The sequence below is a fragment of the Lonchura striata genome, chromosome 5, assembly GCF_050655825.1.
Source record: "Lonchura striata isolate lonStrDom1 chromosome 5, ASM5065582v1, whole genome shotgun sequence".
Taxonomy (NCBI): domain Eukaryota; kingdom Metazoa; phylum Chordata; class Aves; order Passeriformes; family Estrildidae; genus Lonchura; species Lonchura striata.
Window position 1 is genome coordinate 14,394,290 of NC_140707.1, and position 71,081 is coordinate 14,465,370.

General features: G+C 52.4%; 1 protein-coding gene across 6 annotated transcripts; it reads right to left on the reverse strand.

The window, feature by feature from the left end:
* Positions 1 to 381: 381 nt before the first annotated feature.
* On the reverse strand, positions 382 to 5,171 carry LOC146767249 (UBX domain-containing protein 1-like). 6 transcript variants are annotated; one of them, XM_085579824.1, is made up of 6 exons: positions 4,983 to 5,056; positions 4,685 to 4,738; positions 4,142 to 4,261; positions 3,284 to 3,416; positions 1,900 to 2,213; positions 382 to 649 (listed from the first exon to the last, which is right to left on the reverse strand). In XM_085579824.1, the coding sequence occupies exons 1-4, from the start codon at positions 5,033 to 5,035 to the stop codon at positions 3,407 to 3,409; spliced, it is 237 nt and encodes a 78-aa protein (XP_085435950.1). In that variant the 5' UTR covers positions 5,036 to 5,056; the 3' UTR covers positions 382 to 649; positions 1,900 to 2,213; positions 3,284 to 3,406. The 6 variants fall into 6 exon arrangements, 3 of the variants coding, with proteins under 3 accessions (XP_085435950.1, XP_085435949.1, XP_085435948.1); XM_085579823.1 differs by having other exon boundaries at positions 1,900 to 3,050; XR_014955413.1 differs by lacking the exon at positions 4,142 to 4,261 and having other exon boundaries at positions 2,791 to 3,416; positions 4,983 to 5,062.
* Between the last annotated feature and the right edge of the window lie 65,910 nt (positions 5,172 to 71,081).

Consider the following 71,081-nt stretch of genomic DNA (forward strand, 5'->3'; position numbering starts at 1 on the left):
TTCCCTTCAGCCAGGATGATTTTCTCGGGGGTAGGAGCACCCAAAGCCAGCGGAACTGGCCTCAGCCACTTTCCGTGGGATCTCTCCTCTTCCTTCCTCACCAAATTCCCACTGTCAAAACCCAGCTTGAGGCACAGATCCCCATCCCCTCAATCTCTCCAAGGAATTGGGCTCGGATTTCCCAATCCAGCAGGGCAGAAATGCTCTTGTCCTTACCGTGCATCCTAATTGCAGTAATGGCTTAAGAAATAATTGAAAGAAATTAAAGGAATGAAGAGAAATTAAATAAGAGCTGCCAGCTCCAACTAAGGGATGCTCAAACTCCTTACCAACAATTCGCTTTAATTAACCGACTCAAACAAAGTAATTAACACCACATTGATACAGTAGGATTCTTTTTAATCGAGTTATAGATAAATATTGCAGAATGTAAAAACCTTTGTAAATCCAGAAACTCTTTCAAGAGATAGACAGGGCACAGCTGCAGAGAGTCTTGGGGAGTTCAGGGGAAAAACCCCAAAGTTTTCAGTGTTTAGCATCTCCCACCCTGTCGTCACTGACAGCAAACACGGCTTCAGCCTCGGGAAAACACAGAGAGTCAGGGATTTTACAGATCCTGGTCTCACCTCAGCCTCTCAGCAGGTACAGTCTGCAGGGAGAGGGAAGAAAAAGGGTCAGAATGGACAGCCTACTTCCAGAAAATCATCACCATTCATAAAGCACTAAGCAGAGCTGTAAGAACTTCCCCAAAGGTTCATTTCCCTGCGGACTGAGGGCTCTCAGTTGAAGCACGGGCTGGACCTGCCACGGACAGACTCCAGGAAGCCCAGAAGTAAAAGCCACTGGGCCAATTCCATAAAACATTCCAAAATCAGGCTCCTAGGATGTGACCATCTCCTCTCTCACCTGGAGGTGGAAGCACAAGGAATGATCTTCCCTCCTGTGGGTTTTCTGGGATCTGCAGTGAACCGCAGGGGGAAGAAAACAAAGCCTGAATATTTCGTACGACTGGAACAGAAAAGTGGGGAAAAGGGAGGCAGGGGCACTGCTGGGGTGATAACTGGGATCCAGCCTCTCCACACCAATGGAAGCAGAGACTGAGTGACAGAGCCTTTGGGACCACTTTGATGGGATTCATAGGAAAACGGGTGAGCTTTATTTTGGCAGTAAAGCCAAGCTGCTTCTCACCTCATCAGCCGGGTACAGCAGCAGCACCCGCAGGAACCTGGCCAGGTGGCTCTGCCTGGCAGAGGGCTCCCCACTTCCTGGGAATTGTGTGCTACAGGGCTGTGCCACTGGCCATTAAAACAGTTCCCACCTGGCCCTTCACAAAGGCAAGGTGCTTTTTCCATACAGCAAATGGTTTTTGAATTAAGAAGGTAACACTATACTCAACTGGAGAAGAAAAAAGTGAGAGCTGTAAAATTTTCCCACGCCAGGCAAAAAAGAAAGCCAAATCAAACCAAAACGAAAAGTAGCATAACAATGAAAAAAACCCCAAAACATATCAAGCATATTTCAAGAGAGTTTAAATCTGAATGAAGTGATTTACTTAGAGGCTTGAAAATCTGCCATGCTGCAAAAATCTAATTGCTGCAATAAAAGCCTTTTCTTACATCACATTTTAGCCCTGAATTTGCAAAAACCCCCGCCAAACTAACAATTCACCACATACAGTTCTTGAGTCATTCCTGTCCTTGAGCACGAGTCAAGCTAAAGTTATGGAGACAAGAAAAACACAAGTGACTCAATGCTGCTCCTTTGGAAATTACAGAATCAGAGGGAGGGTTTTCCTTAGCTTAGGAAAAATGCACAGCCAGTTCAGCAGATACTGAATAGCAGGGAAGTCAGGAGATACGTGCTTTGCTGTCAGAGACAAACATATAAATAAATATTTACATTAAGCCAGAGGTCTACAGATGGTCTGATCAGAAGTCTTGATGCAGAAAACCAGCCCTGGGGTATCCTCTTAAGGGACACAGGAGGAACTCCTTGGCTGGGACACAGCCTCGCTCAGCGCTGCTCCCATGGCTCTCGGCTCTTTGCCAGTGCTTGCAGTGTCCCCGGAGATCCCAGAGGATGGCAGGGCCAAGGCTCCCGTTCGCTCCTCCGGCACTCAGCGAGTGTTTCCTGCCACGCCCCCTGTGCAGAGCAGCCACGCGCGGCTCGCCGGTGCTCAGCCCTGCCTCCAGGGCTTTGAATGGCACATCCACCTGCAAAAGAGGCAGGGAGAGCTTCTGCCTCACACGCGGGATTTGACAACACAAAGAGCACGCGTGGGTGTCAGAAAGGGCTCAAATCTCATCTCACACCACCGAGAGGGGGAATGGAACGGAGCAGCGGGGCAGGGGCAGGGACAGGACAGGACAGGAAGGAGCCGGGTTTGGGGGGGACACGGAAACGGGGGAAAGAGAGGTAACTGAACACGGGCAGGAGCATGGAGCGGGAGAGAGAGGGACAGGAGGGGATCCTCCCGGCGCCCCGGCTCCGCCCCGCCCGGGCTGCTGCGCTCGGCAGAGCTCGGCTCCGTTCGGCTGGACTCGGCTCCTCGGCCAGCTTCGGCTACTTTCGGCCACGCTCGGCTATTTCCTGCCGCATTCGCCTCCATTCGCCTCTTCGGCAAAGCTCGGCTCGCCTCGGCTGAACTCGGCAAAGCTCGGCTCCGCTCGCCTCCTCGGCCCCTTTCGGCCGCTTTCGCCCACGCTCGCCTAGTCCCGCCCGCTCCCGCCTCCATTCGCCCATTCCCACAGCTCGGCTCCCTCCGCCCGGCCCCGGCTCCCTCCGGCTCACACATTTCCTCAGGGCACCTCAGCACAGGTTGCCCACAGAAGCTGTGGCTGCCCCCGGATCCCTGGAAGTGTCCAAGGCCAGGCTGGACAGGGCTTAGAGCACCCTGGCATGGTGGAAGGTGTCCCTGCCCATGGCAGGGGGTGGAACGGGACGAGCTTTAAAAAAAGGTGCCTTCCCATCCAAACCCTTCTGGGATTCCACGAATCTGTGAACAGCTCCCGGCAGAAGGGCTAGATTTCCATTGTGGTTCGAAAATGCTGCTGCAAGAACACGAAGAGAGATTTCAAATACTGTTAAAGTGGCACAACCACATCAAAAATTACGTCTGGAGGTAAAGTGGCAACTCTGCAATTCCAACCTCTGATACCAAGGACACATGGAGGGCTGAATCCTGGAGGTCCTTACATGACAGGATTTCTAGAGTTATCCATCCCCAGTTTGCTGCTTAGGGTTAAAAAAGGTGGAATTCTGTTCTTAAGGGGTTACCACATACCATCAACGTGAGAGACGGGGATGCTGATGTTTGATCAGAGTCCTGGAGCAGCCTGGAGCACGCTGGCTTCCCGAACCAGGTCTGCTGCCTTGTCCGTGTAGGGGTAGGGCTTTGTCCTCAGCCTCAGCAGGATCTGTCAGCAAAGGAGGAGAGAAAAGTAGAGTGCACCGGCTCCCAAGTGTGGGGGAACCATGTGCTGCTAAGGAAGACCACGTGCTGAAAGTGGTTGGAAGCCGGGCGGGTTTTGGGAGGACAAATTCCATATTACTTCTGCAGGATTCTGTCTACAGTTCCTGCTCTACAAACCAAATACATCAAACGACAACAACAAACAAACAAACAAAAAAACCCCACATTAAATCAACAACAACAAAATAATCACTCCTACCTCAATAACCCCATACTGCCCCAAACCATTCCAAGGAGGGCGGCAGGAGGGGCTGGCAAAGGCAGGGCCCCGCCGGGCCCCCCTCGCCGCTGCCATCCTTCTCCAGCGCCGCCGCTGAGCCGCCTTCAGCCCAAAACCCACCCAAAAATACCCCAAAATCGTCCTAAATGCCCCCAAAAAACCCACCCAAAATTACCCAAACCCTCCTAAAAATATCCAAAAAACTCACCATAAAATGCCCCGAAACCAGCCCAAAACCCTCCCAAAAATACCCCAAAAAATCCACCCAAAAATATCCTAAAACCCACCAAAGAATACCCCAAAGCCCTCCCGAGAATACCCAAAAACCCTTCCCATAAACACCCTGAAACCCCGAATTAACCACTCTGAACCCCAAAATATCCCTGAGCTCCTCATACCCCAAATTTTCCTCCCCAACCCCCAAATTCCCCCCGACCCCCAAAATTCACTTCTGGGTCTCGTCCTCGGGGGCCGGCGGCTGCCGGGGCCCCCCCAGGCCCGCGGGCGGCGCCCCCAAACCCGGGGGGAGTTCGGGGTCCGAGTCGGGGTCGTCCTCATGAGCCACCAGCCTGGGGACCCAAAAACCGGGGGGAACCCCGAATCGGGGGGGGACCCAAAATTGGAGGGGGATCTGGGGGGTTCTGGAAGGATTTTGGGGCATCCCAGGAGGACTTTTGGGGTCTCAGGGGGTTTTGGGAGTCCCAGGAGGAATTTCAGGGGTCCTAAAGGGAAATTTGGAGGTCCCAGGGGGAGTTTTGGGGTCCCAAAGAGAATTTTGGGCGTCCCAGGGAGGGCTTTCGAGTCCCGGGGAGAAGTTTGGAGGTTTCAGGGGGTTTTTGGGAGGAATTTTGGGGGTCCTGGGCGGGGGTTTGGGGTCCTGAAGGGAATTTTTGGGTTCCCGAGGCTGTTTTTGGCGGTCCCGGGGCTGTTTTTGGGGGATCCCGCCGGGTATTTTTGGGGGTGCCGGGAGTGTTCTTGGGGTCCCCCCTCACCAGTCCACGGCCGGCTCCACTCCCCGGTTCCCGGTCAGCGCCAGCGCCTTCGCCCTGCGGGAACGGGGGGCTCCCGGTTATTTTTGGGGGGTCCCAGAGGGTTCTGAGGGGTCCCGGGGGGTTTTTTGGGGGTCTCGGTGGAGTTTTGGGGGTCCCGGGGGCTCCGGGGCCTGTCCGTGTGTCCCGCCCCCCCCCAATCCCATTCCCGGTGCCGGGTCCCCTCCGGCTGCTCCCGCCCGCCCTCCCCCGCTGTCCCCCCGGTGCCGCCGCCCTCAGCGCGCCGGGCCCCGAATCCCACCTCCAGCAGCGCCTCCAGAGCCGCCCGAGCCCGGTCCCACCGCCCGCCGCCATCACGGCGGCGCCGGGCTCCCGACACGTGGGGGACGGCGGCCGGCGAGGGACAGAAAAGCACAAAGCGTTCCGGTACGGACGGCGGCCGGAACGGGACAGAAAGCCTCCCTCGCCGCTGCCATCCTAATCCGGCGCCGCCGCGGAGCCGCCTCCAGCCCTCCCCTCACTCACAGACACCGCCCCGCTCGCCGCTCGCTCCCGCCCCTCGCCCCGTCTCGGTGATTTTGCCGGGCGCTGGCTGGGGGGCCGCAGTACCGCCCTGTGTCCACAAGGCGGCAGCACTTTTCAAGCGAGTCCGCGCCAAGCCACTCCCAAGAGGGCGGCCGGGCTGCAGTACCGCCCTGTGTCCACAAGGCGGCAGCACTTTTCAAGCGAGTCCGCGCCAAGCCACTCCCAAGAGGCCGGTCGGGCTGCAGTACCGCCCTGTGTCCACAAGGCGGCAGCACTTTTCAAGCGAGTCTGCACCAAGCCACTCCTAAGAGGGCAGCTGCGGGCGGCGGGGCCGCAGTACTGCCCTGTGTCCACAAGGCGGCAGCACTTTTCAAGCGAGTCCGCGCCAAGCCACTCCCAAGCGGCCGGTCGGGCTGCAGTACCGCCCTGTGCCCACAAGGCGGCAGCACTTTTCAAGCGAGTCCGCGCCAAGCCACTCCCAAGATGGCGGCCGCGGGCGGCGGGCTGCAGTACCGCTCTCTGCCCACACGGCGGCAGCACCGCGCCGTCCCCGCCGGCACGGCCTCGGCAGCGAACGCCCCAAAGCGTCCGCGCGGGAAAGAACGGAACAAAAAGCCTGCCTGCGACCCGATAGGAACCGAAAGAAAAAAGCTTTACTCTTAAGCTGCATTTCAATACGCTTTATTTTTCTATTTTTCATATTTATATTCACATTCGGATTTGTAATGGATATTGATGGAAAATTATATTTTCATAATTTCTTACATTTATTCCTATTATATTTTATTTCAGATTTTTATACGTATCCTAATGGATATCTTAATAGAAGTCAGGGGAGGGTGTGTGGCTGGGGGCGGGGCCAGGGGAGGGGGTAAGGACAGGGGTGGGGGTTAGGGGGAGGGGTCAGCATTGGGGGAGGGGGGTCAGCATTGGGGGCGTGGTTAGGGGTGGGGTCAGGGTGTGGGGGAGGGGGTGGAGGGTGGGTCAGGGAAGGGGTTAGGGTAGATGGAGGATTCAGAGTGGGGGTGTGGCTACCAGACAGACCCCTCCCCTACCCCCCCTATACATATATATATAAATATAAAAATGTCAGGCGCAGCAGTAGAAAATTTGATGCTACCAAGGAGTAAAAATTTTTATTTTTACTTTGATGCTCCCAGGGAGTAGAAATTTTTATTTTTAAAGTTGTTTTTCTTTTTTTTACTTCCTCGGAGCACGGTATTTTCTACTCCTGCTTTTTTATTCTAAGTACAGAAAGGGGAAAAAGAGAAAGAGGAGGAGAGAGTGAGAAGAAGAGGAGAGAGTGATAAGAAGAGGAGAGACAAGAAGAAAAGTAGAGAGGAGGAAGATGAGAGCGAGAAAAGGAAAAAGAGAGAGGAGGAAGACGAGAGAGTGAGAAGAAAAAGAGGAGAGAGGAGGAAGAGGAGTGAGAAGAAAGGGAGAGAGATGAAGAAGAGTGTGAGAAGGAGAGAGCAAGAAGAGGAAAGCGTGAGAGGAAGAAGAGAGTGTGAGAAGGAAAGGAGAGAGTGACAAGAGGAAGAGAGAGGAGGAAGAGGAGTAAGTGAGAGGAAGAAGAGGAGAGGGAGAGGAGGAAGAGGAGAGAGAGAAGAAGAATAGGAGAGAGGAGGAAAAGCAGCGAGTGAGAAGGAGAGAGGAGGAAGAGCAGCAAGTGCGAAGAAGTGGTGGAGAGAAGAGGAAGAGGAAAGAGTGAGAAGGAAAGGAGAGCGTGAGATGAAGAAGAGAGTGTGAGAAGAAGAGGACAGTGAGAAGAGGAGAGAGTGAGAAGGAGAGAGGAGAAAGAGGAGAGAGGAGAAAGAGGAGAGAGGAGAAAGAGAGAAGAAAAGGAGAGAGAGATGAAGTGAGTGTGAGAAGAGAGGAGAGAGTGACAAGAGGAAGAGAGGAGGAAGAGGAGTAAGTGAGAGGAAGAAAAGGAGAGAGAGAAGAGGAAGATGAGAGAGAGGAGAGTGAGAAGAAGAGAGAGGAGGAAGAGGAGAGAGTGAGGAGAAAAGGAGAGAGAGATGAAGAAGAGAGTGAGAAGACGAGGAGAGAGGAGGAAGACGAGGAGAGAGGAGGAAGAGGAGGAGAGAGGAGGAAGAGGAGAAAGTGAGAAGAAGGAGAGAGTGAGAACAAGAAGAGGAGAGAGGAGGAAGAAGAAGAGAGGAGGAAGAGGAGAAAGTGAGAAAAGGAGAGAGGAGGAAGAAGAGCGAGTGAGAAGAAAAGGAGAGAAGAGGAAAAGGAGAGAGTGAGAAGAAAAAGAGTGTGAAGTGGAGAGAGTGAGGAAGAAGAAGAGAGAGGAAGAGGAGAAAGTGAGAAGAAGAGGAGAAAGTGAGAAGAAGAGGAGAAAGGAGGAAGAGGACAGAGTGAGAAGAAAAGGAGAGAGTGAGATGAAGAAGAGGAGAGGGTGAGAAGAATAAGAGGAGAGAGTGAGAGGAAGAAGAGGAGAGAGGAGGAAGAGGAGAGAGTGAGGAGAAAAGGAGAGAGAGATGAAGAAGAGAGTGTGAGGAGAGAGTGTGAGAAGAGAGCGTGAGAAGAGGAGAGAGTGAGAAGAAGAGGAGAGAGTGAGAAGAAGAGGAGAGAGGAAGAAGAAGAGAGGAGGAAGAGGAGAAAGTGAGAAGAGGAGAGAGGAGGAAGAGGAGCGAGTGAGAAGGAGAGAGTGAGATGAAGAAAAGGAGAGTGTGAGAAGAAGAGGAGAGAGTGAGATGAAGAAGAGGAGAGGGAGAGGAGAGAGTAAGAAGAAGAGGAGAGAGTCAGAGCAAGAAGAAAGAGGAGGAAGAGGAGAAAGTGAGAAGGAGAGAGATGAAGACAGTGTGAGAAGAAGAGGAGAGAGCGAGAAGAAGAAAAGGAGAGAGGAGGAAGACGAGAGAATGAGAAGAAGAGGAGAGTGTGAGAAGAAGAGGAGAGTGAGAAGAAGAAGAGGAGAGAGTGAGAGGAGAGCAAGAAGAAAGAGCGAGAAAAAGAAAAGGAAGAGAAGAGAGTAAGAAGAAAACAGAGCAAGAAAAATAAGAGTCAGTGATAAAAAGAAAAACCAAAAAAGTCAGATTGGAAAGAGAAAGGCAAAAGAAAGGAGGGGTAAAGAGAAAAAGAGTGAAAGACAAAGAGAAAAGGAAGCACTTGAAATGAAAGAGAAAAGGAAATAGACAAGAAAAAGAAGAAATAGAGCTGAAAACCTACAGGAAAACAAATGGAGAGACTGAACACAAGGTAGGGTTCAAGAGAGAAAGAAATAGAGAGTTAGAAACACAAAAAATTAAAGATGGACAGAAAAGGAAAAAGGGTTAGAGACAAAGAAAATGATAGCAAGTGTTAGAAAGACAAAGGCTGACAAAGAGAAAAAAAAAAAGAAAACATAGTGAAACCTAGATTGAAAGAGACAGACAAAGAGACATGGGGAAATACATGTAGAGGAATGGAAGAAAATAGACAGGGTGAGAAGGAAATAGGGTTAGAGAAACATAGAGATGTGTTAGAAATGGAAACAAAGGAAAACACAGCCAGAGACAAAGAGTTACACATGGAAGGATAAAGTGAGGAATAGACTAAAGAGGAAAGTAAGAGGCAAAGGGAGAAAAAGGGTGAAAATGATACGACTCAACCACACCGAAGAAAGACAGGAGATGAATGGTGGGCGGGGCAGAGGGTAAGAGGTATCATTATTAGGGCTGATTAATCTTTATTCCGTTAATTTAAACTTCAGCAATACACAGGGAAACAACGTATACAAATGCAAATACAGAGACAAATAAAACAAAGAATACATCATACCTAGGCACACAAGTACAAGTCCAATTTACATACAGCAAAATACATCAAAAGACAGGAACAACTGCAAAGACAGAACAATATAATGTATTACAAGCCAAATACATATTGACACAATATAACCGTGTCTCCATTTCAGAAAAGTCCACAACGCTTTTATTGTTATGACGCACCTGGAACAAAAACGGCGCAAAACCCTCCGCCGACGTGCACGCCCCCTTCGCGTTACGCACAAACTCACATTCACGGCAACTCGCTCCGGAGACTCCCAAAAAATCCTCCTGCCTGATGAAAACCCCCCCTGAAAGGCAAAGGCCATACACACAAGGTTGGAACTGCTCCACACACACACACACACACAGCTGCAGACACAAGCACACACAAACTCTCACAGACAGACACAGACAGTCACACTCTCACACATTCTTCTGCTGACACGCTGGCTGCCACCCTTACGTGAAACGCTGCACTGAAGAATATGTTTAAACGCTTCTTCTGACCGCAGGACCTCCATGTCAAATGGTAGATTCCAGGAAATTCTGTAGGGACCCGGGGACCTACGAGACAAGGGGAGGCGGTCAGTGACTGACTATCTGAGAGCTAGGAGCTATACCAACTCTGGGCCCATCAGGGTTGTACCCCAAACCCCGTAGAGAACAGATGAACGGCAAAGCTTTATAACTGCTCTACCTGAGCGTGACTACGTGCCCGGGCAAGGCAGCTCTGATCATAATTGCCACAACAGAGGTGCATACAACATAAGGCAACGTAGGTACATACAGTGTAAGCACAAACAACATAAGGCAACGTAGGTACATACAGTATAAGCACAAACAACATAAAGCAACGTAGGTACATACAGTATAAGCACAAACAACATAAGCCAACATAGGTAGGCGCAACATACGCACATACAATAGAAGCCGACACAGGTAGGTGCAACATCAGTGCATACAACGTCAGCCGACAGAGATACAAGATAAGTGAGGACTTGATATAATTCTCCAGAAGACTAATTTTTGAGCCCTATATCCTTTGAGAAGGCAGATGCTACGGAACTACTGTGGTCAGGTGATGAAGGGCTAATAAGATCCGTACGGAAGTCCAAGAGAAGGGCTACCAAAACTGAGAATGAAGATGGATGAGAACATCTTGTGTACATCGTCCGGTCCCAAAAAGTAAATAAGTAAAGATGCCAGAATAATTGATATCCAGGAAGGTACGTGAGCAAAATATGGCCGATACGGCACAAAATGATGTTGCTAAAGCATGGAGATGTAACAAAGGCCTAAGACACAGACAACGTGACACGGACACAGACAACGTGACACAGACACAGACAACGTGACACAGACACAGACAACGTGACACAGACACAGACAACGTGACACAGACACAAGTGGAAACTGCCTGGCAATTTCACCTTATGGACCCAAGATTCCTCGCCCAAGATGAGCCATGGGCTGATGATGCCAAAGAAAAGAAAGCCCTAGGGCAGTAGCACTTGATGATGACATGCAACTCCTTTCAAGATGTTAGTGCCAAAGCACTTAAGAGAAAGCCTAAGAAGCTCAGTAGGCCTAGAGAAGGAAGAAATGACTACAGGGTGACTGTAGCTATAGCTCCAGACATGAAGGCGGGCTCCTATGGTGAAAAGATCCACGACAACGTCGAGAGTCAAAGAAGGCCGCCGATGCGAACGTCACGAGAACGCGGAGAGGGATCGGAACTGCCCTGCCCGGCGAAGACTCTGGGGGGGCTGAGGAGAAACCCTCTCCCTCCCGAGGGGCCCGTCCCACTATGGGCCTCTTCTCCAAGCTAACATCAAATAGCCTCCTGTGATAGTGAAGGTTTTTCCCCCATCTCCCACCTACTGGCCCCAGCACTTAGCTTTTGCAAGACAACCGGATGGAATCCCATGTCAGTTGGATGTGAACAGCGAGACGTTCTGTACATCCGCTTCGGTGCTGCCGTTTCCAAACTTCAGCTACGCTCCTCCTCAGGGTACCTAAGACAAAACAGAAAATGCAACTAGTGCCCACGGAAAGAGGAATCCCTGAAACTCCGACACACCGCTGCCCCAGCCCACCTGAAGTCTCAATTTGACTCCACAGGCTGCCTGGAGGATACCTGAAAAACAAAAAGGTACACACTTAGCATGCTGCTGCATAAGGGCCACCTGTGAGTCACCGTGCCAAAATGCCAACTCTCCCGCTCGCCTCTGTTCCTTCACACAGCTAGGGCAGCGACAGCACCTGCAAAAAAAACAAAGCAAAAAAACCCACACTGAGATTCTGTGAAAACAACATCCCCCTGCCCTGAAAAGCACACCCACCCAGACCTTACGCTTGCACCCACCTGGCCTTCGACATCCGGACCAGAGATATCTTGCAAGATGACTGACTAAAATAAAACAAAGTAACTAAGAGTGGATGCTTAGAATTGCACCAGAAATGGAGACATGAGCCAGAACAACTCCTTCTGTCCACTGCTCACTTGGCACACAGTGCCTTGACTGCTGCTAACTACCGGGACCTCCTAAAAATAAAGGCAAAGAACACTGCTGTAACATGGTCACCATTCAGGCTGCCCCTGCAAATGCAAACAATGACTGACCTGATCATGGGAAAATCCTCACGCAAGAATGGGGCCCTCTGCCACTGACCTGAACTGTCTGCACCTGAAAGGAAGTTAGGACTAGTGTCAGACGGCTGCAGGACAACTTCACAGCACCAAACATGTTATGTCAATCTCCCCATACAATCTAGAGCCCAACTACACCCTGCATTAACAATTTCACGTCCCCAGGACTTGTGCTATTACAGGCTATGCAGCAGGGCAGAGCAGCTGTGGGAAAAATACGTGCAGACACCCGTGACACAGGACAGGGAGAGAGAGCTTTTGAGGAGAAGAAAGGACCGAGAGACCCAAAGAACACAGAGTACACCAGAGACAAGTGACAAGACACACACCAGAACTGCTCTGCCCTGAGCACCTCAGCACTGTGATCAAAACAGACACTTTCCCTTTAGCTGGCCTAAGGGGACACTTCTTGCACATGCCCACCCCCAAAGCTGATCCTAAAGGCCCTCCCAGCACCCTGCTTTCACCACCTCTGTGGGCCTTAGCCCTCCACTTATCTCTCTGGCATCTGGGGATGAGAATCCACGTCGCCTGGCAATGGAGGCTGCCTCGCCTGCGGGGAATGTCCTATGGTCACCGGGCTGTGGTCCCGTGCTCAGCTACAATCGAGAACCCCAAACATCACTGCATGATCTTGGTGCACAATGGACAAAACCCAGCAATTCTGCTACTCACCATTCTCCTGAGAATGCTCGGGCCACACACTTTGGCCAGGCTCAGAGGCTGCCACCGTCATCGCAGGGTCTGCCTGGGTTAAGAAGAGACAAAGAGACTCAGCATTGCTGAAACACGAGTGGACCTTGGCTCCCCCTCCCTACCTCGGCGACTCACCACAACTTCTCAGCCATTGCCAAAGGCAACCCTGATGCAATCTTGAAATACAGAATTTCAAGGCTTCATCTCAGAGTCCTGCAACACCTTCCAGAGGGCTCACAAGCACGGAAATCCAGGCCATCAGCTGTTGGTGACAGGGGCTTGGCATACTCTGAGTGGATTCCCTAAAGCACACAAACAACAATGGATGCTTACAATTGCACCAAATCTTGAAACCTGAGCAAGAACAACTGCTTCTGTCCACTGCTCACCTGGCACACAGGGCCTTGACTGCTGCTAACTGTCGGGACCTCCTAAAAATAAAGGCAAAGAACACTGCTGTAACACGGTCACCATTCAGGCTGCCCCTGCAAATGCAAACAATGACTGACCTGATCATAGCAACACCCTCACCCCAGGACTGGGGCTCCCTGCCACTGATCTGAACTGTCTTCGTCTGAAAGGAAGTTAGGACTAGTGTCAAACAGCTGCAGGACAACTTAACAGCACCAAACATGTTATGTCAATCTCCCCATAAAATCTAGAGCCCAACTAAACCTTGCACTGCCAATTTCAAGTCCCCAGGACTTGTGTTGTTACAGGCTATGCAGCAGGGCAGAGCAGCTGTGGGAAAAATACGTGCAGACACCTGTGACACAGGACAGGGAGAGAGAGCTTTTGAGTAGAAGAAAGGACCGAGAGATCCAAAGAACACAGAGTGCACCAGAGACAAGTGACAGGACACACACCAAAACTGCTCTGCCCTGAGCACCTCAGCACTGTGATCAAAACAGACACTTTCCCTTTAGCTGGCCTAAGGGGACACTTCTTGGACATCCCCATCTCCAAAACTGACTCAAAAACCCCTCCTGGGGAGTCCCAACCCGGCACCTCTCTTCCATCCCCTCTGTGGGCTGTAGCTCTCACCTTATCTTGCACATATTTGGGGATGCAAATCCCCATCAGGTGCAGAACGAGGCCTCCTGCCTGTCTGGGAAGTTCCAGTTGTCACCAGGCTGTTATCTCTTGCTCTGCCAAGAGAAAGAAAACCAAACGTCAGCGCACTACCTTAACAGCACATGGGCCAGAACCTGACAATTCTGCTACTCACCGTCTCCCAAGAAGTCTTGGGCCACACACCTCAGGTGCGCTTGGATTCTGACACCGTCATCTCAAGGCACACCTAGGTTAAGGGCAGACAAGGTGACTTGGCATTGCTGCAACTTGAGGGTACCCTCGCTCCTCTTCCCTGCCTCACCACAACTCCTTGCCCATTCCTGTGGGTTACCAGGAGGGGTCCTTGAAATGCAAAATTGGAAAGCTCTGTCACAGGGTCCTGTAATGCTTCTGGCAAGACCACACGTGCATGAAAACTGGTCCATCAGCCAGTTGGAGACAGTGGTATAAGTACTCTGAGTGGATTCCCTAAAGCACACAAACAACAGTGGATGCTTACAGTTCCACCAAAAACCAAAAGCTGAGCAAAAACAACTGCTTTGGTCCACTTTGACTGCTGCTATCTGTCTGGAGCTCCTAAAAATAAAGGCAAAGAACACTGCTGTAACATGGTCACCATTCAGGCTGCCCCTGCAAATGCAAACAATGACTGACCTGATCATGGGAAAATCCTCACGCAAGAATGGGGCCCTCTGCCACTGACCTGAACTGTCTGCACCTGAAAGGAAGTTAGGACTAGTGTCAGACGGCTGCAGGACAACTTCACAGCACCAAACATGTTATGTCAATCTCCCCATACAATCTAGAGCCCAACTACACCCTGCATTAACAATTTCACGTCCCCAGGACTTGTGCTATTACAGGCTATGCAGCAGGGCAGAGCAGCTGTGGGAAAAATACGTGCAGACACCCGTGACACAGGACAGGGAGAGAGAGCTTTTGAGGAGAAGAAAGGACCGAGAGACCCAAAGAACACAGAGTGCACCAGAGACAAGTGACAAGACACACACCAGAACTGCTCTGCCCTGAGCACCTCAGCACTGTGATCAAAACAGACACTTTCCCTTTAGCTGGCCTAAGGGGACACTTCTTGCACATGCCCACCCCCAAAGCTGATCCTAAAGGCCCTCCCAGCACCCTGCTTTCACCACCTCTGCGGGCCTTAGCCCTCCACTTATCTCTCTGGCATCTGGGGATGAGAATCCACGTCGCCTGGCAATGGAGGCTGCCTCGCCTGCGGGGAATGTCCTATGGTCACCGGGCTGTGGTCCCGTGCTCAGCTACAATCGAGAACACCAAACATCACTGCATGATCTTAGCTGCACAATGGACAAAACCCAGCAATTCTGCTACTCACCATTCTCCTGAGAATGCTCGGGCCACACACTTTGGCCAGGCTCAGAGGCTGCCACCGTCATCGCAGGGTCTGCCTGGGTTAAGAAGAGACAAAGAGACTCAGCATTGCTGAAACACGAGTGGACCTTGGCTCCCCCTCCCTACCTCGGCGACTCACCACAACTCCTCAGCCATTGCCAAAGGCAACCCTGATGCAATCTTGAAATACAGAATTTCAAGGCTTCATCTCAGAGTCCTGCAACACCTTCCAGAGGGCTCACAAGCACGGAAATCCAGGCCATCAGCTGTTGGTGACAGGGGCTTGGCATACTCTGAGTGGATTCCCTAAAGCACACAAACAACAATGGATGCTTACAATTGCACCAAATCTTGAAACCTGAGCAAGAACAACTGCTTCTGTCCACTGCTCACCTGGCACACAGGGCCTTGACTGCTGCTAACTGTCGGGACCTCCTAAAAATAAAGGCAAAGAACACTGCTGTAACACGGTCACCATTCAGGCTGCCCCTGCAAATGCAAACAATGACTGACCTGATCATAGCAACACCCTCACCCCAGGACTGGGGCTCCCTGCCACTGATCTGAACTGTCTTCGTCTGAAAGGAAGTTAGGACTAGTGTCAAACAGCTGCAGGACAACTTAACAGCACCAAACATGTTATGTCAATCTCCCCATAAAATCTAGAGCCCAACTAAACCTTGCACTGCCAATTTCAAGTCCCCAGGACTTGTGTTGTTACAGGCTATGCAGCAGGGCAGAGCAGCTGTGGGAAAAATACGTGCAGACACCTGTGACACAGGACAGGGAGAGAGAGCTTTTGAGTAGAAGAAAGGACCGAGAGATCCAAAGAACACAGAGTGCACCAGAGACAAGTGACAGGACACACACCAAAACTGCTCTGCCCTGAGCACCTCAGCACTGTGATCAAAACAGACACTTTCCCTTTAGCTGGCCTAAGGGGACACTTCTTGGACATCCCCATCTCCAAAACTGACTCAAAAACCCCTCCTGGGGAGTCCCAACCCGGCACCTCTCTTCCATCCCCTCTGTGGGCTGTAGCTCTCACCTTATCTTGCACATATTTGGGGATGCAAATCCCCATCAGGTGCAGAACGAGGCCTCCTGCCTGTCTGGGAAGTTCCAGTTGTCACCAGGCTGTTATCTCTTGCTCTGCCAAGAGAAAGAAAACCAAACGTCAGCGCACTACCTTAACAGCACATGGGCCAGAACCTGACAATTCTGCTACTCACCGTCTCCCAAGAAGTCTTGGGCCACACACCTCAGGCGCGCTTGGATTCTGACACCGTCATCTCAAGGCACACCTAGGTTAAGGGCAGACAAGGTGACTTGGCATTGCTGCAACTTGAGGGTACCCTCGCTCCTCTTCCCTGCCACACCACAACTCCTTGCCCATTCCTGTGGGTTACCAGGAGGGGTCCTTGAAATGCAAAATTGGAAAGCTCTGTCACAGGGTCCTGTAATGCTTCTGGCAAGACCACACGTGCATGAAAACTGGTCCATCAGCCAGTTGGAGACAGTGGTATAAGTACTCTGAGTGGATTCCCTAAAGCACACAAACAACAGTGGATGCTTACAGTTCCACCAAAAACCAAAAGCTGAGCAAAAACAACTGCTTTGGTCCACTTTGACTGCTGCTATCTGTCTGGAGCTCCTAAAAATAAAGGCAAAGAACACTGCTGTAACATGGTCACCATTCAGGCTGCCCCTGCAAATGCAAACAATGACTGACCTGATCATGGCAACACCCTCACCCAGGACTGGGGCTCTCTGCCACGGATTTGAATTGTCAGCACCTGAAAGGAAGTTAGGACTAGTGTCAAATGGCTGCAGGACAACTTCACAGCACCAAACATGTTATGTCAATCTCCCCATACAATCTAGAGCCCAACTACACCGCAAATTACAAATTTCAAGTCCCCAGGACTTGTGCTATTACAGGCTATGCAGCAGGGCAGAGCAGTTGTGGGACAAATACGTGCAGACACCCGTGACACAGGACAGGGAGAGAGAGCTTTTGAGGAGAAGAAAGGACCGAGAGACCCAAAGAACACAGAATGCACCAGAGACAAGTGACAGGACACACACCAAAACTGCTCTGCCCTGAGCACCTCAGCACTGTGATCAAAACAGACACTTTCCCTTTAGCTGATCTAAGGGGACACTTCTTGCACATCCCGACCCCCAAAGCTCATTCAAAATGCCCTCCCAGCACCCCGCTTTCACCCCCTCTGTGGGCCTTAGCCCTCCACTTATCTCTCTGGCATCTGGGCATGAGAATCCACGTCGCCTGGCAATGGAGGCTGCCTCCCCAGCGGGGAATGTCCTATGGTCACCGGGCTGTGGTCCCGTGCTCAGCTACAATCGAGAACACCAAACATCACTGCACGGTCTCAGCCGCACAGCAGCCACAACTCAGCAATTCTGTGCTCACCATTATTCTCCTGAGAACGCCGGGCTCCTCGGGCCGCATGCTTCGCCCACGCCCTCCTGGCAGGGTCTGCCTGGCTGAAGAGCAGGCGAGGTGAGGTGGCGTTCCCAAAACTCGAGTGGACCCTGGTCCCCCTCACTAGTAGTTCCCCGACTTACAGCAACTCCTCGGCCGCTCCTGAGGCTCCCTGGTGCCACCTTCAAGTGACCAAGATCAAGGCTTCGTCGCAGAGCTGTGTGCCGCTCCCCGAATTCCCAGGAGAGCGAAGGAGCGGCTCTGCGACCGCTTGCAGGGGGGTCTCGCTGGTACACGAGTGGACTGCCTGACGCACACAAACATGAATGGATACTGAGACTTGCAGCAGAGACACTACAGCTGCAGGCACACAAATTCATAAATAAATAAACTAACAAAATCCAAAAATTCTACCAAAATATTAATTTTATTTACCCAGTATACAAATTGCCAAATAGATTAACAGAGACACCCTGTCCTATCCCCTCAATTACGCCTCTAAAATCTATGCCAAACAAATCCTTAAAACTAAGAAAACCCTGCCCGTATCGAAATAAAAACAAAAAAAAGTCTTGTAAACTTCTTAATTTCATTAACCTAACACATCAGAACCATAAAAATATTAAACCTTTAAGAACACCAGTACGCACGACCCTCGTTTCAACGTATAAAAGTAAAGCTATCCCTACAACTAACCTAACACAAATATCACAAAATATAGCAGTAAGCAACAAAAAAAATAAACCTCACTAAAAATAAAATATAAATTTTTTACTTTAAGCCAAAAAAAATCATACATTCTAAACAGAAACTTCCTCAAAATCAAGGCATGTGCCCAGGGGACCCTGGTCCTGAGCTGGGACCTAACTGCAAAGAACCCATACATCCAATTACATATCTCAGGCCGAAGTTGTCCCCATCTCAAACTTGTGCTGCCCTGATAGACCAAAGGGAGCCCAACAAACTGATATCAGGAACCTGGACTGGTGAGTTTTCTTTCCCAGGCAAAATGGCCAAAGGATGTGCCCAGGGGCCCCTGGCCCTGAGCTGGGACCTGACTGCAAAAGGTCAATACATCGAAAGAGGTACCCCAGACCGAAGTTGTCCCCACCTCCAACTTGTGCTGCCCTGAGAGTCCCAAGGGAGCCCTACAAACTGATATCAGGAATCTGGACTGGTGAGTTTTCTTTCCCAGGGAAAAGGGCCTGTGTTTCTGCCCAGAGCCCCCTGGGACTTAGGGTGAGGCTGACTGAAAATAATCCAAACATGGAAGGATATGTTCAGACCCCAGCTGTCCCCGCTCCAAACTTGTGCTTCCCTGACAGTCCCAAGGGAGCCCTACAAACTGACGCCAGGAACCCGGGCTGCTGAATTTGCTTTCACCATGTAGATATCCCTCATTTATTTCCATGGCCCTGCAATCCCCCTGTTTTGTCAGGTCCCAGGTTTCCTTTTGCCTCCCTAATGTCAAAACGGCCCAGGATTTCTCCCAGTCCAAATCTCCCACCCCCAAGTACTCAGCCTTTTTTTTTTTTCATGCCGAATATGCGTTGCAAACTGACAGTACAAATCTTGGGGCTTGGTTTTTTCTGCGCTGGAATTCTCCTCGAGAAATCTGCCACCATAAAACCCTAACCACAACCACCTTGCTTTGCTCAGAAATCACAACCTTCAGACCAGCATCATGGCACCTTACCCACTGGCCCTCCACTGGCACCTTCCCAAAGCACACCAGTAATACTCCACATTTTCAGTGGGCATCCTGTCAGACCCTCATCCTTACCCTAAAAACGCACCAAGGAATTCAAAAACAGCCATTAGGAAGGTATAACAATTCTCTAAAAGACACCAGAGAAAGCCTTCAAAATTCCCCTAAATATTCTTAATAGCCCTGCAAAAAAAAAAACCACTCAAGGAAGCCTGCTCAGCCTCCAAACCCCATCCTGTTGCTCTCTAGCCCACAGATGTCATCCCTACCTTTTAGCAGCGGGTCCTGTTGTCCTCTGAGGGTTCTGGCGCTGTCCTGGTGCGAGGGTCGCTGCCCTGTCCCACTGGGAGGCTTCCGGTGTGGTCTCGCAGTCAGGCTTGCTGTGCTGCGCTGTGCTGCTGTTGTCGGGGGTGAAAAGGGAAAAGGCTGCGTAGGGTGAGGTACGGGTGGTGTGAGGGGTGCCACACCTGTACCCTATCTTGCCTCCTAAGCTGTACCCTGTAGCCCTGATCTCCACTGGACTGTCCAGCCCTCAGACCCTCTCCCTTCACCCCTGACCCCTCCCTCTGCCCCCCAGCCCTCAGGCTCTGGCTGTCACCCTCGAGCCCCCCTTTGCCCCTCAAGCCCCCTCTCAGCTGCCCCTCAGCTCCTGTGTGCCACCCTTAATCCCTCTCCTCTGCCCCTCAGCCCCCAGCTTCTCTGTGTCACCCTCCAGCTGCCCCTGCCCCCCTCAGCATCTCTCTGTGTCACCCACTGTCCCCCCCCCGTTCCTCCCTCAGCTCCCAGCCTCTGTCACACTCAAGCCCCCACAGTGCCCCTCAAGCTGCCCCTCAGCCTCTATGCCAAGAAAAGACCATAAAACCCCATAAAAATACACTAAAAAAACCCCTCATCTTCAAAATGTCTTAAAACTCCCACAAAAACATAAAAAGAGCCACAGAATGCCCTTAAAATAAAATAAAGATGCCCTACTTTAAAACACCCCTAAAAAACCCCAAAGAACCTTTAAAAAAAAGCCCTAAATATTCCTAAGAGCTCTTAGAATAGCCCCAAAATCCTTAAAACACATTGATGAGATCCTAAAATAATACCACAGCGAGGGAGGCTGGAAGATGCGAAGCCGTGCTCCCGGCCCCGGGCGCAGCGCGGCTCCGGCAGGAAAGCGGCTCCTCCGGCCGGCAGAGGCAGCGCCGCGCCGGGAGACCCCCGCCCGCTGCCCCCGGCCCGGCGGGGCCGGCACCGCGCTCGGGGGGCCCCGGCGGCGCCCGAGCCCCGCGCCCGGAGCGGCGGCACCGGCCGGCACCGGCCCCGCCCGCGCCGCCTCCCCTGCCCGCCGGCCCGGCCAAAGCTCCGCTCGGCTCCGCACGGCTCGCACCGGCGCGGCTCCGGCGGGCCCGCGGCAGCCCAGCCGCGCCCAGCTCCCCTTCCGCCCCCGCCAGCCCCGGCACTGCCGGCAGGGCTCCGCGCCGGACCCTTCGCTGCCGGGCCGGGGGCAGAAGAAGCGCCCCGAATGCAGCGGCACAGCCCGATCCCCGCGCTGCCACGGCTGCAGCTCCCTTCCTCTGAAGCCCCGACACTGACGCCACGCTCCGGCGCTCACCTCACCCCAACGAGGGCACAGAAACGTGGGCTCCCCTTCAACTGCGTCCCCTAGAAGAGCAGAAAAGAAGCGGCTTTCCTCAAATGATGGCAAAAGGGAGCTTTTTACCTCAGTCCAAACCTCTTAAAAGGCGGGACCACAGGACTGCCCCCTCCAATTCAACCTCAGGATGACGAAATTTCAAAGGGAAAGGGGAAAAGTCCCCGCTACGCTTTGAGCTATGCTCCACGTATCCAAGTGTGTATCCAGGTGATTCCCCGGACCCTGTCCGAGGCGCTCACAGTCCTTCCAGGAGACAGCCCCGGGAGCCCCCCATAAACTCCTCTTCTCCAGCAGCTCCGTGCAAAAGCCAGCAAAGGTAAACCCTCGCCCTTAAATAACCTCCCCCGGCAGGACCCCGCCCCTCCTCATCATCCTAACAGCTCACACCTGTGGCTGCTCTGAGCCCTCATCATCTTAACAACTCACACCTGGGGCTGCTCTGAGCCCTCATCATCCTAATAGCTCACACCTGGGGCTGCTCTGAGCCCTCATCATCCTCACAGCTCACACCTGCTGCTGTTGCCACTCTCCAACAGCGTATCTCCCTCTCCAGCACACAGCCCACTTCTCACAGACACAGATCCAACAGAAATCTGCTACAGGTGTTGGCTTTTCTTAATCCACCTGGTTACACGATTAAAACACATACATGCATTGATGGTCATTGAGAGAAAGCTTTGCCCTGGACAAAACAATCCTTTTGCTCGCACGCTTTTATATACCTTCAGAAAAAGCAGAATCTGCACCAACTCCTAAGACCCCTGCCGAAGAACCCAGCCCTGCTTGGGACACCCAAAGCAGCAGACCTTGAAAAAGGAGGGGAAAAGCCCTGCTTGGGATACCCAAAGCAGCAGACCTTGAAAAAGGAGGGGAAAAGTCAAGCTTGGAGTGGAAAAAGTGGACAGAAGTACAGCAGCCTTTAAAAATGCCTGCACGGAGCAATAGTGGGAACCAGTCACATTTCTTCTTTCCTTGCTTTCTGTGATGACATAAAAAGGAAGTAAGAACACGTTAAACAAAAGGCAGAGCTAGGATTTTACAGGTCTTTATTTTGGTAGGCTGCATGACAAATGCCTCTTCCAGGACTGCAAGCCTTTTGGGGAATGGCAGAGAACAGAGGCAAAAGGTGCTGGGGAGCCCTTTCTGTCCCCTTCAGCCCCTGCAGCTGCTCCACTGGTTTCAGGGCACTTGCTTGGTTCGTCCCTAGAGAAAAAGGCTAGGGCATGATTTTCAAAACTACTGCCTGTCCCCAGTCAGAGTTTCCTACATTCCTGGGTACAAATGAGTGGATGGAGAGAGTGGATGGATGCTGTCCAGCAGTGTCCCCAGGGGCATCTGGAGTGTTCACACTGCTGAGCTGAGAAAAACTCACCAAACCCAGCCCAGGGGCCTGTGATCCCCCACCCACCCGGGGGAACTCTGGGCGCTGTAAACAGAGGCCACAGCACACACCAGGCTCTGCTGTGCCTGCTGAGGAGTCTCTGTATGAGCCCTGAGCCCTGGCATCGCCTCCCAAACACCACAGAGACCTCTTGTGTCATCAGAGAAAAGCCCTGGAGCAAACGTGTGTCCCCAGCATGATCAACAAGAGATGCAGAATTACCTCCTCAATAAAAACGCTGTTTCTGATGGAAATGTTACCTCTGTCGACTGCGAGGATTTTATAGGAATACTGGCTCAAGAATTCAGTGACTTCAGGGATTCCATACCACAGGTTCCTGGGACTGCTTGGGCATCCAGAGCCTATAGTATCGGTTAAACTGGTAGAGCTGAGGATACTTAGCAGCTTTGTCACAGAGCTGGAACATCAAGCAGGGAGCAAGGGGTTCTCTCAGAGAGTGCAGGAGGCCAGTGAAAACAGCACCAAGGTCCTCCACGACGTCTGCTCCTCGAAAAGCCAAATAAATTAAACTATTGACATGAGCACGGACACTGGGGCAACCTTCCTTACTTTGGGCCTGGCCAGCAGCCTGCAGAGCCTCACAAGGAAAAGAACTGAACGAGATCAAAAAGTGTTCCAAGTGACCTAGACACGTGCTCCTGGCCGCTGAGGTACCTAAAAACCCCATCAGACATCATCAGCTCTTGCTGAAGCAAATAATCCACCTTCACCGTGTTGGGCCAAAAACACACCCGGCCCTTAACAGAGAGAGACCCTGCCAGGCACCGCCTCAGAGAAGAACTGAGCTGTACTGGAGGGACACACCCAGCCAACGTGTACGAGTTAAACAGAATTTTCTCTCAGAACTGGGACTTTCAGAACCCCCCAGGTGCAACTCGACTGCATCAGACACACAGAGGGCTTTGTGAGGTGCTCTGGGGTTGGCCAGTCCTGCCCCAAGCCCTGCTGATACCCGGTGGTTTTAATGCTGTCCACAAGGAGACACCTTGCGCGAAGCACAAACTTGTGTACCCATGATAGACCCAAGGGAGCCCTACAAACTGACATCAGGAACCTGGACCTGTGAGTTTTTTTTCCCAGGGAAAAGGGACAAAGGATGTGCCCAGGGGCCCCTGGGCTGGGACCTGACTGCAAAAACTCCATATATCGAAGGATGGAGCCCAGACCGAAGTTGTCCCCACCTCAAACTTGTGCTGCCCTGATAGACCCAAGGGAGCCCTACAAACTGACATCAGGAACCTGGACTGGTGAGTTTTCTTTCCAAGGGAAAATGGCCAAACGATGTGCCCAGGGGCCCCTGGGCTGGGCCCTGACTGCAAAAAATCCTTATATCGAAGGATGGACCCCAGACCAAAATTGTCCCCACCTCAAACTTGTGCTGCCCTGATAGACCCAAGGGAGCCCTACAAACTGACATCAGGAACCTGGACTGGTGAGTTTTCTTTCCCAGGGAAAATGGCCAAAGGATGTGCCCAGGGGCCCCTGGGCTGGGACCTGACTGCCAAAAATCCTTATATCGAAGGATGGACCCCTGACCAAAGTTGTCCCCACCTCAAACTTGTGCTGCCCTGGTAGACCCAAGGGAGCCCTACAAACTGACATCAGGAACCTGGACTGGTGAGTTTTCTTTCCCAGGGAAAAGGGACAAAGGATGTGCCCAGGGGTCCCTGGCCCGGGACCTGACTGCAAAAAATCCTTATATCGAAGGATGGACCCCAGACCAAAATTGTCCCCACCTCAAACTTGTGCTGCCCTGATAGACCCAAGGGAGCCCTAAAAACTCACATCAGGAAACTGGACCTGTGAATTATCTTTCCCAGGGAAAAGGGACAAAGGATGTGCCCAGGAGAGCCTGGCCCTGGGCTGGGCCCTGACTGCAAAAAGTCCTTATATTGAAGGATGGAGCCCAGACCAAAATTGTCCTCACCTCAAACTTGTGCTGCCCAGATAGACCCAAGGGAGCCCTACAAACTGACATCAGGAACCTGGACCTGTGAGTTTTCTTTCCCAGGGAAAAGGGACAAAGGTTGTGCCCAGGGGCGCCTGGCCCGGGACCTGACTGACGAAAATTCTTATATCGAAGGATGGAGCCCAGACCAAAGTTGTCCCCACCTCAAACTTGTGCTGCCCTGATAGACCCAAGGGAGCCCTACAAACTGACATCAGGAACCTGGACCTGTGAGTGTTCTTTCCCAGGGAAAATGATAAAGGATGTGCCCAGGGGCCCCTGGGCTGGGCCCTGACTGCAAAAAATCCTTATATCGAAGGATGGAGCCCAGACCAAAGTTGTCCCCACCTCAAACTTGTGCTGCCCTGATAGACCCAAGGGAGCCCTACAAACTGACATCAGGAACCTGGACCTGTGAGTTTTCTTTCCCAGGGAAAATGGCCAAATGATGTGCCCAAGAACCCCTGGGCTGGCACCTGACTGCAAAAAATCCTTATATCGAAGGATGGATTCCAGACCAAAGTTGTCCCCAGCACAAACTTGTGCTGCCCTGATAGACCCAAGGGAGCCCTACAAACTGACATCAGGAACCTGGACTGGTGAGTTTTCTTTCCCAGGGAAAATGGCCAAAGGATGTGCCCAGGGGCCCCTGGGCTGGGCCCTGACTGCATAAAATCCTTATATCGAAGGATGGACCCCAGACCAAAGTTGTCCCCACCTCAAACTTGTGCTGCCCTGATAGACCCAAGGGAGCCCTACAAACTGACATCAGGAACCTGGACCTGTGAGTTTTTTTTCCCAGGGAAAAGGGACAAAGGATGTGCCCAGGGGCCCCTGGGCTGGGACCTGACTGCAAAAACTCCTTATATCGAAGGATGGAGCCCAGACCGAAGTTGTCCCCACCTCAAACTTGTGCTGCCCTGATAGACCCAAGGGAGCCCTACAAACTGACATCAGGAACCTGGACCTGTGAGGTTTTTTCCCAGGGAAAAGGGACAAAGGATGTGCCCAGGGGAGCCTGGCCCTGGGCTGGGCCCTGACTGCAAAAAATCCATATATTGAAGGATGGAGCCCAGACCAAAATTGTCCTCACCTCAAACTTGTGCTGCCCTGATAGATCCAAGGGAGCCCTACAAACTGACATCAGGAACCTGGACCTGTGAGTTTTCTTTCCCAGGGAAAATGGCCAAAGGATGTGCCCAGGGGCCCCTGGCCTGGGACCTGACTGCAAAAACTCCTTATATCGAAGGATGGAGCCCAGACCAAAGTTGTCCCCAATTCAAACTTGTGCTGCCCTGGTAGACCCAAGGGAGCCCTACAAACTGACATCAGGAACCTGGACTGGTGAGTTTTCTTTCCAAGGGAAAATGGCCAAAGGATGTGCCCAGGGGCCCCTGGGCTGGGACCTGACTGCATAAAATACTGATATCGAAGGATGGAGCCCAGACCAAAGTTGTCCCCACCTCAAACTTATGCTGCCCTGATAGACCCAAGGGAGCCCTACAAACTGACATCAGGAACCTGGACCTGTGAGTTTTTTTTCCCAGGGAAAAGGGACAAAGGATGTGCCCAGGGGCCCCTGGGCTGGGACCTGACTGCAAAAACTCCTTATATCGAAGGATGGAGCCCAGACCGAAGTTGTCCCCACCTCAAACTTGTGCTGCCCTGATAGACCCAAGGGAGCCCTACAAACTGACATCAGGAACCTGGACCTGTGAGTTTTCTTTCCAAGGGAAAATGGCCAAAGGATGTGCCCAGGGGCCCCTGGGCTGGGCCCTGACTGCAAAAAATCCTTATATCGAAGGATGGACCCCAGACCAAAATTGTCCCCACCTCAAACTTGTGCTGCCCTGATAGACCCAAGGGAGCCCTACAAACTGACATCAGGAACCTGGACCTGTGAGTTTTCTTTCCCAGGGAAAATGGCCAAAGGATGTGCCCAGCACCCCTGGGCTGGGACCTGACTGCAAAAATCCTTATATTGAAGGATGGACCCCTGACCAAAATTGTCCTCACCTCAAACTTGTGCTGCCCTGATAGACCCAAGGGAGCCCTACAAACTGACATCAGGAACCTGGACTGGTGAGTTTTCTTTCCCAGGGAAAAGGGACAAAGGATGTGCCCAGGGGCGCCTGGCCCGGGACCTGACTGAGGAAAATTCTTATATCGAAGGATGGAGCCCAGACCGAAGTTGTCCCCACCTCAAACTTGTGCTGCCCTGATAGACCCAAGGGAGCCCTACAAACTGACATCAGGAACCTGGACCTGTGAGTTTTCTTTCACAGGGAAAATGGCCAAACGATGTGCCCAAGGGCCCCTGGGCTTGGCACTGACTGCAAAAAATCCTTATATCGAAGGATGGACCCCAGACTGAAGTTGTCCCCACCTCAAACTTGTGCTGCCCTGATAGACCCAAGGGAGCCCTACAAACTGACATCAGGAACCTGGACTGGTGAGTTTTCTTTCCAAGGGAAAATGGCTAAAGGATGTGCCCAGGGGCCCCTTGGCTGGGACCTGACTGCAAAAAATCCTTATATCGAAGGATGGACCCCAGACCGAAGTTGTCCCCACCTCAAACTTGTGTTGCTCTGGTAGACCCAAGGGAGCCCTACAAACTGACATCAGGAACCTGGACCTGTGAATTTTCTTTCCCAGGGAAAAGGGACAAAGGATGTGCCCAGGGGAGCCTGGCCCTGGGCTGGGACCTGACGGCAAAAAATCCTTATATTGAAGGATGGAGCCCAGACCAAAATTGTCCTCACCTCAAACTTGTGCTGCCCAGATAGACCCAAGGCAGCCCTACAAACTGACATCAGGAACCTGGACCTGTGAATTTTCTTTCCCAGGGAAAAGGGACAAAGGATGTGCCCAGGGGCCCCTGGGCTGGGACCTGACTGCATAAAATCCTTATATCGAAGGATGGACCCCAGACCAAAATTGTCCCCACCTCAAACTTGTGCTGCCCTGATAGACCCAAGGGAGCGCTACAAACTGACATCAGGAACCTGGACTGCCGAGTTTTCTTTCCCAGGGAAAATGGCCAAAGGATGTGCCCAGGGGCCCCTGGGCTGGGACCTGACTGCCAAAAATCCTTATATCGAAGGATGGACCCCAGACCAAAGTTGTCCCCACCTCAAACTTGTGCTACCCTTATAGACCCAAGGGAGCCCTACAAACTGACATCAGGAACCTGGACCTGTGAGTTTTCTTTCCCAGGGAAAAGGAACAAAGGATGTGCCCAGGGGTCCCTGGCCCGGGACCTGACTGCAAAAAATCCTTATATCGAAGGATGGACCCCAGACCAAAGTTGTCCCCACCTCAAACTTGTGCTACCCTTATAGACCCAAGGGAGCCCTACAAACTGACATCAGGAACCTGGACCTGTGAGTTTTCTTTCCCAGGGAAAAGGGACAAAGGATGTGCCCAGGGGTCCCTGGCCCGGGACCTGACTGCAAAAAATCCTTATATCGAAGGATGGACCCCAGACCAAAATTGTCCCCACCTCAAACATGTGCTGCCCTGATAGACCCAAGGGAGCCCTACAAACTGACATCAGGAACCTGGACCTGTGAGTTTTCTTTCCCAGGGAAAAGGGACAAAGGATGTGCCCAGGGGAGCCTGGCCCTGGGCTGGGCCCTGACTGCAAAAAATCCTTATATTGAAGGATGGAGCCCAGACCAAAATTGTCCTCACCTCAAACTTGTGCTGCCCAGATAGACCCAAGGGAGCCCTACAAACTGACATCAGGAACCTGGACCTGTGAGTTTTCTTTCCCAGGGAAAAGGGACAAAGGATGTGCCCAGGGGCCCCTGGGCTGGGATCTGACTGCAAAAATCCTTATATTGAAGGATGGACCCCTGACCAAAATTGTCCTCACCTCAAACTTGTGCTGCCCTGATAGACCCAAGGGAGCCCTACAAACTGACATCAGGAACCTGGACTGGTGAGTTTTCTTTCCCAGGGAAAAGGGACAAAGGTTGTGCCCAGGGGCGCCTGGCCCGGGACCTGACTGAGGAAAATTCTTATATCGAAGGATGGAGCCCAGACCAAAATTGTCCCCACCTCAAACTTGTGCTGCCCTGATAGACCCAAGGGAGCCCTACAAACTGACATCAGGAACCTGGACTGGTGAGTTTTCTTTCCCAGGGAAAAGGGACAAAGGATGTGCCCAGGGGTCTCTGGCCCGGGACCTGACTGCAAAAACTCCTTATATCGAAGGATGGAGCCCAGACCGAAGTTGTCCCCACCTCAAACTTGTGCTGCCCTGATAGACCCAAGGGAGCCCTACAAACTGACATCAGGAACCTGGACCTGTGAGTTTTCTTTCCCAGGGAAAAGGGACAAAGGATGTGCCCAGGGGCCCCTGGGCTGGGCCCTGACTGCAAAAACTCCTTATATCGAAGGATGGAGCCCAGACCGAAGTTGTCCCCACCTCAAACTTGTGCTGCCCTGATAGACCCAAGGGAGCCCTACAAACTGACATCAGGAACCTGGACTGCCGAGTTTTCTTTCCAAGGGAAAATGGCCAAAGGATGTGCCCAGGGGCCCCTGGGCTGGGCCCTGACTGCAAAAAATCCTTATATCGAAGGATGGACCCCAGACCAAAATTGTCCCCACCTCAAACTTGTGCTGCCCTGATAGACCCAAGGGAGCCCTACAAACTGACATCAGGAACCTGGACTGGTGAGTTTTCTTTCCCAGGGAAAAGGGACAAAGGATGTGCCCAGGGGTCCCTGGCCCGGGACCTGACTTCAAAAAATCCTTATATTGAAGGATGGACCCCAGACCAAAATTGTCCCCACCTCAAACTTGTGCTGCCCTGATAGACCCAAGGGAGCCCTACAAACTCACATCTGGAAACTGGACCTGTGAATTTTCTTTCCCAGGGAAAAGGGACAAAGGATGTGCCCAGGGGAGCCTGGCCCTGGGCTGGGCCCTGACTGCAAAAAATCCTTATATTGAAGGATGGAGCCCAGACCAAAATTGTCCTCACCTCAAACTTGTGCTGCCCAGATAGACCCAAGGGAGCCCTACAAACTGACATCAGGAACCTGGACCTGTGAGTTTTCTTTCCCAGGGAAAAGGGACAAAGGTTGTGCCCAGGGGCGCCTGGCCCGGGACCTGACTGAGGAAAATTCTTATATCGAAGGATGGAGCCCAGACCAAAATTGTCCCCACCTCAAACTTGTGCTGCCCTGATAGACCCAAGGGAGCCCTACAAAGTGACATCAGGAACCTGGACCTGTGAGTTTTCTTTCCCAGGGAAAATGGCCAAACGATGTGCCCAAGAACCCCTGGGCTGGGCACTGACTGCAAAAACTCCTTATATCGAAGGATGGAGCCCAGACCAAAGTTGTCCCCACCTCAAACTTGTGCTGCCCTGATAGACCCAAGGGAGCCCTACAAACTGACATCAGGAACCTGGACTGGTGAGTTTTCTTTCCCAGGGAAAATGGCCAAAGGATGTGCCCAGGGGCCCCTGGGGTGGGCCCTGACTGCATAAAATCCTTATATCGAAGGATGGACCCCAGACCAAAGTTGTCCCCACCTCAAACTTGTGCTGCCCTGATAGACCCAAGGGAGCCCTACAAACTGACATCAGGAACCTGGACCTGTGAGTTTTTTTTCCCAGGGAAAAGGGACAAAGGATGTGCCCAGGGGCCCCTGGGCTGGGACCTGACTGCAAAAACTCCTTATATCGAAGGATGGAGCCCAGACCGAAGTTGTCCCCACCTCAAACTTGTGCTGCCCTGATAGACCCAAGGGAGCCCTACAAACTGACATCAGGAACCTGGACCTGTGAGGTTTTTTCCCAGGGAAAAGGGACAAAGGATGTGCCCAGGGGAGCCTGGCCCTGGGCTGGGCCCTGACTGCAAAAAATCCATATATTGAAGGATGGAGCCCAGACCAAAATTGTCCTCACCTCAAACTTGTGCTGCCCTGATAGATCCAAGGGAGCCCTACAAACTGACATCAGGAACCTGGACTGGTGAGTTTTCTTTCCCAGGGAAAATGGCCAAAGGATGTGCCCAGGGGCCCCTGGGCTGGGACCTGACTGCAAAAAGTCCTTATATCGAAGGATGGAGCCCAGACCAAAGTTGTCCCCAATTCAAACTTGTGCTGCCCTGGTAGACCCAAGGGAGCCCTACAAACTGACATCAGGAACCTGGACTGGTGAGTTTTCTTTCCCAGGGAAAATGGCCAAAGGATGTGCCCAGGGGCCCCTGGGCTGGGACCTGACTGCAAAAAATCCTTATATCGAAGGATGGACCCCTGACCAAAGTTGTCCCCACCTCAAACTTGTGCTGCCCTGGTAGACCCAAGGGAGCCCTACAAACTGACATCAGGAACCTGGACTGGTGAGTTTTCTTTCCCAGGGAAAAGGGACAAAGGATGTGCCCAGGGGTCCCTGGCCCGGGACCTGACTGCAAAAAAACCATATATTGAAGGATGGAGCCCAGACCAAAATTGTCCTCACCTCAAACTTGTGCTGCCCAGATAGACCCAAGGGAGCCCTACAAACTGACATCAGGAACCTGGACCTGTGAGTTTTCTTTCCCAGGGAAAAGGGACAAAGGATGTGCCCAGGGGCCCCTGGCCCGGGATCTGACTGCAAAAAAGACTTATATCGAAGGATTGGTCGTAAAACAAAGTTGCCCCACCTCAAACCTGTGCTGCCCTGATAGACCAAAGGGAGCCCTACAAACTGACATCAGGAACCTGGACTGGTGAGTTTTCTTTCCCAGGGAAAAGGGACAAAGGATGTGCCCAGGGGCCCTTGGCCTGGGACCTGACTGCAAAAAATCCTTATATCGAAGGATGGACCCCAGACCAAAGTTGTCCCCACCTCAAAATTTTGCTGCCCTGGTAGACCCAAGGGAGCCCTACAAACTGACATCAGGAACCTGGACTGGTGAGTTTTCTTTCCCAGGGAAAAGGGACAAAGGATGTGCCCAGGGGCGCCTGGCCCGGGACCTGACTGAGGAAAATTCTTATATCGAAGGATGGAGCCCAGACCAAAATTGTCCCCACCTCAAACTTGTGCTGCTCTGATAGACCCAAGGGAGCCCTACAAACTGACATCAGGAACCTGGACCTGTGAGTTTTCTTTCCCAGGGAAAAGTGACAAAGGATGTGCCCAGGGGCCCCTGGGCTGGGACCTGACTGCAAAAAATCCTTATATCGAAGGATGGATTCCAGACCAAAGTTGTCCCCAGCACAAACTTGTGCTGCCCTGATAGACCCAAGGGAGCCCTACAAACTGACATCAGGAACCTGGACCTGTGAGTTTTCTTTCCCAGGGAAAAGGGACAAAGGAAGTGCCCGGGGCCCCTGGGCTCGGTTCTGACTGCAAAAACTCCTTTTATCGAAGGATGGAGCCCATACCGAAGTTGTTCCCACCTCAAACTTGTGCTGCCCTGATAGACCCAAGGGAGCCCTACAAACTGACATCAGGAACCTGGACTGGTGAGTTTTCTTTCCCAGGGAAAAGGGACAAAGGATGTGCCCAGGGGCCCCTGGGCTGGGACCTGACTGCAAAAACTCCTTATATCGAAGGATGGAGCCCAGACCAAAGTTGTCCCCACCTCAAACTTGTGCTGCCCTGATAGACCCAAGGGAGCCCTACAAACTGACATCAGGAACCTGGACTGGTGAGTTTTCTTTCCAAGGGAAAAGGGACAAAGGATGTGCCCACGGGCCCCTGGCCCGGGATCTGACTGCAAAAAACACTTATATCGAAGGATTGGTCGTAAAACAAAGTTGCCCCACCTCAAACCTGTGCTGCCCTGATAGACCAAAGGGAGCCCTACAAACTGACTTCAGGAACCTGGACTGGTGAGTTTTCTTTCCCAGGGAAAATGGCCAAAGGATGTGTCTAGGGGCCCCTGGCCCTGGGCTGGGCCTGACTGCAAATAATCCTTATATCGAAGGATGGACCCCAGACCAAAGTTGTCCCCACCTCAAACTTGTGCTGCCCTGATAGACCCAAGGAAGCCCTACAAACTGACATCAGGAACCTGGACCTGTGAGTTTTCTTTCCCAGGGAAAAGGGACAAAGCATGTGCCCAGGGGAGCCTGGCCCTGGACCTGACTGCAAAAAATCCTTCTATCGAAGGATGGACCCCAGACCGAAGTTCTCCCCACCTCAAACATGTGCTGCCCTGATAGATCCAAGACAGCCCTACAAATAGACATCTGGAACCTGGACATGTGAGTTTTCTTTCCCAGGGAAAAGGGACAAAGGATGTGCCCAGGGGAGCCTTGCCCTGGGCTGGTCCCTGACTGCAAAATATCCTTATATTGAAGGATGGAGCCCAGACCAAATTGTCCTCACCTCAAACTTGTGCTGCCGAGATAGACCCAAGGGAGCCCTACAAACTGACATCAGGAACCTGGACCTGTGAGTTTTCTTTCCCAGGGAAAAGGGACAAAGGATGTGCCCAGGGGCCCCTGGGCTGGGACCTGACTGCAAAAAATCCTTATATTGAAGGATGGACCCCTGACCAAAATTGTCCTCACCTCAAACTTGTGCTGCCCTGATAGACCCAAGGGAGCCCTACAAACTGACATCAGGAACCTGGACTGGTGAGTTTTCTTTCCCAGGAAAAAGGGACAAAGGATGTGCCCGGGGCCCCTGGGCTCGGACCTGACTGCAAAAAATCCTTATATCGAAGGATGGACCCCAGACCAAAGTCATCCCCACCTCAAACTTGTGCTGCCCTGATAGACCCAAGGGAGCCCTACAAAGTGACATCAGGAACCTGGACCTGTGAGTTTTCTTTCCCAGTGAAAACGGGAGAAAGGATGTGCCCAGGGGACCCTGGGCTGGGCCCTGACTGCAAAAAATCCTTATATCGAAGGATGGACCCCAGACCAAAGTTGTCCCCACTTCAAACTTGTGCTGCCCTGGTAGACACAAGGGAGCCCTACAAACTGACATCAGGAACCTGGACCTGTGAGTTTTCTTTCCCAGGGAAAAGGGACAAAGGATGTGCCCAGGGGCCCCTGGCCCGGGATCTGACTGCAAAAAACACTTATATCGAAGGATTGGTCGTAAAACAAAGTTGCCACACCTCAAACCTGTGCTGCCCTGATAGACCAAAGGGAGCCCTACAAACTGACATCAGGAACCTGGACTGGTGAGTTTTCTTTCCCAGGGAAAAGGGACAAAGGATGTGCCCAGGGGCCCCTGGCCTGGGACCTGACTGCAAAAAATCCTTATATCGAAGGATGGACCCCAGACCAAAGTTGTCCCCACCTCAAAATTTTGCTGCCCTGGTAGACCCAAGGGAGCCCTACAAACTGACATCAGGAACCTGGACTGGTGAGTTTTCTTTCCCAGGGAAAAGGGACAAAGGATGTGCCCAGGGGTCCCTGGCCCGGGACCTGACTGCAAAAAATCCTTATATCGAAGGATGGACTCCAGACCAAAATTGTCCCCACCTCAAACTTGTGCTGCCCTGATAGACCCAAGGGAGCCCTACAAACTCACATCAGGAAACTGGACCTGTGAGTTTTCTTTCCCAGGGAAAAGGGACAAAGGATGTGCCCAGGGGAGCCTTGCCCTGGGCTGGGCCCTGATTGCAAAATATCCTTATATTGAAGGATGGAGCCCAGACCAAATTGTCCTCACCTCAAACTTGTGCTGCCGAGATAGACCCAAGGGAGCCCTACAAACTGACATCAGGAACCTGGACCTGTGAGTTTTCTTTCCCAGGGAAAAGGGACAAAGGATGTGCCCAGGGGCCCCTGGGTTGGGACCTGACTGCAAAAAATCCTTATATTGAAGGATGGACCCCTGACCAAAATTGTCCTCACCTCAAACTTGTGCTGCCCTGATAGACCCAAGGGAGCCCTACAAACTGACATCAGGAACCTGGACTGGTGAGTTTTCTTTCCCAGGAAAAAGGGACAAAGGATGTGCCCGGGGCCCCTGGGCTCGGACCTGACTGCAAAAAATCCTTATATCGAAGGATGGACCCCAGACCAAAGTCATCCCCACCTCAAACTTGTGCTGCCCTGATAGACCCAAGGGAGCCCTACAAAGTGACATCAGGAACCTGGACCTGTGAGTTTTCTTTCCCAGTGAAAACGGGAGAAAGGATGTGCCCAGGGGCCCCTGGGCTGGGCCCTGACTGCAAAAAATCCTTATATCGAAGGATGGACCCCAGACCAAAGTTGTCCCCACCTCAAACTTGTGCTGCCCTGGTAGACCCAAGGGAGCCCTACAAACTGACATCAGGAACCTGGACCTGTGAGTTTTCTTTCCCAGGGAAAAGGGACAAAGGATGTGCCCAGGGGCGCCTGGCCCGGGACCTGACTGAGGAATATTCTTATATCGAAGGATGGAGCCCAGACCGAAGTTGTCCCCACCTCAAACTTGTGCTGCCCTGATAGACCCAAGGGAGCCCTACAAACTGACATCAGGAACCTGGACCTGTGAGTTTTCTTTCCCAGGGAAAATGGCCAAACGTTGTGCCCAAGGGCCCCTGGGCTTGGCACTGACTGCAAAAAATCCTTATAACGAAGAATGGACCCCAGACCAAAGTTGTCCCCACCTCAAACTTGTGCTGCCCTGATAGACCGAAGGGAGCCCTACAAACTGACATCAGGAACCTGGACTGGTGAGTTTTCTTTCCCAGGGAAAAGGGACAAAGGATGTGCCCAGGGGCCCCTGGGCTGGGACCTGACTGCAAAAACTCCTTATATCGAAGGATGGAGCCCAGACCAAAGTTGTCCCCACCACAAACTTGTGCTGCCCTGATAGACCCAAGGGAGCCCTACAAACTGACATCAGGAACCTGGACTGGTGAGTTTTCTTTCCCAGGGAAAAGGGACAAAGGATGTGCCCAGGGGCCCCTTGGCTGGGACCTGACTTCAAAAAATCCTTATATCGAAGGATGGACCCCAGACCAAAGTTGTCCCCACCTCAAACTTGTGTTGCTCTGGTAGACCCAAGGGAGCCCTACAAAGTGACATCAGGAACCTGGACCTGTGAGTTTTCTTTCCCATCGAAAAGGGACAAAGGATGTGCCCAGGGGAGCCTGGCCCTGGGCTGGGCCCTGACTGCAAAAAATCCTTATATTAAAGGATGGAGCCCAGACCAAAATTGTCCTCACCTCAAACTTGTGCTGCCCTGATAGACCCAAGGGAGCCCTACAAACTAACATCAGGAACCTGGACCTGTGAATTTTCTTTCCCAGGGAAAAGGGACAAAGGATGTGCCCAGGGGCCCCTGGGCTGGGCCCTGACTGCATAAAATCCTTATATCGAAGGATGGACCCCAGACCAAAATTGTCCCCACCTCAAACTTGTGCTGCCCTGATTGACCCAAGGGAGCCCTACAAACTGACATCAGGAACCTGGACTGGTGAGTTTTCTTTCCCAGGGAAAAGGGACAAAGGATGTGCCCAGGGGCCCCTGGGCTGGGACCTGACTGCAAAAAATCCTTATATCGAAGGATGGACCCCAGACCAAAGTTGTCCCCACCTCAAAATTTTGCTGCCCTGGTAGACCCAAGGGAGCCCTACAAACTGACATCAGGAACCTGGACTGGTGAGTTTTCTTTCCCAGGGAAAAGGGACAAAGGATGTGCCCAGGGGTCCCTGGCCCGGGACCTGACTGCAAAAACTCCTTATATCGAAGGATGGACCCCAGACCAAAATTGTCCTCACCTCAAACTTGTGCTGCCCAGATAGACCCAAGGGAGCCCTACAAACTGACATCAGGAACCTGGACCTGTGAGTTTTCTTTCCCAGGGAAAAGGGACAAAGGATGTGCCCAGGGGCCCCTGGGCTGGGATCTGACTGCAAAAATCCTTATATTGAAGGATGGACCCCTGACCAAAATTGTCCTCACCTCAAACTTGTGCTGCCCTGATCGACCCAAGGGAGCCCTACAAACTGACATCAGGAACCTGGACTGGTGAGTTTTCTTTCCCAGGGAAAAGGGACAAAGGTTGTGCCCAGGGGCGCCTGGCCCGGGACCTGACTGAGGAAAATTCTTATATCGAAGGATGGAGCCCAGACCAAAATTGTCCCCACCTCAAACTTGTGCTGCCCTGATAGACCCAAGGGAGCCCTACAAACTGACATCAGGAACCTGGACTGGTGAGTTTTCTTTCCCAGGGAAAAGGGACAAAGGATGTGCCCAGGGGTCTCTGGCCCGGGACCTGACTGCAAAAACTCCTTATATCGAAGGATGGAGCCCAGACCGAAGTTGTCCCCACCTCAAACTTGTGCTGCCCTGATAGACCCAAGGGAGCCCTACAAACTGACATCAGGAACCTGGACCTGTGAGTTTTCTTTCCCAGGGAAAAGGGACAAAGGATGTGCCCAGGGGCCCCTGGGCTGGGCCCTGACTGCAAAAACTCCTTATATCGAAGGATGGAGCCCAGACCGAAGTTGTCCCCACCTCAAACTTGTGCTGCCCTGATAGACCCAAGGGAGCCCTACAAACTGACATCAGGAACCTGGACTGCCGAGTTTTCTTTCCAAGGGAAAATGGCCAAAGGATGTGCCCCGGGGCCCCTGGGCTGGGCCCTGACTGCAAAAAATCCTTATATCGAAGGATGGACCCCAGACCAAAATTGTCCCCACCTCAAACTTGTGCTGCCCTGATAGACCCAAGGGAGCCCTACAAACTGACATCAGGAACCTGGACTGGTGAGTTTTCTTTCCCAGGGAAAAGGGACAAAGGATGTGCCCAGGGGTCCCTGGCCCGGGACCTGACTTCAAAAAATCCTTATATTGAAGGATGGACCCCAGACCAAAATTGTCCCCACCTCAAACTTGTGCTGCCCTGATAGACCCAAGGGAGCCCTACAAACTCACATCTGGAAACTGGACCTGTGAATTTTCTTTCCCAGGGAAAAGGGACAAAGGATGTGCCCAGGGGAGCCTGGCCCTGGGCTGGGCCCTGACTGCAAAAAATCCTTATATTGAAGGATGGAGCCCAGACCAAAATTGTCCTCACCTCAAACTTGTGCTGCCCAGATAGACCCAAGGGAGCCCTACAAAGTGACATCAGGAACCTGGACCTGTGAGTTTTCTTTCCCAGGGAAAATGGCCAAACGATGTGCCCAAGAACCCCTGGGCTGGGCACTGACTGCAAAAACTCCTTATATCGAAGGATGGAGCCCAGACCAAAGTTGTCCCCACCTCAAACTTGTGCTGCCCTGATAGACCCAAGGGAGCCCTACAAACTGACATCAGGAACCTGGACTGGTGAGTTTTCTTTCCCAGGGAAAATGGCCAAAGGATGTGCCCAGGGGCCCCTGGGGTGGGCCCTGACTGCATAAAATCCTTATATCGAAGGATGGACCCCAGACCAAAGTTGTCCCCACCTCAAACTTGTGCTGCCCTGATAGACCCAAGGGAGCCCTACAAACTGACATCAGGAACCTGGACCTGTGAGTTTTTTTTCCCAGGGAAAAGGGACAAAGGATGTGCCCAGGGGCCCCTGGGCTGGGACCTGACTGCAAAAACTCCTTATATCGAAGGATGGAGCCCAGACCGAAGTTGTCCCCACCTCAAACTTGTGCTGCCCTGATAGACCCAAGGGAGCCCTACAAACTGACATCAGGAACCTGGACCTGTGAGGTTTTTTCCCAGGGAAAAGGGACAAAGGATGTGCCCAGGGGAGCCTGGCCCTGGGCTGGGCCCTGACTGCAAAAAATCCATATATTGAAGGATGGAGCCCAGACCATAATTGTCCTCACCTTAAACTTGTGCTGCCCTGATAGATCCAAGGGAGCCCTACAAACTGACATCAGGAACCTGGACTGGTGAGTTTTCTTTCCCAGGGAAAATGGCCAAAGGATGTGCCCAGGGGCCCCTGGGCTGGGACCTGACTGCAAAAACTCCTTATATCGAAGGATGGAGCCCAGACCAAAGTTGTCCCCAATTCAAACTTGTGCTGCCCTGGTAGACCCAAGGGAGCCCTACAAACTGACATCAGGAACCTGGACTGGTGAGTTTTCTTTCCCAGGGAAAAGGGACAAAGGATGTGCCCAGGGGTCCCTGGCCCGGGACCTGACTGCAAAAAAACCTTATATTGAAGGATGGAGCCCAGACCAAAATTGTCCTCACCTCAAACTTGTGCTGCCCAGATAGACCCAAGGGAGCCCTACAAACTGACATCAGGAACCTGGACCTGTGAGTTTTCTTTCCCAGGGAAAAGGGACAAAGGATGTGCCCAGGGGCCCCTGGCCCGGGATCTGACTGCAAAAAAGACTTATATCGAAGGATTGGTCGTAAAACAAAGTTGCCTCACCTCAAACCTGTGCTGCCCTGATAGACCCAAGGGAGCCCTACAAACTGACATCAGGAACCTGGACTGGTGAGTTTTCTTTCCCAGGGAAAAGGGACAAAGGATGTGCCCAGGGGCCCTTGGCCTGGGACCTGACTGCAAAAAATCCTTATATCGAAGGATGGACCCCAGACCAAAGTTGTCCCCACTTCAAAATTTTGCTGCCCTGGTAGACCCAAGGGAGCCCTACAAACTGACATCAGGAACCTGGACTGGTGAGTTGTCTTTCCCAGGGAAAAGGGACAAAGGATGTGCCCAGGGGCGCCTGGCCCGGGACCTGACTGAGGAAAATTCTTATATCGAAGGATGGAGCCCAGACCAAAATTGTCCCCACCTCAAACTTGTGCTGCTCTGATAGACCCAAGGGAGCCCTACAAACTGACATCAGGAACCTGGACCTGTGAGTTTTCTTTCCCAGGGAAAAGTGACAAAGGATGTGCCCAGGGGCCCCTGGGCTGGGACCTGACTGCAAAAAATCCTTATATCGAAGGATGGATTCCAGACCAAAGTTGTCCCCAGCACAAACTTGTGCTGCCCTGATAGACCCATGGGAGCCCTACAAACTGACATCAGGAACCTGGACCTGTGAGTTTTCTTTCCCAGGGAAAAGGGACAAAGGAAGTGCCCGGGGCCCCTGGGCTCGGTTCTGACTGCAAAAAATCCTTATATCGATGGATGGACCACAGACCAAAGTCGTCCCCACCTCAAACTTGTGCTGCCCTGATAGACCCAAGGGAGCCCTACAAACTGACATCAGGAACCTGGACCTGTGAGTTTTCTTTCCCAGGGAAAATGGCCAAACGATGTGCCCAAGGGCCCCTGGGCTTGGCACTGACTGCAAAAACTCCTTATATCGAAGGATGGAGCCCATACCGAAGTTGTTCCCACCTCAAACTTGTGCTGCCCTGATAGACCCAAGGGAGCCCTACAAACTGACATCAGGAACCTGGACTGGTGAGTTTTCTTTCCCAGGGAAAAGGGACAAAGGATGTGCCCAGGGGTCCCTGGGCTGGGACCTGACTGCAAAAACTCCTTATATCGAAGGATGGACCCCAGACCAAAGTTGTCCCCACCTCAAACTTGTGCTGCCCTGATAGACACAAGGGAGCCCTACAAACTGACATCAGGAACCTGGACCTGTGAGTTTTCTTTCCCAGGGAAAAGGGACAAAGGATGTGCCCAGGGGCCCCTGGCCCGGGATCTGACTGCAAAAAACACTTATATGGAAGGATTGGTTGTAAAACAAAGTTGCCCCACCTCAAACCTGTGCTGCCCTGATAGACCAAAGGGAGCCCTACAAACTGACATCAGGAACCTGGACTGGTGAGTTTTCTTTCCCAGGGAAAAGGGACAAAGGATGTGCCCAGGGGCCCCTGGCCTGGGACCTGACTGCAAAAAATCCTTATATCGAAGGATGGACCCCAGACCAAAGTTGTCCCCACCTCAAAATTTTGCTGCCCTGGTAGACCCAAGGGAGCCCTACAAACTGACATCAGGAACCTGGACTGGTGAGTTTTCTTTCCCAGGGAAAAGGGACAAAGGATGTGCCCAGGGGTCCCTGGCCCGGGACCTGACTGCAAAAAATCCTTATATCGAAGGATGGACTCCAGACCAAAATTGTCCCCACCTCAAACTTGTGCTGCCCTGATAGACCCAAGGGAGCCCTACAAACTCACATCAGGAAACTGGACCTGTGAGTTTTCTTTCCCAGGGAAAAGGGACAAAGGATGTGCCCAGGGGAGCCTTGCCCTGGGCTGGGCCCTGATTGCAAAATATCCTTATATTGAAGGATGGAGCCCAGACCAAATTGTCCCCACCTCAAACTTGTGCTGCCGAGATAGACCCAAGGGAGCCCTACAAACTGACATCAGGAACCTGGACCTGTGAGTTTTCTTTCCCAGGGAAAAGGGACAAAGGATGTGCCCAGGGGCCCCTGGGCTGGGACCTGACTGCAAAAAATACTTATATTGAAGGATGGACCCCTGACCAAAATTGTCCTCACCTCAAACTTGTGCTGCCCTGATAGACCCAAGGGAGCCCTACAAACTGACATCAGGAACCTGGACTGGTGAGTTTTCTTTCCCAGGGAAAAGGGACAAAGGATGTGCCCGGGGCCCCTGGGCTCGGACCTGACTGCAAAAAATCCTTATATCGAAGGATGGACCCCAGACCAAAGTCATCCCCACCTCAAACTTGTGCTGCCCTGATAGACCCAAGGGAGCCCTACAAAGTGACATCAGGAACCTGGACCTGTGAGTTTTCTTTCCCAGTGAAAACGGGAGAAAGGATGTGCCCAGGGGCCCCTGGGCTGGGCCCTGACTGCAAAAAATCCTTATATCGAAGGATGGACCCCAGACCAAAGTTGTCCCCACCTCAAACTTGTGCTGCCCTGGTAGACACAAGGGAGCCCTACAAACTGACATCAGGAACCTGGACCTGTGAGTTTTCTTTCCCAGGGAAAAGGGACAAAGGATGTGCCCAGGGGCCCCTGGCCCGGGATCTGACTGCAAAAAACACTTATATCGAAGGATTGGTCGTAAAACAAAGTTGCCCCACCTCAAACCTGTGCTGCCCTGATAGACCAAAGGGAGCCCTACAAACTGACATCAGGAACCTGGACTGGTGAGTTTTCTTTCCCAGGGAAAAGGGACAAAGGATGTGCCCAGGGGCCCCTGGCCTGGGACCTGACTGCAAAAAATCCTTATATCGAAGGATGGACCCCAGACCAAAGTTGTCCCCACCTCAAAATTTTGCTGCCCTGGTAGACCCAAGGGAGCCCTACAAACTGACATCAGGAACCTGGACGTGTGAGTTTTCTTTCCCAGGGAAAAGGGACAAAGGATGTGCCCAGGGGTCCCTGGCCCGGGACCTGACTGCAAAAAATCCTTATATCGAAGGATGGACTCCAGACCAAAATTGTCCCCACCTCAAACTTGTGCTGCCCTGATAGACCCAAGGGAGCCCTACAAACTCACATCAGGAAACTGGACCTGTGAGTTTTCTTTCCCAGGGAAAAGGGACAAAGGATGTGCCCAGGGGAGCCTTGCCCTGGGCTGGGCCCTGATTGCAAAATATCATTATATTGAAGGATGGAGCCCAGACCAAATTGTCCTCACCTCAAACTTGTGCTGCCAAGATAGACCCAAGGGAGCCCTACAAACTGACATCAGGAACCTGGACCTGTGAGTTTTCTTTCCCAGGGAAAAGGGACAAAGGATGTGCCCAGGGGCCCCTGGGCTGGGACCTGACTGCAAAAAATCCTTATATTGAAGGATGGACCCCTGACCAAAATTGTCCTCACCTCAAACTTGTGCTGCCCTGATAGACCCAAGGGAGCCCTACAAACTGACATCAGGAACCTGGACTGGTGAGTTTTCTTTCCCAGGGAAAAGGGACAAAGGATGTGCCCGGGGCCCCTGGGCTCGGACCTGACTGCAAAAAATCCTTATATCGAAGGATGGACCCCAGACCAAAGTCATCCCCACCTCAAACTTGTGCTGCCCTGATAGACCCAAGGGAGCCCTACAAAGTGACATCAGGAACCTGGACCTGTGAGTTTTCTTTCCCAGTGAAAACGGGAGAAAGGATGTGCCCAGGGGCCCCTGGGCTGGGCCCTGACTGCAAAAAATCCTTATATCGAAGGATGGACCCCAGACCAAAGTTGTCCCCACCTCAAACTTGTGCTGCCCTGGTAGACCCAAGGGAGCCCTACAAACTGACATCAGGAACCTGGACCTGTGAGTTTTCTTTCCCAGGGAAAAGGGACAAAGGATGTGCCCAGGGGCGCCTGGCCCGGGACCTGACTGAGGAATATTCTTATATCGAAGGATGGAGCCCAGACCGAAGTTGTCCCCACCTCAAACTTGTGCTGCCCTGATAGACCCAAGGGAGCCCTACAAACTGACATCAGGAACCTGGACCTGTGAGTTTTCTTTCCCAGGGAAAATGGCCAAACGTTGTGCCCAAGGGCCCCTGGGCTTGGCACTGACTGCAAAAAATCCTTATAACGAAGGATGGACCCCAGACCAAAGTTGTCCCCACCTCAAACTTGTGCTGCCCTGATAGACCCAAGGGAGCCCTACAAACTGACATCAGGAACCTGGACTGGTGAGTTTTCTTTCCCAGGGAAAAGGGACAAAGGATGTGCCCAGGGGCCCCTGGGCTGGGACCTGACTGCAAAAACTCCTTATATCGAAGGATGGAGCCCAGACCAAAGTTGTCCCCACCACAAACTTGTGCTGCCCTGATAGACCCAAGGGAGCCCTACAAACTGACATCAGGAACCTGGACTGGTGAGTTTTCTTTCCCAGGGAAAAGGGACAAAGGATGTGCCCAGGGGCCCCTTGGCTGGGACCTGACTTCAAAAAATCCTTATATCGAAGGATGGACCCCAGACCAAAGTTGTCCCCACCTCAAACTTGTGTTGCTCTGGTAGACCCAAGGGAGCCCTACAAAGTGACATCAGGAACCTGGACCTGTGAGTTTTCTTTCCCATCGAAAAGGGACAAAGGATGTGCCCAGGGGAGCCTGGCCCTGGGCTGGGCCCTGACTGCAAAAAATCCTTATATTAAAGGATGGAGCCCAGACCAAAATTGTCCTCACCTCAAACTTGTGCTGCCCTGATAGACCCAAGGGAGCCCTACAAACTGACATCAGGAACCTGGACCTGTGAATTTTCTTTCCCAGGGAAAAGGGACAAAGGATGTGCCCAGGGGCCCCTGGGCTGGGCCCTGACTGCATAAAATCCTTATATCGAAGGATGGACCCCAGACCAAAATTGTCCCCACCTCAAACTTGTGCTGCCCTGATTGACCCAAGGGAGCCCTACAAACTGACATCAGGAACCTGGACTGGTGAGTTTTCTTTCCCAGGGAAAAGGGACAAAGGATGTGCCCAGGGGCCCCTGGGCTGGGACCTGACTGCAAAAAATCCTTATATCGAAGGATGGACCCCAGACCAAAGTTGTCCCCACCTCAAAATTTTGCTGCCCTGGTAGACCCAAGGGAGCCCTACAAACTGACATCAGGAACCTGGACTGGTGAGTTTTCTTTCCCAGGGAAAAGGGACAAAGGATGTGCCCAGGGGTCCCTGGCCCGGGACCTGACTGCAAAAAATCCTTATATCGAAGGATGGACCCCAGACCAAAATTGTCCCCATCTCAAACTTGTGCTGCCCTGATAGACCCAAGGGAGCCCTACAAACTCACATCAGGAAACTGGACCTGTGAGTTTTCTTTCCCAGGGAAAAGGGACAAAGGATGTGCCCAGGGGAGCCTTGCCCTGGGCTGGGCCCTGATTGCAAAATATCCTTATATTGAAGGATGGAGCCCAGACCAAATTGTCCTCACCTCAAACTTGTGCTGCCCAGATAGACCCAAGGGAGCCCTACAAACTGACATCAGGAACCTGGACCTGTGAGTTTTCTTTCCCAGGGAAAAGGGACAAAGGATGTGCCCAGGGGCCCCTGGGCTGGGACCTGACTGCAAAAAATCCTTATATTGAAGGATGGACCCCTGACCAAAATTGTCCTCACCTCAAACTTGTGCTGCCCTGATAGACCCAAGGGAGCCCTACAAACTGACATCAGGAACCTGGACTGGTGAGTTTTCTTTCCCAGGGAAAAGGGACAAAGGATGTGCTCAGGGGCCCCTGGGCTGGGACCTGACTGCAAAAACTCCTTATATCGAAGGATGGATTCCAGATCAAAGTTGTCCCCACCACAAACTTGTGCTGCCCTGATAGACCCAAGGGAGCCCTACAAACTGACATCAGGAACCTGGACCTGTGAGTTTTCTTTCCCAGGGAAAAGGGATAAAGGATGTGCCCAGGGGCCCCTTGGCTGGGACCTGACTGCAAAAAATCCTTATATCGAAGGATGGACCCCAGACCAAAGTTGTCCCCACCTCAAACTTGTGCTGCCCTGATAGACCCAAGATAGCCCAACAAACTGACATCAGGAACCTGGACCTGTGAATTTTCTTTCCCAGGGAAAAGGGACAAAGGATGTGCCCAGGGGCGCCTGGCCCGGGACCTGACTGAGGAAAATTCTTATATCGAAGGATGGAGCCCAGACCGAAGTTGTCCCCACCTCAAACTTGTGCTGCCCTGATAAACCCAAGGGAGCCCTACAAACTGACATCAGGAACCTGGACCTGTGAGTTTTCTTTCCCAGGGAAAAGGGACAAAGGATGTGCCCAAGGGAGCCTGGCCCTGGGCTGGGCCCTGACTTCAAAAAATCCTTATATCGAAGGATGGATTCCAGACCAAAACTGTCCTCACCTCAAACTTGTGCTGCCCAGATAGACCCAAGGGAGCCCTACAAACTGACATCAGGAACCTGGACTGGTGAGTTTTCTTTCCCAGGGAAAAGGGACAAAGGATGTGCCCAGGGGTCCCTGGCCCGGGACCTGACTGCAAAAAATCCTTCTATCGAAGATTGGACCCCAGACCAAAATTGTCCCCACCTCAAACTTGTGCTGCCCTGATAGACCCAAGGGAGCCCTACAAATAGACATCTGGAACCTGGACATGTGAGTTTTCTTTCCCAGGGAAAAGGGACAAAGGATGTGCCCAGGGGAGCCTTGCCCTGGGCTGGTCCCTGACTGCAAAATATCCTTATATTGAAGGATGGAGCCCAGACCAAATTGTCCTCACCTCAAACTTGTGCTGCCGAGATAGACCCAAGGGAGCCCTACAAACTGACATCAGGAACCTGGACCTGTGAGTTTTCTTTCCCAGGGAAAAGGGACAAAGGTTGTGCCCAGGGGCCCCGGGGCTGGGACCTGACTGCAAAAAATCCTTATATCGAAGGATGGACCCCTGACCAAAATTGTCCTCACCTCAAACTTGTGCTGCCCTGATAGACCCAAGGGAGCCCTAAAAACTGACATCAGGAACCTGGACTGGTGAGTTTTCTTTCCCAGGGAAAAGGGACAAAGGATGTGCCCGGGGCCCCTGGGCTCGGACCTGACTGCAAAAAATCCTTATATCGAAGGATGGACCCCAGACCAAAGTCGTCCCCACCTCAAACTTGTGCTGCCCTGATAGACCCAAGGGAGCCCTACAAAGTGACATCAGGAACCTGGACCTGTGAGTTTTCTTTCCCAGTGAAAACGGGAGAAAGGATGTGCCCAGGGGCCCCTGGGCTTGGCACTGACTGCAAAAAATCCTTATAACGAAGGATGGACCCCAGACCAAAGTTGTCCCCACCTCAAACTTGTATTGCCCTGATAGACCCAAGGGAGCCCTACAAACTGACATCAGGAACCTGGACTGGTGAGTTTTCTTTCCCAGGGAAAAGGGACAAAGGATGTGCCCAGGGGCCCCTTGGCTGGGACCTGACTGCAAAAAATCCTTATATCGAAGGATGGACCCCAGACCAAAGTTGTCCCCACCTCAAACTTGTGTTGCTCTGGTAGACCCAAGGGAGCCCTACAAAGTGACATCAGGAACCTGGACCTGTGAGTTTTCTTTCCCAGTGAAAACGGGAGAAAGGATGTGCCCAGGGGACCCTGGGCTGGGCCCTGACTGCAAAAAATCCTTATATCGAAGGATGGACCCCAGACCAAAGTTGTCCCCACTTCAAACTTGTGCTGCCCTGGTAGACACAAGGGAGCCCTACAAACTGACATCAGGAACCTGGACCTGTGAGTTTTCTTTCCCAGGGAAAAGGGACAAAGGATGTGCCCAGGGGCCCCTGGCCCGGGATCTGACTGCAAAAAACACTTATATCGAAGGATTGGTCGTAAAACAAAGTTGCCACACCTCAAACCTGTGCTGCCCTGATAGACCCAAGGGAGCCCTACAAACTGACATCAGGAACCTGGACTGGTGAGTTTTCTTTCCCAGGGAAAAGGGACAAAGGATGTGCCCAGGGGCCCCTGGCCTGGGACCTGACTGCAAAAAATCCTTATATCGAAGGATGGACCCCAGACCAAAGTTGTCCCCACCTCAAAATTTTGCTGCCCTGGTAGACCCAAGGGAGCCCTACAAACTGACATCAGGAACCTGGACTGGTGAGTTTTCTTTCCCAGGGAAAAGGGACAAAGGATGTGCCCAGGGGTCCCTGGCCCGGGACCTGACTGCAAAAAATCCTTATATCGAAGGATGGACTCCAGACCAAAATTGTCCCCACCTCAAACTTGTGCTGCCCTGATAGACCCAAGGGAGCCCTACAAACTCACATCAGGAAACTGGACCTGTGAGTTTTCTTTCCCAGGGAAAAGGGACAAAGGATGTGCCCAGGGGAGCCTTGCCCTGGGCTGGGCCCTGATTGCAAAATATCCTTATATTGAAGGATGGAGCCCAGACCAAATTGTCCTCACCTCAAACTTGTGCTGCCGAGATAGACCCAAGGGAGCCCTACAAACTGACATCAGGAACCTGGACCTGTGAGTTTTCTTTCCCAGGGAAAAGGGACAAAGGATGTGCCCAGGGGCCCCTGGGCTGGGACCTGACTGCAAAAAATCCTTATATTGAAGGATGGACCCCTGACCAAAATTGTCCTCACCTCAAACTTGTGCTGCCCTGATAGACCCAAGGGAGCCCTACAAACTGACATCAGGAACCTGGACTGGTGAGTTTTCTTTCCCAGGAAAAAGGGACAAAGGATGTGCCCGGGGCCCCTGGGCTCGGACCTGACTGCAAAAAATCCTTATATCGAAGGATGGACCCCAGACCAAAGTCATCCCCACCTCAAACTTGTGCTGCCCTGATAGACCCAAGGGAGCCCTACAAAGTGACATCAGGAACCTGGACCTGTGAGTTTTCTTTCCCAGTGAAAACGGGAGAAAGGATGTGCCCAGGGGCCCCTGGGCTGGGCCCTGACTGCAAAAAATCCTTATATCGAAGGATGGACCCCAGACCAAAGTTGTCCCCACCTCAAACTTGTGCTGCCCTGGTAGACCCAAGGGAGCCCTACAAACTGACATCAGGAACCTGGACCTGTGAGTTTTCTTTCCCAGGGAAAAGGGACAAAGGATGTGCCCAGGGGCGCCTGGCCCGGGACCTGACTGAGGAATATTCTTATATCGAAGGATGGAGCCCAGACCGAAGTTGTCCCCACCTCAAACTTGTGCTGCCCTGATAGACCCAAGGGAGCCCTACAAACTGACATCAGGAACCTGGACCTGTGAGTTTTCTTTCCCAGGGAAAATGGCCAAACGTTGTGCCCAAGGGCCCCTGGGCTTGGCACTGACTGCAAAAAATCCTTATAACGAAGAATGGACCCCAGACCAAAGTTGTCCCCACCTCAAACTTGTGCTGCCCTGATAGACCGAAGGGAGCCCTACAAACTGACATCAGGAACCTGGACTGGTGAGTTTTCTTTCCCAGGGAAAAGGGACAAAGGATGTGCCCAGGGGCCCCTGGGCTGGGACCTGACTGCAAAAACTCCTTATATCGAAGGATGGAGCCCAGACCAAAGTTGTCCCCACCACAAACTTGTGCTGCCCTGATAGACCCAAGGGAGCCCTACAAACTGACATCAGGAACCTGGACTGGTGAGTTTTCTTTCCCAGGGAAAAGGGACAAAGGATGTGCCCAGGGGCCCCTTGGCTGGGACCTGACTTCAAAAAATCCTTATATCGAAGGATGGACCCCAGACCAAAGTTGTCCCCACCTCAAACTTGTGTTGCTCTGGTAGACCCAAGGGAGCCCTACAAAGTGACATCAGGAACCTGGACCTGTGAGTTTTCTTTCCCATCGAAAAGGGACAAAGGATGTGCCCAGGGGAGCCTGGCCCTGGGCTGGGCCCTGACTGCAAAAAATCCTTATATTAAAGGATGGAGCCCAGACCAAAATTGTCCTCACCTCAAACTTGTGCTGCCCTGATAGACCCAAGGGAGCCCTACAAACTAACATCAGGAACCTGGACCTGTGAATTTTCTTTCCCAGGGAAAAGGGACAAAGGATGTGCCCAGGGGCCCCTGGGCTGGGCCCTGACTGCATAAAATCCTTATATCGAAGGATGGACCCCAGACCAAAATTGTCCCCACCTCAAACTTGTGCTGCCCTGATAGACCCAAGGGAGCCCTACAAACTGACATCAGGAACCTGGACTGGTGAGTTTTCTTTCCCAGGGAAAAGGGACAAAGGATGTGCCCAGGGGCCCCTGGGCTGGGACCTGACTGCAAAAAATCCTTATATCGAAGGATGGACCCCAGACCAAAGTTGTCCCCACCTCAAAATTTTGCTGCCCTGGTAGACCCAAGGGAGCCCTACAAACTGACATCAGGAACCTGGACTGGTGAGTTTTCTTTCCCAGGGAAAAGGGACAAAGGATGTGCCCAGGGGTCCCTGGCCCGGGACCTGACTGCAAAAACTCCTTATATCGAAGGATGGACCCCAGACCAAAATTGTCCTCACCTCAAACTTGTGCTGCCCAGATAGACCCAAGGGAGCCCTACAAACTGACATCAGGAACCTGGACCTGTGAGTTTTCTTTCCCAGGGAAAAGGGACAAAGGATGTGCCCAGGGGCCCCTGGGCTGGGATCTGACTGCAAAAATCCTTATATTGAAGGATGGACCCCTGACCAAAATTGTCCTCACCTCAAACTTGTGCTGCCCTGATCGACCCAAGGGAGCCCTACAAACTGACATCAGGAACCTGGACTGGTGAGTTTTCTTTCCCAGGGAAAAGGGACAAAGGTTGTGCCCAGGGGCGCCTGGCCCGGGACCTGACTGAGGAAAATTCTTATATCGAAGGATGGAGCCCAGACCAAAATTGTCCCCACCTCAAACTTGTGCTGCCCTGATAGACCCAAGGGAGCCCTACAAACTGACATCAGGAACCTGGACTGGTGAGTTTTCTTTCCCAGGGAAAAGGGACAAAGGATGTGCCCAGGGGTCTCTGGCCCGGGACCTGACTGCAAAAACTCCTTATATCGAAGGATGGAGCCCAGACCGAAGTTGTCCCCACCTCAAACTTGTGCTGCCCTGATAGACCCAAGGGAGCCCTACAAACTGACATCAGGAACCTGGACCTGTGAGTTTTCTTTCCCAGGGAAAAGGGACAAAGGATGTGCCCAGGGGCCCCTGGGCTGGGCCCTGACTGCAAAAACTCCTTATATCGAAGGATGGAGCCCAGACCGAAGTTGTCCCCACCTCAAACTTGTGCTGCCCTGATAGACCCAAGGGAGCCCTACAAACTGACATCAGGAACCTGGACTGCCGAGTTTTCTTTCCAAGGGAAAATGGCCAAAGGATGTGCCCCGGGGCCCCTGGGCTGGGCCCTGACTGCAAAAAATCCTTATATCGAAGGATGGACCCCAGACCAAAATTGTCCCCACCTCAAACTTGTGCTGCCCTGATAGACCCAAGGGAGCCCTACAAACTGACATCAGGAACCTGGACTGGTGAGTTTTCTTTCCCAGGGAAAAGGGACAAAGGATGTGCCCAGGGGTCCCTGGCCCGGGACCTGACTTCAAAAAATCCTTATATTGAAGGATGGACCCCAGACCAAAATTGTCCCCACCTCAAACTTGTGCTGCCCTGATAGACCCAAGGGAGCCCTACAAACTCACATCTGGAAACTGGACCTGTGAATTTTCTTTCCCAGGGAAAAGGGACAAAGGATGTGCCCAGGGGAGCCTGGCCCTGGGCTGGGCCCTGACTGCAAAAAATCCTTATATTGAAGGATGGAGCCCAGACCAAAATTGTCCTCACCTCAAACTTGTGCTGCCCAGATAGACCCAAGGGAGCCCTACAAAGTGACATCAGGAACCTGGACCTGTGAGTTTTCTTTCCCAGGGAAAATGGCCAAACGATGTGCCCAAGAACCCCTGGGCTGGGCACTGACTGCAAAAACTCCTTATATCGAAGGATGGAGCCCAGACCAAAGTTGTCCCCACCTCAAACTTGTGCTGCCCTGATAGACCCAAGGGAGCCCTACAAACTGACATCAGGAACCTGGACTGGTGAGTTTTCTTTCCCAGGGAAAATGGCCAAAGGATGTGCCCAGGGGCCCCTGGGGTGGGCCCTGACTGCATAAAATCCTTATATCGAAGGATGGACCCCAGACCAAAGTTGTCCCCACCTCAAACTTGTGCTGCCCTGATAGACCCAAGGGAGCCCTACAAACTGACATCAGGAACCTGGACCTGTGAGTTTTTTTTCCCAGGGAAAAGGGACAAAGGATGTGCCCAGGGGCCCCTGGGCTGGGACCTGACTGCAAAAACTCCTTATATCGAAGGATGGAGCCCAGACCGAAGTTGTCCCCACCTCAAACTTGTGCTGCCCTGATAGACCCAAGGGAGCCCTACAAACTGACATCAGGAACCTGGACCTGTGAGGTTTTTTCCCAGGGAAAAGGGACAAAGGATGTGCCCAGGGGAGCCTGGCCCTGGGCTGGGCCCTGACTGCAAAAAATCCATATATTGAAGGATGGAGCCCAGACCATAATTGTCCTCACCTTAAACTTGTGCTGCCCTGATAGATCCAAGGGAGCCCTACAAACTGACATCAGGAACCTGGACTGGTGAGTTTTCTTTCCCAGGGAAAATGGCCAAAGGATGTGCCCAGGGGCCCCTGGGCTGGGACCTGACTGCAAAAACTCCTTATATCGAAGGATGGAGCCCAGACCAAAGTTGTCCCCAATTCAAACTTGTGCTGCCCTGGTAGACCCAAGGGAGCCCTACAAACTGACATCAGGAACCTGGACTGGTGAGTTTTCTTTCCCAGGGAAAAGGGACAAAGGATGTGCCCAGGGGTCCCTGGCCCGGGACCTGACTGCAAAAAAACCTTATATTGAAGGATGGAGCCCAGACCAAAATTGTCCTCACCTCAAACTTGTGCTGCCCAGATAGACCCAAGGGAGCCCTACAAACTGACATCAGGAACCTGGACCTGTGAGTTTTCTTTCCCAGGGAAAAGGGACAAAGGATGTGCCCAGGGGCCCCTGGCCCGGGATCTGACTGCAAAAAAGACTTATATCGAAGGATTGGTCGTAAAACAAAGTTGCCTCACCTCAAACCTGTGCTGCCCTGATAGACCCAAGGGAGCCCTACAAACTGACATCAGGAACCTGGACTGGTGAGTTTTCTTTCCCAGGGAAAAGGGACAAAGGATGTGCCCAGGGGCCCTTGGCCTGGGACCTGACTGCAAAAAATCCTTATATCGAAGGATGGACCCCAGACCAAAGTTGTCCCCACTTCAAAATTTTGCTGCCCTGGTAGACCCAAGGGAGCCCTACAAACTGACATCAGGAACCTGGACTGGTGAGTTGTCTTTCCCAGGGAAAAGGGACAAAGGATGTGCCCAGGGGCGCCTGGCCCGGGACCTGACTGAGGAAAATTCTTATATCGAAGGATGGAGCCCAGACCAAAATTGTCCCCACCTCAAACTTGTGCTGCTCTGATAGACCCAAGGGAGCCCTACAAACTGACATCAGGAACCTGGACCTGTGAGTTTTCTTTCCCAGGGAAAAGTGACAAAGGATGTGCCCAGGGGCCCCTGGGCTGGGACCTGACTGCAAAAAATCCTTATATCGAAGGATGGATTCCAGACCAAAGTTGTCCCCAGCACAAACTTGTGCTGCCCTGATAGACCCAAGGGAGCCCTACAAACTGACATCAGGAACCTGGACCTGTGAGTTTTCTTTCCCAGGGAAAAGGGACAAAGGAAGTGCCCGGGGCCCCTGGGCTCGGTTCTGACTGCAAAAAATCCTTATATCGATGGATGGACCACAGACCAAAGTCGTCCCCACCTCAAACTTGTGCTGCCCTGATAGACCCAAGGGAGCCCTACAAACTGACATCAGGAACCTGGACCTGTGAGTTTTCTTTCCCAGGGAAAATGGCCAAACGATGTGCCCAAGGGCCCCTGGGCTTGGCACTGACTGCAAAAACTCCTTATATCGAAGGATGGAGCCCATACCGAAGTTGTTCCCACCTCAAACTTGTGCTGCCCTGATAGACCCAAGGGAGCCCTACAAACTGACATCAGGAACCTGGACTGGTGAGTTTTCTTTCCCAGGGAAAAGGGACAAAGGATGTGCCCAGGGGTCCCTGGGCTGGGACCTGACTGCAAAAACTCCTTATATCGAAGGATGGACCCCAGACCAAAGTTGTCCCCACCTCAAACTTGTGCTGCCCTGATAGACACAAGGGAGCCCTACAAACTGACATCAGGAACCTGGACCTGTGAGTTTTCTTTCCCAGGGAAAAGGGACAAAGGATGTGCCCAGGGGCCCCTGGCCCGGGATCTGACTGCAAAAAACACTTATATGGAAGGATTGGTTGTAAAACAAAGTTGCCCCACCTCAAACCTGTGCTGCCCTGATAGACCAAAGGGAGCCCTACAAACTGACATCAGGAACCTGGACTGGTGAGTTTTCTTTCCCAGGGAAAAGGGACAAAGGATGTGCCCAGGGGCCCCTGGCCTGGGACCTGACTGCAAAAAATCCTTATATCGAAGGATGGACCCCAGACCAAAGTTGTCCCCACCTCAAAATTTTGCTGCCCTGGTAGACCCAAGGGAGCCCTACAAACTGACATCAGGAACCTGGACTGGTGAGTTTTCTTTCCCAGGGAAAAGGGACAAAGGATGTGCCCAGGGGTCCCTGGCCCGGGACCTGACTGCAAAAAATCCTTATATCGAAGGATGGACTCCAGACCAAAATTGTCCCCACCTCAAACTTGTGCTGCCCTGATAGACCCAAGGGAGCCCTACAAACTCACATCAGGAAACTGGACCTGTGAGTTTTCTTTCCCAGGGAAAAGGGACAAAGGATGTGCCCAGGGGAGCCTTGCCCTGGGCTGGGCCCTGATTGCAAAATATCCTTATATTGAAGGATGGAGCCCAGACCAAATTGTCCCCACCTCAAACTTGTGCTGCCGAGATAGACCCAAGGGAGCCCTACAAACTGACATCAGGAACCTGGACCTGTGAGTTTTCTTTCCCAGGGAAAAGGGACAAAGGATGTGCCCAGGGGCCCCTGGGCTGGGACCTGACTGCAAAAAATACTTATATTGAAGGATGGACCCCTGACCAAAATTGTCCTCACCTCAAACTTGTGCTGCCCTGATAGACCCAAGGGAGCCCTACAAACTGACATCAGGAACCTGGACTGGTGAGTTTTCTTTCCCAGGGAAAAGGGACAAAGGATGTGCCCGGGGCCCCTGGGCTCGGACCTGACTGCAAAAAATCCTTATATCGAAGGATGGACCCCAGACCAAAGTCATCCCCACCTCAAACTTGTGCTGCCCTGATAGACCCAAGGGAGCCCTACAAAGTGACATCAGGAACCTGGACCTGTGAGTTTTCTTTCCCAGTGAAAACGGGAGAAAGGATGTGCCCAGGGGCCCCTGGGCTGGGCCCTGACTGCAAAAAATCCTTATATCGAAGGATGGACCCCAGACCAAAGTTGTCCCCACCTCAAACTTGTGCTGCCCTGGTAGACACAAGGGAGCCCTACAAACTGACATCAGGAACCTGGACCTGTGAGTTTTCTTTCCCAGGGAAAAGGGACAAAGGATGTGCCCAGGGGCCCCTGGCCCGGGATCTGACTGCAAAAAACACTTATATCGAAGGATTGGTCGTAAAACAAAGTTGCCCCACCTCAAACCTGTGCTGCCCTGATAGACCAAAGGGAGCCCTACAAACTGACATCAGGAACCTGGACTGGTGAGTTTTCTTTCCCAGGGAAAAGGGACAAAGGATGTGCCCAGGGGCCCCTGGCCTGGGACCTAACTGCAAAAAATCCTTATATCGAAGGATGGACCCCAGACCAAAGTTGTCCCCACCTCAAAATTTTGCTGCCCTGGTAGACCCAAGGGAGCCCTACAAACTGACATCAGGAACCTGGACGTGTGAGTTTTCTTTCCCAGGGAAAAGGGACAAAGGATGTGCCCAGGGGTCCCTGGCCCGGGACCTGACTGCAAAAAATCCTTATATCGAAGGATGGACTCCAGACCAAAATTGTCCCCACCTCAAACTTGTGCTGCCCTGATAGACCCAAGGGAGCCCTACAAACTCACATCAGGAAACTGGACCTGTGAGTTTTCTTTCCCAGGGAAAAGGGACAAAGGATGTGCCCAGGGGAGCCTTGCCCTGGGCTGGGCCCTGATTGCAAAATATCATTATATTGAAGGATGGAGCCCAGACCAAATTGTCCTCACCTCAAACTTGTGCTGCCAAGATAGACCCAAGGGAGCCCTACAAACTGACATCAGGAACCTGGACCTGTGAGTTTTCTTTCCCAGGGAAAAGGGACAAAGGATGTGCCCAGGGGCCCCTGGGCTGGGACCTGACTGCAAAAAATCCTTATATTGAAGGATGGACCCCTGACCAAAATTGTCCTCACCTCAAACTTGTGCTGCCCTGATAGACCCAAGGGAGCCCTACAAACTGACATCAGGAACCTGGACTGGTGAGTTTTCTTTCCCAGGGAAAAGGGACAAAGGATGTGCCCGGGGCCCCTGGGCTCGGACCTGACTGCAAAAAATCCTTATATCGAAGGATGGACCCCAGACCAAAGTCATCCCCACCTCAAACTTGTGCTGCCCTGATAGACCCAAGGGAGCCCTACAAAGTGACATCAGGAACCTGGACCTGTGAGTTTTCTTTCCCAGTGAAAACGGGAGAAAGGATGTGCCCAGGGGCCCCTGGGCTGGGCCCTGACTGCAAAAAATCCTTATATCGAAGGATGGACCCCAGACCAAAGTTGTCCCCACCTCAAACTTGTGCTGCCCTGGTAGACCCAAGGGAGCCCTACAAACTGACATCAGGAACCTGGACCTGTGAGTTTTCTTTCCCAGGGAAAAGGGACAAAGGATGTGCCCAGGGGCGCCTGGCCCGGGACCTGACTGAGGAATATTCTTATATCGAAGGATGGAGCCCAGACCGAAGTTGTCCCCACCTCAAACTTGTGCTGCCCTGATAGACCCAAGGGAGCCCTACAAACTGACATCAGGAACCTGGACCTGTGAGTTTTCTTTCCCAGGGAAAATGGCCAAACGTTGTGCCCAAGGGCCCCTGGGCTTGGCACTGACTGCAAAAAATCCTTATAACGAAGGATGGACCCCAGACCAAAGTTGTCCCCACCTCAAACTTGTGCTGCCCTGATAGACCCAAGGGAGCCCTACAAACTGACATCAGGAACCTGGACTGGTGAGTTTTCTTTCCCAGGGAAAAGGGACAAAGGATGTGCCCAGGGGCCCCTGGGCTGGGACCTGACTGCAAAAACTCCTTATATCGAAGGATGGAGCCCAGACCAAAGTTGTCCCCACCACAAACTTGTGCTGCCCTGATAGACCCAAGGGAGCCCTACAAACTGACATCAGGAACCTGGACTGGTGAGTTTTCTTTCCCAGGGAAAAGGGACAAAGGATGTGCCCAGGGGCCCCTTGGCTGGGACCTGACTTCAAAAAATCCTTATATCGAAGGATGGACCCCAGACCAAAGTTGTCCCCACCTCAAACTTGTGTTGCTCTGGTAGACCCAAGGGAGCCCTACAAAGTGACATCAGGAACCTGGACCTGTGAGTTTTCTTTCCCATCGAAAAGGGACAAAGGATGTGCCCAGGGGAGCCTGGCCCTGGGCTGGGCCCTGACTGCAAAAAATCCTTATATTAAAGGATGGAGCCCAGACCAAAATTGTCCTCACCTCAAACTTGTGCTGCCCTGATAGACCCAAGGGAGCCCTACAAACTGACATCAGGAACCTGGACCTGTGAATTTTCTTTCCCAGGGAAAAGGGACAAAGGATGTGCCCAGGGGCCCCTGGGCTGGGCCCTGACTGCATAAAATCCTTATATCGAAGGATGGACCCCAGACCAAAATTGTCCCCACCTCAAACTTGTGCTGCCCTGATTGACCCAAGGGAGCCCTACAAACTGACATCAGGAACCTGGACTGGTGAGTTTTCTTTCCCAGGGAAAAGGGACAAAGGATGTGCCCAGGGGCCCCTGGGCTGGGACCTGACTGCAAAAAATCCTTATATCGAAGGATGGACCCCAGACCAAAGTTGTCCCCACCTCAAAATTTTGCTGCCCTGGTAGACCCAAGGGAGCCCTACAAACTGACATCAGGAACCTGGACTGGTGAGTTTTCTTTCCCAGGGAAAAGGGACAAAGGATGTGCCCAGGGGTCCCTGGCCCGGGACCTGACTGCAAAAAATCCTTATATCGAAGGATGGACCCCAGACCAAAATTGTCCCCATCTCAAACTTGTGCTGCCCTGATAGACCCAAGGGAGCCCTACAAACTCACATCAGGAAACTGGACCTGTGAGTTTTCTTTCCCAGGGAAAAGGGACAAAGGATGTGCCCAGGGGAGCCTTGCCCTGGGCTGGGCCCTGATTGCAAAATATCCTTATATTGAAGGATGGAGCCCAGACCAAATTGTCCTCACCTCAAACTTGTGCTGCCCAGATAGACCCAAGGGAGCCCTACAAACTGACATCAGGAACCTGGACCTGTGAGTTTTCTTTCCCAGGGAAAAGGGACAAAGGATGTGCCCAGGGGCCCCTGGGCTGGGACCTGACTGCAAAAAATCCTTATATTGAAGGATGGACCCCTGACCAAAATTGTCCTCACCTCAAACTTGTGCTGCCCTGATAGACCCAAGGGAGCCCTACAAACTGACATCAGGAACCTGGACTGGTGAGTTTTCTTTCCCAGGGAAAAGGGACAAAGGATGTGCTCAGGGGCCCCTGGGCTGGGACCTGACTGCAAAAACTCCTTATATCGAAGGATGGATTCCAGATCAAAGTTGTCCCCACCACAAACTTGTGCTGCCCTGATAGACCCAAGGGAGCCCTACAAACTGACATCAGGAACCTGGACCTGTGAGTTTTCTTTCCCAGGGAAAAGGGATAAAGGATGTGCCCAGGGGCCCCTTGGCTGGGACCTGACTGCAAAAAATCCTTATATCGAAGGATGGACCCCAGACCAAAGTTGTCCCCACCTCAAACTTGTGCTGCCCTGATAGACCCAAGATAGCCCAACAAACTGACATCAGGAACCTGGACCTGTGAATTTTCTTTCCCAGGGAAAAGGGACAAAGGATGTGCCCAGGGGCGCCTGGCCCGGGACCTGACTGAGGAAAATTCTTATATCGAAGGATGGAGCCCAGACCGAAGTTGTCCCCACCTCAAACTTGTGCTGCCCTGATAAACCCAAGGGAGCCCTACAAACTGACATCAGGAACCTGGACCTGTGAGTTTTCTTTCCCAGGGAAAAGGGACAAAGGATGTGCCCAAGGGAGCCTGGCCCTGGGCTGGGCCCTGACTTCAAAAAATCCTTATATCGAAGGATGGATTCCAGACCAAAACTGTCCTCACCTCAAACTTGTGCTGCCCAGATAGACCCAAGGGAGCCCTACAAACTGACATCAGGAACCTGGACTGGTGAGTTTTCTTTCCCAGGGAAAAGGGACAAAGGATGTGCCCAGGGGTCCCTGGCCCGGGACCTGACTGCAAAAAATCCTTCTATCGAAGATTGGACCCCAGACCAAAATTGTCCCCACCTCAAACTTGTGCTGCCCTGATAGACCCAAGGGAGCCCTACAAATAGACATCTGGAACCTGGACATGTGAGTTTTCTTTCCCAGGGAAAAGGGACAAAGGATGTGCCCAGGGGAGCCTTGCCCTGGGCTGGTCCCTGACTGCAAAATATCCTTATATTGAAGGATGGAGCCCAGACCAAATTGTCCTCACCTCAAACTTGTGCTGCCGAGATAGACCCAAGGGAGCCCTACAAACTGACATCAGGAACCTGGACCTGTGAGTTTTCTTTCCCAGGGAAAAGGGACAAAGGTTGTGCCCAGGGGCCCCGGGGCTGGGACCTGACTGCAAAAAATCCTTATATCGAAGGATGGACCCCTGACCAAAATTGTCCTCACCTCAAACTTGTGCTGCCCTGATAGACCCAAGGGAGCCCTACAAACTGACATCAGGAACCTGGACTGGTGAGTTTTCTTTCCCAGGGAAAAGGGACAAAGGATGTGCCCGGGGCCCCTGGGCTCGGACCTGACTGCAAAAAATCCTTATATCGAAGGATGGACCCCAGACCAAAGTCGTCCCCACCTCAAACTTGTGCTGCCCTGATAGACCCAAGGGAGCCCTACAAAGTGACATCAGGAACCTGGACCTGTGAGTTTTCTTTCCCAGTGAAAACGGGAGAAAGGATGTGCCCAGGGGCCCCTGGGCTTGGCACTGACTGCAAAAAATCCTTATAACGAAGGATGGACCCCAGACCAAAGTTGTCCCCACCTCAAACTTGTATTGCCCTGATAGACCCAAGGGAGCCCTACAAACTGACATCAGGAACCTGGACTGGTGAGTTTTCTTTCCCAGGGAAAAGGGACAAAGGATGTGCCCAGGGGCCCCTTGGCTGGGACCTGACTGCAAAAAATCCTTATATCGAAGGATGGACCCCAGACCAAAGTTGTCCCCACCTCAAACTTGTGTTGCTCTGGTAGACCCAAGGGAGCCCTACAAAGTGACATCAGGAACCTGGACCTGTGAGTTTTCTTTCCCAGTGAAAACGGGAGAAAGGATGGGCCCAGGGGACCCTGGGCTGGGCCCTGACTGCAAAAAATCCTTATATCGAAGGATGGACCCCAGACCAAAGTTGTCCCCACTTCAAACTTGTGCTGCCCTGGTAGACACAAGGGAGCCCTACAAACTGACATCAGGAACCTGGACCTGTGAGTTTTCTTTCCCAGGGAAAAGGGACAAAGGATGTGCCCAGGGGCCCCTGGCCCGGGATCTGACTGCAAAAAACACTTATATCGAAGGATTGGTCGTAAAACAAAGTTGCCACACCTCAAACCTGTGCTGCCCTGATAGACCCAAGGGAGCCCTACAAACTGACATCAGGAACCTGGACTGGTGAGTTTTCTTTCCCAGGGAAAAGGGACAAAGGATGTGCCCAGGGGCCCCTGGCCTGGGACCTGACTGCAAAAAATCCTTATATCGAAGGATGGACCCCAGACCAAAGTTGTCCCCACCTCAAAATTTTGCTGCCCTGGTAGACCCAAGGGAGCCCTACAAACTGACATCAGGAACCTGGACTGGTGAGTTTTCTTTCCCAGGGAAAAGGGACAAAGGATGTGCCCAGGGGTCCCTGGCCCGGGACCTGACTGCAAAAAATCCTTATATCGAAGGATGGACTCCAGACCAAAATTGTCCCCACCTCAAACTTGTGCTGCCCTGATAGACCCAAGGGAGCCCTACAAACTCACATCAGGAAACTGGACCTGTGAGTTTTCTTTCCCAGGGAAAAGGGACAAAGGATGTGCCCAGGGGAGCCTTGCCCTGGGCTGGGCCCTGATTGCAAAATATCCTTATATTGAAGGATGGAGCCCAGACCAAATTGTCCTCACCTCAAACTTGTGCTGCCGAGATAGACCCAAGGGAGCCCTACAAACTGACATCAGGAACCTGGACCTGTGAGTTTTCTTTCCCAGGGAAAAGGGACAAAGGATGTGCCCAGGGGCCCCTGGGCTGGGACCTGACTGCAAAAAATCCTTATATTGAAGGATGGACCCCTGACCAAAATTGTCCTCACCTCAAACTTGTGCTGCCCTGATAGACCCAAGGGAGCCCTACAAACTGACATCAGGAACCTGGACTGGTGAGTTTTCTTTCCCAGGAAAAAGGGACAAAGGATGTGCCCGGGGCCCCTGGGCTCGGACCTGACTGCAAAAAATCCTTATATCGAAGGATGGACCCCAGACCAAAGTCATCCCCACCTCAAACTTGTGCTGCCCTGATAGACCCAAGGGAGCCCTACAAAGTGACATCAGGAACCTGGACCTGTGAGTTTTCTTTCCCAGTGAAAACGGGAGAAAGGATGTGCCCAGGGGCCCCTGGGCTGGGCCCTGACTGCAAAAAATCCTTATATCGAAGGATGGACCCCAGACCAAAGTTGTCCCCACCTCAAACTTGTGCTGCCCTGGTAGACCCAAGGGAGCCCTACAAACTGACATCAGTAACCTGGACCTGTGAGTTTTCTTTCCCAGGGAAAAGGGACAAAGGATGTGCCCAGGGGCGCCTTGCCCTGGGCTGGTCCCTGACTGCAAAATATCCTTATATTGAAGGATGGAGCCCAGACCAAATTGTCCTCACCTCAAACTTGTGCTGCCGAGATAGACCCAAGGGAGCCCTACAAACTGACATCAGGAACCTGGACCTGTGAGTTTTCTTTCCCAGGGAAAATGGCCAAACGTTGTGCCCAAGGGCCCCTGGGCTTGGCACTGACTGCAAAAAATCCTTATAACGAAGAATGGACCCCAGACCAAAGTTGTCCCCACCTCAAACTTGTGCTGCCCTGATAGACCGAAGGGAGCCCTACAAACTGACATCAGGAACCTGGACTGGTGAGTTTTCTTTCCCAGGGAAAAGGGACAAAGGATGTGCCCAGGGGAGCCTGGCCCTGGGCTGGGCCCTGACTGCAAAAAATCCTTATATTAAAGGATGGAGCCCAGACCAAAATTGTCCTCACCTCAAACTTGTGCTGCCCTGATAGACCCAAGGGAGCCCTACAAACTAACATCAGGAACCTGGACCTGTGAATTTTCTTTCCCAGGGAAAAGGGACAAAGGATGTGCCCAGGGGCCCCTGGGCTGGGCCCTGACTGCATAAAATCCTTATATCGAAGGATGGACCCCAGACCAAAATTGTCCCCACCTCAAACTTGTGCTGCCCTGATAGACCCAAGGGAGCCCTACAAACTGACATCAGGAACCTGGACTGGTGAGTTTTCTTTCCCAGGGAAAAGGGACAAAGGATGTGCCCAGGGGCCCCTGGGCTGGGACCTGACTGCAAAAAATCCTTATATCGAAGGATGGACCCCAGACCAAAGTTGTCCCCACCTCAAAATTTTGCTGCCCTGGTAGACCCAAGGGAGCCCTACAAACTGACATCAGAAACCTGGACTGGTGAGTTTTCTTTCCCAGGGAAAAGGGACAAAGGATGTGCCCAGGGGTCCCTGGCCCGGGACCTGACTGCAAAAACTCCTTATATCGAAGGATGGACCCCAGACCAAAATTGTCCTCACCTCAAACTTGTGCTGCCCAGATAGACCCAAGGGAGCCCTACAAACTGACATCAGGAACCTGGACCTGTGAGTTTTCTTTCCCAGGGAAAAGGGACAAAGGATGTGCCCAGGGGCCCCTGGGCTGGGATCTGACTGCAAAAATCCTTATATTGAAGGATGGACCCCTGACCAAAATTGTCCTCACCTCAAACTTGTGCTGCCCTGATCGACCCAAGGGAGCCCTACAAACTGACATCAGGAACCTGGACTGGTGAGTTTTCTTTCCCAGGGAAAAGGGACAAAGGTTGTGCCCAGGGGCGCCTGGCCCGGGACCTGACTGAGGAAAATTCTTATATCGAAGGATGGAGCCCAGACCAAAATTGTCCCCACCTCAAACTTGTGCTGCCCTGATAGACCCAAGGGAGCCCTACAAACTGACATCAGGAACCTGGACTGGTGAGTTTTCTTTCCCAGGGAAAAGGGACAAAGGATGTGCCCAGGGGTCTCTGGCCCGGGACCTGACTGCAAAAACTCCTTATATCGAAGGATGGAGCCCAGACCGAAGTTGTCCCCACCTCAAACTTGTGCTGCCCTGATAGACCCAAGGGAGCCCTACAAACTGACATCAGGAACCTGGACCTGTGAGTTTTCTTTCCCAGGGAAAAGGGACAAAGGATGTGCCCAGGGGCCCCTGGGCTGGGCCCTGACTGCAAAAACTCCTTATATCGAAGGATGGAGCCCAGACCGAAGTTGTCCCCACCTCAAACTTGTGCTGCCCTGATAGACCCAAGGGAGCCCTACAAACTGACATCAGGAACCTGGACTGCCGAGTTTTCTTTCCAAGGGAAAATGGCCAAAGGATGTGCCCCGGGGCCCCTGGGCTGGGCCCTGACTGCAAAAAATCCTTATATCGAAGGATGGACCCCAGACCAAAATTGTCCCCACCTCAAACTTGTGCTGCCCTGATAGACCCAAGGGAGCCCTACAAACTGACATCAGGAACCTGGACTGGTGAGTTTTCTTTCCCAGGGAAAAGGGACAAAGGATGTGCCCAGGGGTCCCTGGCCCGGGACCTGACTTCAAAAAATCCTTATATTGAAGGATGGACCCCAGACCAAAATTGTCCCCACCTCAAACTTGTGCTGCCCTGATAGACCCAAGGGAGCCCTACAAACTCACATCTGGAAACTGGACCTGTGAATTTTCTTTCCCAGGGAAAAGGGACAAAGGATGTGCCCAGGGGAGCCTGGCCCTGGGCTGGGCCCTGACTGCAAAAAATCCTTATATTGAAGGATGGAGCCCAGACCAAAATTGTCCTCACCTCAAACTTGTGCTGCCCAGATAGACCCAAGGGAGCCCTACAAACTGACATCAGGAACCTGGACCTGTGAGTTTTCTTTCCCAGGGAAAAGGGACAAAGGTTGTGCCCAGGGGCGCCTGGCCCGGGACCTGACTGAGGAAAATTCTTATATCGAAGGATGGAGCCCAGACCAAAATTGTCCCCACCTCAAACTTGTGCTGCCCTGATAGACCCAAGGGAGCCCTACAAAGTGACATCAGGAACCTGGACCTGTGAGTTTTCTTTCCCAGGGAAAATGGCCAAACGATGTGCCCAAGAACCCCTGGGCTGGGCACTGACTGCAAAAACTCCTTATATCGAAGGATGGAGCCCAGACCAAAGTTGTCCCCACCTCAAACTTGTGCTGCCCTGATAGACCCAAGGGAGCCCTACAAACTGACATCAGGAACCTGGACTGGTGAGTTTTCTTTCCCAGGGAAAATGGCCAAAGGATGTGCCCAGGGGCCCCTGGGGTGGGCCCTGACTGCATAAAATCCTTATATCGAAGGATGGACCCCAGACCAAAGTTGTCCCCACCTCAAACTTGTGCTGCCCTGATAGACCCAAGGGAGCCCTACAAACTGACATCAGGAACCTGGACCTGTGAGTTTTTTTTCCCAGGGAAAAGGGACAAAGGATGTGCCCAGGGGCCCCTGGGCTGGGACCTGACTGCAAAAACTCCTTATATCGAAGGATGGAGCCCAGACCGAAGTTGTCCCCACCTCAAACTTGTGCTGCCCTGATAGACCCAAGGGAGCCCTACAAACTGACATCAGGAACCTGGACCTGTGAGGTTTTTTCCCAGGGAAAAGGGACAAAGGATGTGCCCAGGGGAGCCTGGCCCTGGGCTGGGCCCTGACTGCAAAAAATCCATATATTGAAGGATGGAGCCCAGACCATAATTGTCCTCACCTTAAACTTGTGCTGCCCTGATAGATCCAAGGGAGCCCTACAAACTGACATCAGGAACCTGGACCTGTGAGTTTTCTTTCCCAGGGAAAATGGCCAAAGGATGTGCCCAGGGGCCCCTGGGCTGGGACCTGACTGCAAAAACTCCTTATATCGAAGGATGGAGCCCAGACCAAAGTTGTCCCCAATTCAAACTTGTGCTGCCCTGGTAGACCCAAGGGAGCCCTACAAACTGACATCAGGAACCTGGACTGGTGAGTTTTCTTTCCCAGGGAAAAGGGACAAAGGATGTGCCCAGGGGTCCCTGGCCCGGGACCTGACTGCAAAAAAACCTTATATTGAAGGATGGAGCCCAGACCAAAATTTTCCTCACCTCAAACTTGTGCTGCCCAGATAGACCCAAGGGAGCCCTACAAACTGACATCAGGAACCTGGACCTGTGAGTTTTCTTTCCCAGGGAAAAGGGACAAAGGATGTGCCCAGGGGCCCCTGGCCCGGGATCTGACTGCAAAAAAGACTTATATCGAAGGATTGGTCGTAAAACAAAGTTGCCTCACCTCAAACCTGTGCTGCCCTGATAGACCCAAGGGAGCCCTACAAACTGACATCAGGAACCTGGACTGGTGAGTTTTCTTTCCCAGGGAAAAGGGACAAAGGATGTGCCCAGGGGCCCTTGGCCTGGGACCTGACTGCAAAAAATCCTTATATCGAAGGATGGACCCCAGACCAAAGTTGTCCCCACTTCAAAATTTTGCTGCCCTGGTAGACCCAAGGGAGCCCTACAAACTGACATCAGGAACCTGGACTGGTGAGTTTTCTTTCCCAGGGAAAAGGGACAAAGGATGTGCCCAGGGGTCCCTGGCCCGGGACCTGACTGCAAAAAATCCTTATATCGAAGGATGGACCCCAGACCAAAATTGTCCCCATCTCAAACTTGTGCTGCCCTGATAGACCCAAGGGAGCCCTACAAACTCACATCAGGAACCTGGACCTGTGAGTTTTCTTTCCCAGGGAAAAGTGACAAAGGATGTGCCCAGGGGCCCCTGGGCTGGGACCTGACTGCAAAAAATCCTTATATCGAAGGATGGATTCCAGACCAAAGTTGTCCCCAGCACAAACTTGTGCTGCCCTGATAGACCCAAGGGAGCCCTACAAACTGACATCAGGAACCTGGACCTGTGAGTTTTCTTTCCCAGGGAAAAGGGACAAAGGAAGTGCCCGGGGCCCCTGGGCTCGGTTCTGACTGCAAAAAATCCTTATATCGATGGATGGACCACAGACCAAAGTCGTCCCCACCTCAAACTTGTGCTGCCCTGATAGACCCAAGGGAGCCCTACAAACTGACATCAGGAACCTGGACCTGTGAGTTTTCTTTCCCAGGGAAAATGGCCAAACGATGTGCCCAAGGGCCCCTGGGCTTGGCACTGACTGCAAAAACTCCTTATATCGAAGGATGGAGCCCATACCGAAGTTGTTCCCACCTCAAACTTGTGCTGCCCTGATAGACCCAAGGGAGCCCTACAAACTGACATCAGGAACCTGGACTGGTGAGTTTTCTTTCCCAGGGAAAAGGGACAAAGGATGTGCCCAGGGGTCCCTGGGCTGGGACCTGACTGCAAAAACTCCTTATATCGAAGGATGGACCCCAGACCAAAGTTGTCCCCACCTCAAACTTGTGCTGCCCTGATAGACACAAGGGAGCCCTACAAACTGACATCAGGAACCTGGACCTGTGAGTTTTCTTTCCCAGGGAAAAGGGACAAAGGATGTGCCCAGGGGCCCCTGGCCTGGGATCTGACTGCAAAAAACACTTATATGGAAGGATTGGTTGTAAAACAAAGTTGCCCCACCTCAAACCTGTGCTGCCCTGATAGACCAAAGGGAGCCCTACAAACTGACATCAGGAACCTGGACTGGTGAGTTTTCTTTCCCAGGGAAAAGGGACAAAGGATGTGCCCAGGGGCCCCTGGCCTGGGACCTGACTGCAAAAAATCCTTATATCGAAGGATGGACCCCAGACCAAAGTTGTCCCCACCTCAAAATTTTGCTGCCCTGGTAGACCCAAGGGAGCCCTACAAACTGACATCAGGAACCTGGACTGGTGAGTTTTCTTTCCCAGGGAAAAGGGACAAAGGATGTGCCCAGGGGTCCCTGGCCCGGGACCTGACTGCAAAAAATCCTTATATCGAAGGATGGACTCCCGACCAAAATTGTCCCCACCTCAAACTTGTGCTGCCCTGATAGACCCAAGGGAGCCCTACAAACTCACATCAGGAAACTGGACCTGTGAGTTTTCTTTCCCAGGGAAAAGGGACAAAGGATGTGCCCAGGGGAGCCTTGCCCTGGGCTGGGCCCTGATTGCAAAATATCCTTATATTGAAGGATGGAGCCCAGACCAAATTGTCCCCACCTCAAACTTGTGCTGCCGAGATAGACCCAAGGGAGCCCTACAAACTGACATCAGGAACCTGGACCTGTGAGTTTTCTTTCCCAGGGAAAAGGGACAAAGGATGTGCCCAGGGGCCCCTGGGCTGGGACCTGACTGCAAAAAATCCTTATATCGAAGGATGGACCCCAGACCAAAGTCATCCCCACCTCAAACTTGTGCTGCCCTGATAGACCCAAGGGAGCCCTACAAAGTGACATCAGGAACCTGGACCTGTGAGTTTTCTTTCCCAGTGAAAACGGGAGAAAGGATGTGCCCAGGGGCCCCTGGGCTGGGCCCTGACTGCAAAAAATCCTTATATCGAAGGATGGACCCCAGACCAAAGTTGTCCCCACCTCAAACTTGTGCTGCCCTGGTAGACACAAGGGAGCCCTACAAACTGACATCAGGAACCTGGACCTGTGAGTTTTCTTTCCCAGGGAAAAGGGACAAAGGATGTGCCCAGGGGCCCCTGGCCCGGGATCTGACTGCAAAAAACACTTATATCGAAGGATTGGTCGTAAAACAAAGTTGCCCCACCTCAAACCTGTGCTGCCCTGATAGACCAAAGGGAGCCCTACAAACTGACATCAGGAACCTGGACTGGTGAGTTTTCTTTCCCAGGGAAAAGGGACAAAGGATGTGCCCAGGGGCCCCTGGCCTGGGACCTGACTGCAAAAAATCCTTATATCGAAGGATGGACCCCAGACCAAAGTTGTCCCCACCTCAAAATTTTGCTGCCCTGGTAGACCCAAGGGAGCCCTACAAACTGACATCAGGAACCTGGACGTGTGAGTTTTCTTTCCCAGGGAAAAGGGACAAAGGATGTGCCCAGGGGTCCCTGGCCCGGGACCTGACTGCAAAAAATCCTTATATCGAAGGATGGACTCCAGACCAAAATTGTCCCCACCTCAAACTTGTGCTGCCCTGATAGACCCAAGGGAGCCCTACAAACTCACATCAGGAAACTGGACCTGTGAGTTTTCTTTCCCAGGGAAAAGGGACAAAGGATGTGCCCAGGGGAGCCTTGCCCTGGGCTGGGCCCTGATTGCAAAATATCATTATATTGAAGGATGGAGCCCAGACCAAATTGTCCTCACCTCAAACTTGTGCTGCCAAGATAGACCCAAGGGAGCCCTACAAACTGACATCAGGAACCTGGACCTGTGAGTTTTCTTTCCCAGGGAAAAGGGACAAAGGATGTGCCCAGGGGCCCCTGGGCTGGGACCTGACTGCAAAAAATCCTTATATTGAAGGATGGACCCCTGACCAAAATTGTCCTCACCTCAAACTTGTGCTGCCCTGATAGACCCAAGGGAGCCCTACAAACTGACATCAGGAACCTGGACTGGTGAGTTTTCTTTCCCAGGGAAAAGGGACAAAGGATGTGCCCGGGGCCCCTGGGCTCGGACCTGACTGCAAAAAATCCTTATATCGAAGGATGGACCCCAGACCAAAGTCATCCCCACCTCAAACTTGTGCTGCCCTGATAGACCCAAGGGAGCCCTACAAAGTGACATCAGGAACCTGGACCTGTGAGTTTTCTTTCCCAGTGAAAACGGGAGAAAGGATGTGCCCAGGGGCCCCTGGGCTGGGCCCTGACTGCAAAAAATCCTTATATCGAAGGATGGACCCCAGACCAAAGTTGTCCCCACCTCAAACTTGTGCTGCCCTGGTAGACCCAAGGGAGCCCTACAAACTGACATCAGGAACCTGGACCTGTGAGTTTTCTTTCCCAGGGAAAAGGGACAAAGGATGTGCCCAGGGGCGCCTGGCCCGGGACCTGACTGAGGAATATTCTTATATCGAAGGATGGAGCCCAGACCGAAGTTGTCCCCACCTCAAACTTGTGCTGCCCTGATAGACCCAAGGGAGCCCTACAAACTGACATCAGGAACCTGGACCTGTGAGTTTTCTTTCCCAGGGAAAATGGCCAAACGTTGTGCCCAAGGGCCCCTGGGCTTGGCACTGACTGCAAAAAATCCTTATAACGAAGGATGGACCCCAGACCAAAGTTGTCCCCACCTCAAACTTGTGCTGCCCTGATAGACCCAAGGGAGCCCTACAAACTGACATCAGGAACCTGGACTGGTGAGTTTTCTTTCCCAGGGAAAAGGGACAAAGGATGTGCCCAGGGGCCCCTGGGCTGGGACCTGACTGCAAAAACTCCTTATATCGAAGGATGGAGCCCAGACCAAAGTTGTCCCCACCACAAACTTGTGCTGCCCTGATAGACCCAAGGGAGCCCTACAAACTGACATCAGGAACCTGGACTGGTGAGTTTTCTTTCCCAGGGAAAAGGGACAAAGGATGTGCCCAGGGGCCCCTTGGCTGGGACCTGACTTCAAAAAATCCTTATATCGAAGGATGGACCCCAGACCAAAGTTGTCCCCACCTCAAACTTGTGTTGCTCTGGTAGACCCAAGGGAGCCCTACAAAGTGACATCAGGAACCTGGACCTGTGAGTTTTCTTTCCCATCGAAAAGGGACAAAGGATGTGCCCAGGGGAGCCTGGCCCTGGGCTGGGCCCTGACTGCAAAAAATCCTTATATTAAAGGATGGAGCCCAGACCAAAATTGTCCTCACCTCAAACTTGTGCTGCCCTGATAGACCCAAGGGAGCCCTACAAACTGACATCAGGAACCTGGACCTGTGAATTTTCTTTCCCAGGGAAAAGAGACAAAGGATGTGCCCAGGGGCCCCTGGGCTGGGCCCTGACTGCATAAAATCCTTATATCGAAGGATGGACCCCAGACCAAAATTGTCCCCACCTCAAACTTGTGCTGCCCTGATTGACCCAAGGGAGCCCTACAAACTGACATCAGGAACCTGGACTGGTGAGTTTTCTTTCCCAGGGAAAAGGGACAAAGGATGTGCCCAGGGGCCCCTGGGCTGGGACCTGACTGCAAAAAATCCTTATATCGAAGGATGGACCCCAGACCAAAGTTGTCCCCACCTCAAAATTTTGCTGCCCTGGTAGACCCAAGGGAGCCCTACAAACTGACATCAGGAACCTGGACTGGTGAGTTTTCTTTCCCAGGGAAAAGGGACAAAGGATGTGCCCAGGGGTCCCTGGCCCGGGACCTGACTGCAAAAAATCCTTATATCGAAGGATGGACCCCAGACCAAAATTGTCCCCATCTCAAACTTGTGCTGCCCTGATAGACCCAAGGGAGCCCTACAAACTCACATCAGGAAACTGGACCTGTGAGTTTTCTTTCCCAGGGAAAAGGGACAAAGGATGTGCCCAGGGGAGCCTTGCCCTGGGCTGGTCCCTGATTGCAAAATATCCTTATATTGAAGGATGGAGCCCAGACCAAATTGTCCTCACCTCAAACTTGTGCTGCCCAGATAGACCCAAGGGAGCCCTACAAACTGACATCAGGAACCTGGACCTGTGAGTTTTCTTTCCCAGGGAAAAGGGACAAAGGATGTGCCCAGGGGCCCCTGGGCTGGGACCTGACTGCAAAAAATCCTTATATTGAAGGATGGACCCCTGACCAAAATTGTCCTCACCTCAAACTTGTGCTGCCCTGATAGACCCAAGGGAGCCCTACAAACTGACATCAGGAACCTGGACTGGTGAGTTTTCTTTCCCAGGGAAAAGGGACAAAGGATGTGCTCAGGGGCCCCTGGGCTGGGACCTGACTGCAAAAACTCCTTATATCGAAGGATGGATTCCAGATCAAAGTTGTCCCCACCACAAACTTGTGCTGCCCTGATAGACCCAAGGGAGCCCTACAAACTGACATCAGGAACCTGGACCTGTGAGTTTTCTTTCCCAGGGAAAAGGGATAAAGGATGTGCCCAGGGGCCCCTTGGCTGGGACCTGACTGCAAAAAATCCTTATATCGAAGGATGGACCCCAGACCAAAGTTGTCCCCACCTCAAACTTGTGCTGCCCTGATAGACCCAAGATAGCCCAACAAACTGACATCAGGAACCTGGACCTGTGAATTTTCTTTCCCAGGGAAAAGGGACAAAGGATGTGCCCAGGGGCGCCTGGCCCGGGACCTGACTGAGGAAAATTCTTATATCGAAGGATGGAGCCCAGACCGAAGTTGTCCCCACCTCAAACTTGTGCTGCCCTGATAAACCCAAGGGAGCCCTACAAACTGACATCAGGAACCTGGACCTGTGAGTTTTCTTTCCCAGGGAAAAGGGACAAAGGATGTGCCCAAGGGAGCCTGGCCCTGGGCTGGGCCCTGACTTCAAAAAATCCTTATATCGAAGGATGGATTCCAGACCAAAACTGTCCTCACCTCAAACTTGTGCTGCCCAGATAGACCCAAGGGAGCCCTACAAACTGACATCAGGAACCTGGACTGGTGAGTTTTCTTTCCCAGGGAAAAGGGACAAAGGATGTGCCCAGGGGTCCCTGGCCCGGGACCTGACTGCAAAAAATCCTTCTATCGAAGATTGGACCCCAGACCAAAATTGTCCCCACCTCAAACTTGTGCTGCCCTGATAGACCCAAGGGAGCCCTACAAATAGACATCTGGAACCTGGACATGTGAGTTTTCTTTCCCAGGGAAAAGGGACAAAGGATGTGCCCAGGGGAGCCTTGCCCTGGGCTGGTCCCTGACTGCAAAATATCCTTATATTGAAGGATGGAGCCCAGACCAAATTGTCCTCACCTCAAACTTGTGCTGCCGAGATAGACCCAAGGGAGCCCTACAAACTGACATCAGGAACCTGGACCTGTGAGTTTTCTTTCCCAGGGAAAAGGGACAAAGGTTGTGCCCAGGGGCCCCGGGGCTGGGACCTGACTGCAAAAAATCCTTATATCGAAGGATGGACCCCTGACCAAAATTGTCCTCACCTCAAACTTGTGCTGCCCTGATAGACCCAAGGGAGCCCTACAAACTGACATCAGGAACCTGGACTGGTGAGTTTTCTTTCCCAGGGAAAAGGGACAAAGGATGTGCCCGGGGCCCCTGGGCTCGGACCTGACTGCAAAAAATCCTTATATCGAAGGATGGACCCCAGACCAAAGTCGTCCCCACCTCAAACTTGTGCTGCCCTGATAGACCCAAGGGAGCCCTACAAAGTGACATCAGGAACCTGGACCTGTGAGTTTTCTTTCCCAGTGAAAACGGGAGAAAGGATGTGCCCAGGGGCCCCTGGGCTTGGCACTGACTGCAAAAAATCCTTATAACGAAGGATGGACCCCAGACCAAAGTTGTCCCCACCTCAAACTTGTATTGCCCTGATAGACCCAAG

Excerpts from the sequence above, each read along its gene's own strand:
- LOC146767249 (XM_085579824.1), bottom strand. The coding sequence starts at position 5,035 with ATGGCGGCGGGCGGTGGGACCGGGCTCGGGCGGCTCTGGAGGCGCTGC. Across the intron at positions 4,739-4,982 it reads CTCTGGAGGCGCTGCTGGAG|GGCGAAGGCGCTGGCGCTGA; the intron begins GTGGGATTCGGG and ends CCGTTCCCGCAG. Across the intron at positions 4,262-4,684 it reads GTGGAGCCGGCCGTGGACTG|GCTGGTGGCTCATGAGGACG; the intron begins GTGAGGGGGGAC and ends TTGGGTCCCCAG.